Source organism: Balearica regulorum, chromosome 11 (genome assembly GCF_011004875.1).
Source record: "Balearica regulorum gibbericeps isolate bBalReg1 chromosome 11, bBalReg1.pri, whole genome shotgun sequence".
NCBI lineage: Eukaryota > Metazoa > Chordata > Aves > Gruiformes > Gruidae > Balearica > Balearica regulorum.
Genome location: NC_046194.1, coordinates 12,281,162 through 12,342,390, shown reverse-complemented (window position 1 = coordinate 12,342,390; position 61,229 = coordinate 12,281,162). Strand labels below are relative to the sequence as shown.

At 48.4% G+C, this 61,229-nt stretch overlaps 1 protein-coding gene across 1 annotated transcript; it reads left to right on the top strand.

Annotated features, from left to right (window-relative positions):
- The first annotated feature begins 607 nt into the window (after positions 1–607).
- LOC104630546 (gamma-aminobutyric acid receptor subunit gamma-4) lies at positions 608–44,217 on the top strand. The gene is made up of 10 exons (XM_075763417.1): positions 608–811; positions 6,214–6,362; positions 6,566–6,633; positions 28,119–28,339; positions 28,920–29,002; positions 30,456–30,593; positions 32,090–32,242; positions 36,755–36,954; positions 38,080–39,583; positions 39,978–44,217. Exons 1-9 carry the CDS (start codon positions 756–758, stop codon positions 38,371–38,373), a joined length of 1,362 nt encoding a protein of 453 aa, XP_075619532.1. The 5' UTR covers positions 608–755; the 3' UTR covers positions 38,374–39,583; positions 39,978–44,217.
- Positions 44,218–61,229: the final 17,012 nt, after the last annotated feature.

The window sequence follows — 61,229 nt, the reverse complement described above, 5'->3', positions numbered from 1 at the left end:
ATCTGTTATTCCTGTTTACAAGTCAGATGCCAGCAGTGAAAAGAAATGCCCAAGTGCAGCTTGGCAAACCAGGAGAGCAGAGTGCGACAGGCTGAAAACCCACAGCCCACCTGCGACCCCCAACTGTCCCGCAGCTCCCACCCACGCACCCTCCCGGCTTCTTTTGCAGGACAACAGCCCCAACAGGTAGGAAAGGACCTTCCCTCTGCTGCGTCTCCCTTGCAGCTCAGCCCAGCGGGGCCTGAGGGTTTGCATATTTTAACAACAATTACCCACACGTTCTTTTTTTTTTTAAAAAAACCCAACTGTTGTGCATTAAAAAAAGCTACTATTAAGAGAAATCAAGCGCCTCGCTATGCAAAGGGGGAGCGAGAGATCCTTACACCAGCTGACGGTGCTCGCTCCCCGGCAGCGCGGCGGCAGGCAGATGCGCGGGTCTGACTCTGCGGTGCGCCCCCCCGCCGCTGGCGCTCAGCCCTCGGGGGGGTGCGGGGGGAGCCAGCCCCTGAGCGGGGAGGTAGGACGCTGCGCTGAGCCCCTCCCCGCCGCGGAGTCGGAGAAGAGATGCCCAACTTTCCCCTTCCTCTCCGGCGGCGCGGAGCGGGGCGCGGAGCCGGGCGGGCGGCGGCCCGGCTGGAGCGCTGCGCAGCGGGCAGCGGGGGGGCCCCGCCGCCGCCCCGGTCTCGTGCTGAGCCCCGCCGGGGCGGGCGCGCCGCCGCCGCCGCCCCACCGGGGCCGGTCCTTGCGTCGCCGAGATGCCCGGGACGGTGCTGCTGCTGTGCCTGGCCCTCGGGCCGTTCCTGCGCGCCAGGTGAGTCCCCCCCTCGCCGAACGGAGACGCCCCCTCCTCGCCTCAGTTTACCCGTCGGGGCAGTAGGAGGGAAGGGGCTGGAGTCTCAGCATCTCTCCCCATGCCACCCCACCCCGGCTTCAGCGGGGGTTTGGGCATCTCTGTGCCCCCGGCGGTTCCTTCCAGCCGACCCCGAGGCAGGGTCAGGTCTGGTCGTGGCAGTACCTAGCGCCTGCATGTGCTCTGCACGTCGAGTTCCCCCTTCGCATGCCGGGAATCAAGAGAACATCCCATTTTCCACCCCACCATTACTTCGCTGGCTGAATCCTGCTGGGGGCTGAGCCCTTTCTGGGGATGCGCAGAGCAGGACCTGCGGGAGCTTGGTACCTCCTGGGGGCTCCATCCATCACCAGAGCATTTCCACGTGCAGTCGGGCTGGGTGGGAAGGAGCCTGTGTCCCCTTCCCTGCACCCCATCCCCTGGCACCCTGAAAGCCCCCACAAGTCTTGCAGCCTGGCAGGAGGAGGGCAGTGTGGGCTCCTGCCTTGTTCCACAGGTTGGCCTCAGGTCCCAGCTCTGGGTGCCAGCTAGGAGTCCGATGCCAGCCTGATGCCACTGGCACGCTGTGCAAGGAGGCGAGCAGAGGCATGGGGCTGACAGATTATGGTTCTCTCCCAGGGCCAGTGGTTCATAGCGCTTTTCTGTAAACAGTGATGAAAGGCCCCATGCACAAGGGGTTTTCACGTTTCTTTTTCCCCCCCCCTTTTTTTTTTTACAACTCCTAGCTCTGCTGGTGAGTTTAATGGCTAAATCAGGGAAAGAACATGTTCTCAGCAGATTGTTGCCCCCAGGGCTTGGGGGAAGAGGAATTTTACTGGCTGAAGCTAATTGGCAGAATAAGCCGCCTTAAAGCCGATCAAATCCCATTACAAATGCAGTCAGGGACAGGGAGCATGAATCCTGCTACAAATGGTCTGCTCTGCCAAGGCTTCCCGACCTCAGGTGTGGGCAGAAAGTCAGTCCCTGCTGCGGTCCTTTGGAGCTTCCCAGGGTCAAGGCAGCAAGAGCTGCCCCATAGCTCTTGCCCTGACACCCACCCTCTCTCCAGCATGCTGGTGCTGGGGGGGGGCATTTGAGGGCCAAGAGGGTGGTCCGTGGTGGTCCCAGTTCCTGCACCCTACCATCTCTGCAGCGCCCTACCGTCCCTGCAGCACACTGCTACGAGCACTGCATTTTCAGAGGGTGAGTTGTAAGCCGCAAGATCACACGGAGGAGCAGTTAAGTCATGTATTCACGTGCCCTTGAGCAGGAAGATTTACCCTGTAGCTGACCCAGCTTCCCTTCTGCCCAGTTTCTCGTGTCTACCTTTTCCCTGAGCCTCGCTTTGCCAGGAACAGTGTCTGTGCATGTTGGGGGAGTGATGGAGTGGGAGAGGAAGTCTTTGGGAGAAGAAGGAGAAAAGGAGCAAGTCATATCAGGGTCTTACTCTGCATTCACTGCATTTTTCCTGGCTGCAGTTTGCAGGGGGTGAATCTCACCTGCCCTACACTTGATGGTGGGTTGCTGGGGTGAGGAGCCAGGTTCAGGCACTACGTGTGTGCGAGCTCTTCTCCTGGCACAAGCTGCAAGACCCTGGTGCTCGAGAGGGCTGGATGCTTTGTTCCAGGTGACTCAGCACTCTAGATGGTTCCCCCACCAGTGTTTCCCAGGACACTGCCTCGGTTGGGACCAAGGCAGCCAACTCTGAGCCCTGAAGGCAAGATCGCTGCACAGCATCACACCCCCAGAAAGCTGGGCTTGGCAAATGGTTGAAACTGTGCAGACTTGATGACTGGGGCTTCATGGAGTGTGCTGTGAAAGCAGAGGTACAAAGACATGTGAAACGGGTAGGGTACAGTTTAGTGAGCCCCCGTCCTTAAATCCTCTGCCTACTACTAATTCAGAGTAATTTGCCTGAATGTCCCTGTGCCTACAACCCTTGGAGACATTGGGATGCGTGGCTAGAAGGAACATTAGCATGTGGTAATTAGGATTGACCACAGTGCTTTTCAACCAAGTGTTGTTCTTGCATTTTGTTGTCTGTTCCTCAGGAGCAGGGGAGGCTTTGAGCTGCATTTGCAGAGGGGCTGGACAATCACAGCCTCAGTATCTGCTCTGGGATGTTCCTGCCTCAGGGCTAGGGATGGCTGAGAGGGTGTGTGTCACACCCCACCCCCAGCCAGTGGGTGCAGGTCTCAGTACAAAATTTTACTGGTCTCATACTTCATTAACACATCAGGTTGCAAGTAGTAGCGGGTGTGCATCCTGGTCAAGCACCATCAGCTGTCCTACTAGGCAAGGAGCAGAAGCGTCTTTGAGGGCTTGTGGCACATGTTGCTCTTCCCCTCCCCCTGCCAAGGGAAACCTTGTCAGACAGCTTGGTCACTGGGGGAGGGAGCCAGCCACCAGCTCTTTGGGTGGCTTTTACTTTGACCATGAGTGTGCTTGGAAACCTCAGCAAAACAGGTGTGTGCTTGAGTAAAACAGAATTAGGGAGGCAAGGCAGAGCACTGCCCTGCTGGAATGTCAAGGGTTGCCCAAGGAGAGTTGTCCAACTCCATCCATATATGTGAGCACATCTGAAAGGACATCTCCCTGCTGTGCTGCTCCTGTGCATCTCCCTGTCCCTCCTGCTCTGGGCACCAGTGGGAGCTGCCACGGCCCTGACTGCGTCTGTCAGACCAGGGGTTTCCTTGCAACATCCCCAGCTCTGCCCTGCCATCATCCTCCCTGCGCACGCTTGCAGCTGCATCGGCAGCTCCGTGGCCTAGCACAGGAGTGCTGTCAGGCGGATGTTTTGACATTTCAACAAGCGGAGGTGAGGAAACATGGCTCTGCCTTTCCTCCTGGCTGCATGGAGACATACGAGAACTGGCTGTCCCCTGTCACTGAGACAGTCGCTTTGTATGAGGAGATGGAACCACTGGGCTGGCAAGTGTTCACAGCGCATTGGGGATTGCCGCAGGTTTGCAGTTTGACATTTCCATTAGCAGCTGTGGGGGGGACATGCACATGTGACCTTAATTCTTCTCCTCTGCAATAGCTCTTGCACTCTTCCCTTCTTGATATGAAGTGGGGCCACTCGGAAGAGAGACTGAGGAAAAGCCAGGGGCTTGCATCAGGTGACATGAGAGTCATACTCCTGACCAGGCAGAGCTAGTGTGTGTCTGTGTGTGCACAGGCACCCAGCAAAAGCATATGTTCTCCAGCAAAAGCTGGGTTGCTTATGCTAAGATGGCTTAGTATGGTTTAGTAGTCCAGGATTAGCTGCTTTAGCAAAAAGCATATTTTTGGTAATGTCACTGCATCTGTAATAGGGATGTGACTTCCTGGAAATGCTACCCCAAGCCTTAGGGTGTTAATCAGCAACACTAAATGAGGGGAAGCCAGAAGGTTGAGGTCAGAGTAACCAACCAGGTTTTGTTCGGCCCTGGAGGGATGTTTCAGACTCTACTGTAGCCTTACGGCTTGCAGGAACTGGATTTTGGCAGGGTAGAGGGACATGCAGAGTTCAGTGCTGGCAGATAACCTGTCTTGAGCTGACTTCAAGTAGTGTCAAGGGAACACTGAGATAAAGTTTCAGTGTAGCTATTCTGACTCTGCTAGAGGCAGCCTATGTCACCCAAATCACTGGCAGCAAGGAAAAGAAGTTAGGATTGCATTCCCCTGCCCTGAGCTGGAGTTTGGGCAGAGATGTGTGTCCCTCTTTGTGCCCCACGGGAGCAGGGCCAGCCCCAGATTTCGGCTCTGGCCAGTTTTCAGGTGCACAGCGGTGGTCCCCTGTGTCTCCCGCAGCTGCTGGATGCTGCGGAGCTGTCTGCTCAGCTGCATTTCGAAGGCATGCCACAGCATGACAGCCAGGCGAGCCCACACTGCTGTTGCTCAGATAGGGAAGCACATCCTGACAGCATTGCTTGAGACTCCTTAAGCATCGTTAGAAAGTGCAGTGCAATCAGACAGGAAACAACAAGCTGATGTACCAGTACCTAATGTGCGGCGGCAGGCAGCCAGCTGCATGCAGCCTAGCCCTTGTCAGGGGACCCATCCTGGTGCCTGAAAGCTGGGGAGATGCAAAGAGTTTTAAAGTGATTGTGAAAGCAAGTTTTATCTGGGGTTTTAAAAGAGGAGCATCTGATAAATTGACTGCAACATGTCAATTTAATGCTTTTTCCCCCCCTTCAAGTACCTTTGACAGGCTCTGCCTCCCCAGGCACTGAAGGGAGATGTGTATTGGTGGTGCCTGATTGCACCTCAGAGCTGCGAGGCTCCAGCTGGGAAGCGTCAACACAGTGGCAGCTCCCGCTGGGAGACCCTTTCTGGCATTGGAGCAGGTGACATGCTGACATGGCAGACATCGAGGCCGGTGTGCTGGGTGTGGGACTGCTCAACATCCTCTCCCACATATGGCTGTGTCGTTCCGGGGACAATCTTGTGAATGAGCTGCCCAGAGCAGTGGCAGGTGGTTAGAATTTCCCAGGTGACCATGTGGACCTAATTTAATTAGAGGGTTTAGGAAAACTCCTTTAGGGAAAGGTTGGGTGTGACACGTTTAGAGAGGGCAGATTTGAAAGGCAGTGGGAGAAGCTGTTGCTTAGTGGATCATGTCCAAAGGAGGATGCAAGCTTTCCTTGCCTGGCTTGGAACTGGAAGATCAGGAAGATGGAGCATCTTTAAATGGAAACTGATGCCAAAAGCTGGGGAGGGAGGGTTAGTGAGCATAGGGAATGGGTCATGGCAGGTCTTGGCCTGCGGGCAGAGGAGTTTGCAGAAGGCTTTAATTTCCCAGGATCTGTGCAGGGCAGATGGCTGGATTCCTGGCAAGCCAGTAGTGCATGCTGTCTGCTTGGTAGTTTTAGGACCTCTTTTCTCTGAAATGCTTTTATTGTAAATGCCTTGCTCCCCAAAAATGCTGTTTGGTTACTCTATTCTTACTCAGAGGAAGCCCGCTTCAGGTGCAAGTGTCAGGCAGAGCAGCTGAGGTGTTTGGGGTTAACAGGCAGCTCCAGGAGCTGCTAGCAGCAGAGGAGGGCCAGGAGTGGGATGGGCAGGAACATGGCAGGGGAGGACAGGGCAGGGACTGGCTCCCATGCTTCAGAGATGAGCGGTGTGTCCAAAGGGAGCTGGGGAGGATGTGGAGCACCCCATGCCTACTAGTCCTCACCACTGGTGGCAAGGTCCCTGTGTGTCCAGGGACCCTGAAGTGAGCAAAGGTGCCAGGTGAGTTGTGTCATCGTAGTAGCATGGCTGAGAGGAAACCCTCGAGTTCCTCATGTTCTGCCTTTTAGCAGTGCTGCTGTACCTCTGAAACCCAGCTGTGCTCCTGCTTCCACAGAGTGCCAGAGAGATACCACAGTGATGTCTCTCCTTTTGTCTGTCCACTCCAGGTGTGAGAGCACAGAGGAATACGATTATGATTACCTCAGCATCAATAAAACCTGGGTCCTCACCCCCAAGGCACAGGAGACTGATGCCACGCAGATCCTCAACTTGCTGCTGAAGAACTATGACAACAAGCTGAGGCCTGACATTGGCAGTAAGTGTCCCCTGAAGCTCTCTGTCACCACAGGTGGTGACCTGGCCTGGCTGTGTCTTGTGTTTTCCATGCTTTTGTGGCTGCTGTAGTTGGGCTTTTTGGGAAGATGGAGCCATGTTGATCCCAGACGCTCCCCTGATCTTCAGCCCTTCAAAACTGATACTAGCCCTAGCTCATCCATACCTATTTTATTTTCTTTACAGTCAAGCCCACGTTTATTGATGTGGATATCTACGTGAACAGCATCGGGCCGGTGTCTGTTATCCAGATGGTGAGTGGTGACATTGCTGCAGGGTTGTGGTATCACCACAGCTGAGACTGTGGGAGGCAGCTGGCCCAGTGCTGCTAGCAGGTTGTGTCATGCTGGCTAGACATGGTGTGAAGGTGGTGGTGTCATGAGAAGAGGTGGATTTGTTTACCTTCCTTTGGGAAGAGGTGCTCTGACCTGCTGACAGCTGGAGCTAGAAAGGCTTGACAGCCATCTCAGGTTAGGAGCAAGGTCCTCAAGTGCCCTTGGTGAGCTCAGCAACCCTACCATGCTTATGAGCTCAGGTAGAAGGATGATGATGCTCTTTGATCTCCATTGGCAACGTGTGGACAGACATCTCTGCCTGGTGGCTTTGTCCTGGTTGAGCCAGTGCAGTGGTGGCTGAGAGGGGGAGCAGTGTGTTTCCCAGGAGGACTGAAATAGGTACTGGGAGATAGTTTCCATGGCAGTGGTCTGATGGTGTGAAACTTGGGTGCCCAGGCCTGGCCTGCAGTGCTGGGGAGGGGCAGACGGGGTGCCTTGGGGCAGACGGCTCTTCTTCAGTACATAGCATCTTAGATTTATGCTACCACAACTGCAGCTACTCATGGCTTAGGACCCTGCAGTACTGGGTGCTGCAGAAACACTTAACAGAGATGCTCTTTGGCCTGAAGAGCCTCAGGGCCATGCACTGGAGAGCAACTGTCCATTATTTATTTTTCACAGGAAACTTCCATTATTATTTTCCCTGTGAAGTAATTTTTTCCTCTTTTCTTGCAAGAAACAAACCTGACTGCTGTCAAGTTTGGAAAGACTTCTTTGGCCCACTAGGCAGTGGGATGGAAAGGACAAAGGAGAGGTACAGCCAGGACAATTCATCTTTTTGTGCATCTCAATGCAAAATGGACCAGAAAGAAAACCAGCCCCCCTAAACTGAAAAAAGAAAGTTCTCACAATGGGCATGTTGTTTTTAGTTTCCCAAGTAGAAAATTTCCACTGAACAAACCCCTCTAGGGATGGAGGAATGGCATTGTAGTTGTTGTAGTTGTTGTACCACTTTCACTCCAGAAATTCACTCCTTCATTCTGAAGCTACCCTTCTGACCAGCCACCACCGAGCATGTGCCTCCAAGCAGCACCTGCTCAGGAGCCACCAGATGGGGACCTGGCTGGGTGCTCGCTTGCACGATGAGGCCACCATCAGGAGGCCCAGCAGGGATGGCCTCAAGGCAAAAAAAAATTCCTTTCATTGTGTCTGTGGGCCTGGATTCTGGGAGGAGAACTACAGCCCAAGCCATGTGGATGTCATCCCTGGCTGCCAGCAGATGCCACAAGCTCCTCCCTCCCATGTGTGTATGTGGACATGAAGTCACAGCGATGTAAGAGCAGCAGTGCAGGGGGAAGGGTGCAAGGGCTGGATGTACTCACTTGCACCCTGGCCTCTGCCGTGCCTGGAGGTAGTGGAATAAGAGTCATGTTATAGGTGGCTGTCCTATCTGCTTTGCACTGCCCAAGGATATGCCAAGAAAACCACACAAAACCACAGTGCGTGTCCTCATTCCTTCTCTTTCCCTCTTAGCCATTTACCTTACCCCTTTCCACCCCTGTTAGAAGCTCTGCTCTCCTCTCTGTCACAGGAGCACTGCATAGCCATGCAGGTGGTAACAGTAGAGAATGGCTTATAAAATCCAGTCTTGCATCCAGAGTTCATCTCTTCTTCTAAATGGAGATATCAGGCACTGCTGCTAATCTGGTTTCCTAAGAAACACAGTTATGCCATGGTGATGGGTATGTGAGAATGTACATCCATCCCAATTTTTCAGTATTTTGGATCCACTGGGCTAATACCTACCATATATGGGTGCAGGTATAGGAGCTTCAGGCATATGCAGCATCTCCAGTATTTTTGTGAAAACAGGATGAAGGCAGTAACAACAGCCATCCCCACCAAGGGGAAAAATTGTATGAACTCAACCCTTAATAGACACCAGAAAATCATATGGGAGAGTGCTGCTGAAGACAGCCCTGACTGTTCCTAGAGAGCTCAACCCATGTCTTTAGCTCTTTCTAAGAGTCAGCAGAGGGTTTTATGCTTCACAAAGTGAGGCTCCACAACTGTACAGGACCACAGGGGGTCCCAGCGCACTTAATGCGAGCCTGGAGTGTGAAGGCAAGACTGGCACTTGGAATTGCCTACATCTGCAGGGCTCTGCTGGGGAAGCTGCTGCCACAGGCATAATCTACCCATCTGCAGGGAGGTATTGCCATTTGTGGCAATGGCATGGCAAGGAGCTGCTCAGGCAGGGGAGGAAACCACTCCAGGTAGAGACAGTTGAGAGATTTTGTGGCATCAGTCACAACTGGCTGCACTGTTTCTCTGAAGTGCCTGGATGCTACAAGTCTGGGGTCCCTGCTGGGTCCCAACAGTCACCACTGATCTGAATGTACCTGTGTATGACTCCCTGAGTAGAATCTCTGACACCTCCCCTTCCCCATGCCCTTAGGTAACTTTCTAAGCTTGAATCTGTGATGCCCTTGAGCTTTAAAACCATTCTCCCTGAGATGCTGGGCTGATATGAAAGATACTGAGGACAGCTAGACCCAGGTCTTGTAACCTTGGATGGCAGCTTTCTGCCATCTGTACTCTGAGTATCTCCCCCTGCTTATGAGAGAGGCTGCATCCTGCTATAATTTCTCCTGAAGTAAGATAAAAGAGCTGTCACAAAGCTGCCACAATGTCACCTCTGGACTTGGCTGCTTCACCCACTTGTTTTGTGTTTGTTTGCTTTTCTGTGCTGATGCAATGAATTAAGTCATTCTGTGGGTCCTGCCAGCCATTGGCAGGCTGGCATCAAACATATGATACAGATTGTCTTTGCTGGAGACATGTCATTCCCACTTTGCCTCTTTTTATGTAGCTTCTCCCAACCTGAGAAGCTGCCTTCTCCCAGCTGTCAGACCCATCCCACATGCCTGATCTTTCCCTTTTCCCAGATGCAACCTGAGGAGATGCACATTTCTGAGGAAAGGGAACCAGAATTTGACTTGGAGCTAGATATCTCCTCATGAGCCCATGGTGATATTTCTCTCTACCGCAGATACAGAGGCTCGTGTAGGCTGGAAAGTCCACTGGAGGGGAAATGTCCCACTGATCTCTTTTAGGTACGTTGTGATGACAATGTCTTATGTAAACAGTTCTCTTTCACATAGCCAGGCTATGTAAAAGATAAAAAACTAGTTCTGCTTTTAAGAAATATTGCAGCACTACTGTGGCTATTAGCTTGGACCAGCATGATCTGTGCATCTGAAGCTGAAGGCTTCATGTCCCTGACATGCTGGTGGAATAGAAGGCTCCAACTTAAGCAATGTAATTTGCATATTGGTGTCCTGTGATCTTCTGCTCACCCCTCAAAGGGTGAATGACGCACGACTGCCTTCAGCCTGGCGATGCTCTGTCAGGGCTTGGAAGCTGGCCCTGCAGAGCTGCTGCTCAACCTCCAAATGATAAATCATGTCAGGATACAAAACTGATTCTGGTCCTTAAAAATTAATAGGTGATTTGAAAATGCCCTGTGCTGGGTGTGAATTCTGCATCCCTCTCATCAATCACTTGTCATAAATAACATTAACATTCAGGAGTCAGCAGAAGGCGGGCAGGTTTGGAGGGGGAATAAATGTAAAGTGATTTCCTGGTATCTTTTGTAGACCAGAATGGCAGTCTTGTTTCCCATTTAGGTAGTTGAGCAAATTTTACATTCTCTTCTTCCTGGGGAAAGGACCCTCTGTGCTCTGCAGCCAAAATGTGGCAGTAACTAGAAATAAAGCTAGGAGATGGTTAAATGATAGGAAGTGCGATGGGGCTTGGTTGAAAGAGGATGAGCTGAGAGGGAAAAGGGTGCAGAAAAGTGGGGACCATTGGGTCCCACAGCTGTTTGCTACAGTTGCTCCCCACTCCCATGAACCTGTTGTCTTTGGGTGGGATTGGGGCAGTTGGTGCTTCTCATGGTGGTGGGAAGATGCGTTTATGCTGTTGGGGAAAGGATGCACTCTGCCACAAGCCATTCCAGAGCTGCCTGCTGCCGCTGGGTGCTGGCCAGCAGCACCTCAAGCCAAATGAGTTATCACCCACAGTGCCACAGCTTTCCAAGCTGTGTCGTGGATCTGGATGCCCAATTAGATTCCTGTTAACACAGACAGTGTTTAGGTGTCCTGGGCTTATCGCTAAGCTGAGCCTGGCGCAAAGAACCACCTTGGTTCTCCGAGCATGTTGTGGGAAGAGGTGCCAGGGAGGGCTGCGGCAGCAGGGACAATGGAGGAGACTTTGGGTTCAAATTTTTTGCTGACTGGTTGTTTGCTGGAGGGATTTGCTCCTGGTTTTGTTTTGTAATGGCTTTATTGCTATAGATTATGGCTTTAACTGGTGTCAAGGGCACCTAGAATTCTGGATCACTTTCCTTTAGGGATGCTTAACACTCAGGAAATGATGCTTTAGAAGTAAAGCCAGCTATTGGGGCTGAGTGTCTTTCAGTTCTGAGGATGTCTGTGAAGTATCCAGGAGGGCCAGCATGGGTGGGAGTGGAAAAAATGCTTCTGTTCCAAGATTGAGGAGCAAGCTCTGCCCAGAGCTTCTCAGATTCCTTCCAGAGGTCAGAGCTGAATGTCCATTTCTTCCTTTCTTGCACAAAATGAAGCATGAGGCTCAAGGAGTTGAACACCGAGAACCTAGCCCAAACACTGTGGTAACCTCCCGGCCAGAGTGAGTGGAGACATACCATTCATCCATCGACCTGCCTTGGTTACCTGTTTCAGGTGTCTGGAATCAGAGGCAGTGCAGCCAGGGCTAGTTTAGGTGCTAGAGACTCCTCTCTCTGGTATGTGTGAGGAGATGCCCTTGCGTGCCAAATTCTGTAGCAAAATTTGATGACAGCTCTTCTGCTGGGATTGTGCACCACCTCAATCTCATTACTTAATGATAATAAAGATAGAAAGAGCAAAATTGGCTACTGTTATTCCCCAGGGGCCAGATTCTGCTGCCTCTGAAGTGCCTGTGATTTCCAGGGGGTAAGGCTAAGCTCCTGCCTCCATTATTACAGCAAATTATTCACTTAGCTCTGCCTGAGAGCGGGGGACTGGAACCTGAACAGGGTGATGTGTCCACATACATGTGTTGAATATTCCCCCCTTCCCTCTTTAGGAAGGAGATGCTGCGCACTATTAAATTCATAATGCTGTGTCTGGCTGTATTAGTTACCATGCAACACAATAACGAAATTGAGTATGAAGAACATATTTTCCCATGTCTGGAGTACTGCAGAATAGATTTAATAGATTTGCATGTATGGTACATTTGTGAAAACACTGTGAAAAAGGGGGAGGGAGGGAAGGGGGAAATGTTTATTTGTTATCAGCTGATGAATAATTAATTTACAAACGTTGTCTTGTTAAATATAAATTAAATCCTTGTTTGACACACTTTATAATTTAGAAGTATAAGCCCAGCATGAATGAAGAGAACTCCCCACTGACTGCTTTCAAGTAAATCCTGAGGAGCCAGGGAGGGAGGTTTGGCTTTCAAAATTAAAGCTGACAAGGAGTGTCAGTGAGGAGGGGGCTGCTGTGACAAAGCCAGCTTGGGAACCTAGGGCGCTTTGCTTATGGGTGCTTTCTGTGCAGGGTTGCCTTAGCGGGGCAGGGCAACAGTGGCTGGCTGCACAACCCTCTTCCAAGGATTGCTTCCTCCCTGCTCAGAGCTGCAGGTGGCCGAGCTGCTGAATCACGGCTCTTTGAGTAAAATCCCCATCAATGCCGCGTTATCAGTGTGCAGCAAGCCAGCAGCTGCTTGTGAACGGCTGAGCTATTCCAGCAGCAGGGGCAAAGATCCCCAAGAAAGGAGCTAGGCTCTACAAAAGCCATACGAGGCTAAGCCACCCTTGCAGAGAACCCTTAGGCGGTTTGAGGCATCTCCGCACCAAAGCAGAGCCAAAACCCAAGGAACTGTGGCTGTGCTTAGTTGGAGAGCAGTTTGTGTGGGAGCCACAGTGGGAAGCCTTGGGTTACAGCCCTGGTGTCCTGCTGCAAGGCTTGGGTTAATATTTTCATTTCTTCTTAATAGATGGGGAAACTGAGACCAGTAATAGTTGTGTGGCTCTGAGGAACACTTAAGTCTTCATTATACTTAGCTTTGGCTGCTTTGGAATAAGTAGGAAGAGAATGAAATGAAAATGGCACGCTTCTTAAGATGCTTGAATGTGTTGCTCTGGAGCACAAGATAAGCTTATAGGTAAAGGAAATTTGTTACCTCCTCCCCTTCTTCCCTGATAATAATAGACTCCAGTGGTTGCACAGCACTTCTCAACTGAAAGGTCTTCACAAATCATCTGTCTAGGAGGCAATAGCCCACATGTACCCGTTTCTTGGGTTATTACAATGCCTGAAGCATGCTGCAATGCTCTGCCAAGGACTGTGTGCTCTTCTTGGCCTGCCCGGTGTGCAGCGAGTCAGGCATAAATCTAGTGAAGCTGGACAGGACACACCCTGGTATAATGAGGTAGGTTGGGTTTTGGTCCCTGATAAAGATGCATATTGTAGAAATTTAAAATGTTGGGAAATGGGTATTGCTCACTAAGTGCCCCAAGTGCTTTTTCTGGCTGTTACTTTCCACACCTGAGTGATGACTCAGTGTTGCCAGAGCTGGTGGTGCATTTATAACGTCTCCATAAATAATCATTTGCTTGGAGAATGCTCGTATCTCTTGATTCTTTGATGTTCAGGAACAGTCACCTGAGCCCATTCCTGTATGCCCAAGTACTACAAGAGTGACTGTTCCTCATGTAGCTGCTATTCATAGAACTATAGAATGGTTTGGGTTGGAAGGGACCTCAAAGATCATCTAGTTCCAACCCCCCTGCTACGGGCAGGGACACCTGCCACTAGACCATGTTGCCCAAAGCCTCATCCAACCTGGCCTTGAACACTTCCAGGGATGGGGCCTCCACAACCTTTCCGGGCAACCTGTTCCAGTGCCTCACCACTCTAACAGTAAAGAATTTCTTTCTAACATCTAATCTAAATCGACCCTCCTTCAGCTTAAACCCATTACCCCTTGTCCTATCCCTATTGTTCACGTGGTGGTGAGGTTGGGTACATGGAGAAGGGCAGTGGCTGTCCTGTAGCCATCGTTTGTCATTGCCTTAAGAAAAAAAAAAAAATAATCACAAGGCCAGTGAGGTATAGCACTAATCACACATGACTTGCGGGACAAATCACAAACCACAACAGAAGGTCTAATGAAATAAATGAGTCACTCCCATCCTGAACATATCCCAAGAGCTTCCACAAATTTCAGGGTCTGCTCCCAAAATGGAAAAGGGCTGATTTATTCACTATGAATAATTCAACCAGCTCCTTTTATTATCCAGAACATACACTAATCCCCCTCTAGATATTTTCTGTGTGACATCCATGTCAGTATTTTATTTATAGGCTGTTTATTGTGCAGAAAATACAAGGATTCTGTTATCAGGGAAAATGAACAAAAAGCAGGGGGTTTGCCTCTAAAATTTGGAGCTAAATAAAATATGAAAATCTGGACAGTGGCTTCCTGGGGACAAAAGCGCTTTTCTTCAGAGATATTTCTGGAGAGCAAAGTCCTAAAGTTAATTAACATCTGTGCTCCCCAGTCCGACACTAAGTGGGGAAAGTGACTGTACTTGGTCAGGTTTCTTAAACTGCAGCATCAGTCCTGGCACACAGGTGCCTCCACACAGCTGAGGTGGCCTCTGGCCCTTGGGCAACATGGGATAAATCAACATTCATAATTAAGTAGGCGGTTCTTGTAAATTCCTTCATGAATCCAATTTCTGGCCTTCTGCTGGCAGGAGTGGCTCTATCCTGCATTCATTTCATGCCAGTCTTTGGAGAAAAGTCACATTTCTTCAGCCAGGCAAAGGGGGGTTTTGCCATGAACCCTTGTGGCAGCCTGGGAAGGATGCTTGCTGAGGTGCTTCACGAATAGTTGTGTGCTTGCTGTTCCTGACCTGAGAGTGTAATTCGTAATTGTGGTGGGTTGACCCTGGCTGAGGGCCAAGTGCCCACCAGAGCCGCTCTATCACTCCCCTCTTTCATTAGACAGGGGAGAAAAAGTACAATGAAAAAAAAAACTTACGGGTCGAGATAAGGACAGGGAGAGATCATTCTCTAATTATCATCACGAGCAAAACAGACCGAACTTAGAGAGGGAATTCATCTTATTTATTACTAAGCAAAACAGAGTAGAGGAATGAGAAATAAAACCAAATCTTAAAACACCTCCCCCCACCCCTCCCATCTTCCCAGGCTCAACTTCACTCCCGGCTTCAACCTCTGCCCCCCTCAGCGGCACAGGGGGACGGGGAGTGGGGGTTACGGTCAGTTCCTCACACGGTGTTTCTGCTGCTTCTTCATCCTCAGGGGGAGGACTCCTCTCATCGTTCCCCTGCTCCAGCGTGGGGTCCCTCTCACGGGAGACAGTCCTTCACGACCTTCTCCAACATGAGTCTCCTCCACGGGCTACAGTCCTTCAGGAGCAAACTGCTCCAGCGTGGGTCCCCCACGGGGTCACAAGTCCTGTCAGCAAACCTGCTCTGGCGTGGGCTCCTCTCTCTATGGATCCACAGGTCCTGCCAGGAGCTTGCTCCAGCGCGGGCTTCCCACGGGGTCACAGCCTCCTTCAGGTGTCTCCACCTGCTCTGGCATGAGGTCCTCCAGGGGCTGCAGGTGGAATATCTACATCCCCTCATCCTCCCTCCATGGGCTGCAGGGGGACAGCCTGCTTCACCATGGTCTTCACCACGGGCTGCAGGGGGATCTCTGCTCCGGCGCCTGGAGCACCTCCTCCCCCTCCTTCTTCACTGACCTTGGTGTCTGCAGATGTTCTTACATCTTCTCACTCCTCTCTCTGGCTGCAAAAGCGCTCTCTAACTGTTTTTCTCTTTCTTAAGTATGTTATCACAGAGGCACTGATTGGCTTGGCCTTGGCCAGCGGCGGGTCCATCTTGGAGCCAGCTGGCATTGGCTCTATCAGACACAGGGGAAGCTTCTAGCAGCTTCTCACAGAAGCCACCCCTGTTGCCCCCCCTGCTACCAAAACCTTGCCACGCAAAACCAACACAGTAACTCCTCATTCTTACTCGCAGGAAACCTTTCTAACACAGCTTGTGACCACAGCAGTTGCTCCTGGTCTCCTTTTTGCAGAAGTCTCTGCCAGGAAACTGGGTTACTGCTTGTTAACAGACCATGATGACAATTTTCCAGTGACCAAGAGATTCTCCTTACTGGGGCCTGGACCGGGTTGGAGGGATGTCTCCTGCCCTTGCAGCTAGCAGCAATCTCTTGATTTGGTAGGAGCTTTGCCCTCTCGCAGGGCATTAGAAGAGGCTTTGCCATGATGCACAGGCATGGACATGGCTGCAGTCACTGGGCAGTGGGAATGCAACCTTTTCCATCACACACTGGTAGGGATGTGCCTGGGAGATGCAGGCTCAGGGCTGCTGTGTGCAGCTGCATCTTGTGAAGAAAAGCATGGATGCAGCTGTCTCCATCACAAGTGCGTTAGCTAATGGAGTTGCTCTGTGGTTCCCCAATGGCCCCACTTCTCCATACAGAGATGTGTGTGTGTGGACAGGCCAGGAAGCATGTGTTTGATTTGGGTACTAATCTGTGCTCTGAACCTCATTAAATTGATTCTTCCAAGCCAAAGGGAAAGCACTATTGTGTCAAATTTGAAAGATATAGGCTCTGAGCTATACCAGTAGTTGTCACTTGATGGGCTGAATTATTTTAAAGGCAGAGTTGATTTATCTGAACAGAAGGCTTTAGATGTCTCCACAGGAGAGGTCTGGATATTTCAGGTGCATGAGAGACAAGTCAAAGAGCTGGTCAGAGGCCAGGATTTCTGGTCTGTGGCATACAGCCAGCATCACAGGGGAGGAGATCTGCTTTCCTCTCCCACTTGGGACAGACAGCCAAAATTCTTAATAATTTCTGAGGGAAAATGGGTTTAGAGACAATCAAAACATTTACATTTAGTATCATCAGGTTGTTTTGATTTGCATTTCATATGGTGTCAAATTCTGTCTGTAAAGCATGAAAATGAGTATTTGAAAATAAAAGTCAAAATGAAGTGAATCAAATAGATAAGAGTAAAGCAAAGTATTTTGTTAGCTTACTGAAGAAAAAAGTTTCTGAATGAAATTATGAGGTTGAGGTAATTAATTTTAAATTTTAACAATTTTAATTTATTTTCAACAAAACTTCATTTTTTCAGTAGATATCAGTTCTATTTATTTCCTGTATCCCCATATGAAGCAGTCATACCATCTCCCCTAGAAGGCTGATGTGAAATCTACCTGCTATAAACGTGTTATGAAATGGAGACAACTTCTCAGAATTCAGTGGTTGTGGGTGACCAGAGGCAATATGCTTCAAGGACCTCTTCATACCTCGATGTTAAAGGCTGAATATTCAGACTATTATATCCCATCTCCATGCACAGGAAGGGTTTCATTGCCCATGATACAAATTGCAAGCGAGCAGCAGTGGAGTGGTGATACTGCCAGCCTGAGCCTCCTCATGGCACCGGGGCTGGTTGGGCTGAGGCAGCTCTTTCCTTCTCCTCCTTGCAACCCCTCTCATCTCCTCTGTGCCTTCAGGCACTTCCTCAGAGCCTCTGTCTTCAGCCTGGTATCTTTTGTGCTGGCAGGAGATATGTGTTAGGGTCAGCAAGTGTGTGGGCAGATAGATCCTTCACAGTCATCTGTCGCAATGCCTCACATTGGTCAGCAGCAGCCCATCCTTCCCCACTGTGGGTTTGCTGATGCTGCAGCTGTTTCACATCAGTGCTGCTGAGACTGGCCCCATCAATTCCCAATGCAACTGCTCCTCAGAGCCCCAGAGAAATTATGCTTGCCGCATGGGGCACTATGAGTGGGGGAATAAGTCTGGTCAGGAGTCTTGGGCTTGCTGTGTGCTGGGCTTGGTGTGTGCTGGTAGCATGGAGCTGATGGTAGCTGCGGACCCTGGTATAAGCCTTGCTTGTCCATCTTCGTGTCCAGAGGGCTTTGCTGTGAGGATTTCTGTGGTGGTTCTCTGACCTGCAGCTAGCTGGGAATGGCTCTAACCATCTGATCAGCTTTGCTCAACAGGAGAATTGTGGGCAGTGATAATGGCTCACCAGCAGGCAGATCTACCTGGGATGTGTGAACCAAAACACTTAGGAATGTGGGTGGGAACATCTTGTCTCCATATGGCTGGGGAACAGGGAAGGTCAGAGCAGGGACTTTGCAAATGTTGTAAGCCTTGTTTCTAACACTTCTCCCCAGTCTGCTTCTCTTTCAGTACAACTTTGCCAGTGTACCTGTTACACCTCCCACACCAGACCTGTGTCCCTTGGTCTGTCATTCTCCTCCACAGACACCCAAAGCCACCTTAGTAGTGTAGTGATGAGAAACAGAGCAGTGGGGCAGAGAAGTGGGGAAAATTTGTGGGCATTAGGTTGGTTGTTTCTACAGCCACAGGGAGTTAGGAGGGTGAAGTTAAGATGATAACTAGCTGATCTTCTCTTTGTTTGCTCCTTGAAAAGAAAAGCTGAAGGCAAAGAGAACTGTAATATTCAAGACAACTATTTCCTTTCATGATCTGGCAGTGGTGGACTGACAGACCTGTCCAGAGCTTGCAGCCTTAGTTTGTCACATGAATCTGCACCTTGTGAAAAGGCACGATGGACCCTGGTTCCCCCTGCCACAGCAAAGAGCCACAGTGGTGATGTGGCTTGGAGCAGTGTGCCAGAGGTATTTGCAGAGTAAATCTCACCAGATTTAGATGCCCTAAAGCCACCTAGGGGAGTTGGGGAGGGTAGAGTGGTTGAGTTTTAAAGGTGGCATCTGCAGTAGGCTAGATCTCTACAAAACAGTTGGGAGCAGCAAAAAAAGGACTGGGAATACCAACCCCCCAGTTTCTGAGGAGACCTGCAGTTGCCAGATGCCATGGGAAGAGGGTAGCCCAAAGCAGCAGAGCTCTGCACATCCTGCTTGCCCTGGTGGCTGGTGTCCTGGCTTCCAAACGACCACCACACTTGGTTTGAAGTGTGGATGTATGCCTGGAAAGGAGAATCAGCTGGCCTGGTGTCCCTTCTGTAACTGCAGTCCAGCTTGCTTTGCCCTTTGAATACCCAACAGGGGAGACAGAAAGAAATTGTTCTTTCCTTGGGACCCAATTCATTTCTCCTAGCTGCCTTCCTCAGCCTGGTGCTCCCTTGAAATCTCATTAGGGCTGGAGTGTGATTTTGTGGTGGCTTGAAAAGAACTGCGAAAGGAAAAACAAAATGAAGCAGGGAGAAGGAGCTATATCAAGGAACTGGCAGGACAGGAAGAGAAAGCTGGCAAGCACAGCAAGGGGGCATGAGAGACAACATGAAACAGGTTTCCTTGAAGGAGTCAGTGGAGCAGAGCACACTGTCCCCACCTCCTTGTTCATCTGCGTCCAGGAGAGAACAGTGTCAGGAGTGAGGATTTCTGCAGAGGGCATAAAACCCTCCACTTCTCTGAAAGCAGAACTGTCTCAGATTTTTTGAATGTGGTTTTTTCCTTGAGGATGAGGATTAGAAAGGGATTTATACAGGCAAACAGTGGTTTTCCTCCTGGCCAGCACAGGCATTTCTGTACAATGGATGCATCCCAGGAACATGGATGCACTGTACTTTCTCAGACCTGTTTTGGTGGGAGGAGGACAGAGTAGTATCAGGGTTTGGGAGGTGGGCCTCCCTCTTAGGTGCCACCCTGGCCCACTGGTCCTTGGAGAGCTGAACCATACTGCCCACCTAGGGCCAGTCTCCTCATGATACTTTGTGCTGTGTCATGAGTCCTAGTGGGGCAGCCTGTCAGCCCACCACAGCCGTGATTCATCTCCCAGGCACAGCACAGCTCCCATGGCTGGTGGTGAGCATCACTTCTTCAGTACCAGTTCTGGGCTGGCTTCTCCATCCTGTCAACGTGCTGCCTGTGAAGGTGGTTTGACAGAGCTCAGTGCTTGTTGGAAGCGAGTGGTTCTCAGAGAGGAGCGCATATTTAGGAGGAGGCTGTGGTCATTTTCCTGCTCTGTCCCTAAGCTCCTGTAACTGGCCACTGTAGGAAGCTGTTGGGACAGAGAGACATTGTGCATTCTTATCCCCTCCGGTTTTGCATGCTGCTGTGCCACACCATGCAATTCCTGCACTGGAAGGATGCTTCTGGCTCTGATCCACACAGAAAGTAGAGCTCCTATGGCTCCCTGTCTCCGTCACCCTTTCCTTCCTGTCTTGACCTCAAAGCACAGCTTCTGTAGCAATTCTTTCAAGACTGCAATGGGAGGGACTTTGTTCTCTTTGCATGACAATCAGCATCCAGCTGAGATCACTAGACACCTTTCAGTCCATGTAGAGAGGCAGTACCTGCGCTGGTGAGTATATGGCCTTACTAGACAAAGCAAAGTCCTGGTGAGTGTATGGCCTTACTAGACAAAGCAAGGTCCCGTGAGAAGGTAGGGAGGGGGTGGGAAATCATGTGATGCTTGAATAGGGCCATTACAATTGAAGCTGTTTCTGTTTGAGGAGAGGTATGGGCAAGGTGGTAATGCTTTTGCTGAGGCAAAGCAGCAGAGTGGTAAGCTACAGACCAAAGAGAGTGTGGAAAGGGGCATGGAGAGGAGAAAGAGGAAAGAAGACTAGAGCAGGGAGCAAAGGGAAAAGATGGAAACCCAAGAAAGCCTGGAAAAATGAAAAAACAGCATAAGGAATTTGGCAGCAGATGTGGGCTGTTCAGTCCCTGAGCAGACAGGGAAAGGTGCTGAGAGCTTTACAAACGTCTACAGACTACTGTGGACTACTCTACCTCTCCAAAACCCCCAGTGCCCCTGAACAGGGATTGGATGTAAATGAGAATCAGACCCTAAATCTCAGAGGCAGTGCTGACTTGGCCATCCCCTAGTCCATCTGGTGAGTCAGCAGCAGCAGTAGGCTGTACCGGGGTCTGGCAAAGCCAGCGGTGATGCCAGTGGTGATCCCTTCTGTATGAGGTACCAGATTGGAGTCAGAGAGACAGGCCCAGCTGGCAAGCCCTAAGCCTAGGAGAATGCTTGCTCTAATACTTCAAAACCACACAGGCACACTCCTCTGGCAGTTGAAGTTTAATGTCTGGAGGACTTTCTTGCCTTCCTTCGCTTCACCTGAGGGCCATTTCCCTGCTGCCTCAACAGAATACTGTTCTTGTTCCTGCCTCTCCGTGCTAGGGATGAGGCAGTGAGGCTGCAGTGTCCAGCTCCTGAACTGAGCAGAAGCCTCATGAGAATCCAGCAGCCCATGACACTGAGTTTTGTAAGGACAGAGAGATGGGGCGAGGAGCACGTCAGAGGTGGAGGAACAGATGATGTTCCCAGGCAATGACAGACTTGCAGATGTCCCCATGGGGACAAGCTGACCATCCCAGACACCCCTCCCCAGGACTGCTTAGGACTGGACAACTTGAGGGATTCATGGGACCTCCTACCTTCCTGTGCTTGGTACAGGGGAGCTGCAGCAGCTACTCTCCAAGTCCTGGGCAGTATTAGATGCCCATCCCAGTGTTTCATTTTAATCGCATTGGGTGGCATGGGAGTGGGAAGTGCAACTAAAGAAATTCCAGCTTCTCATCTGAATCTTGCCAAGCTGTCCTGGAGGAGCAATCTTGGGGAGTTAATTATATGCAGTGAGAACATTTGTCTTCTAGCCCTTTCAAAGGAAATTTCTTTTTGTCTCATCAAACACCCCATGAGCTTAATGGACAAATAAACAGGAGCACCTGCCCAAAGTGCCAAGTGTTCTCTTCCAGTTATCCTACGTGCTTCTGCCCTCACCTCTTCTCTTCCCCCACCTGCTTTCTTCTTCTGGCACAAAGTTGCTTCAAGCTGAACATTGTGGGGAACATTAAAGCATTTAGCAGTAAGGTTTGACATGCAAACAAGACTTTGGACAAGTGTGGCTTTGCTCTGCAAGCAGACCAGGTATTTTCTACAGATCATGATAAATGGGCAGCATCCTCGTTTGCATCAGAAGGTGCTTACACATAACTTTCCACCCAGGCCACATTCTGTCCTGAGAGTGATGAAAAACCAAACTAAAAGGAGGTGGCTCCTTCCCTGTGGTGCTTTGTCTAATACTTCATTGAAGTGTTCAGTATCTTCCCTTTTAATTAATTCTGCCCCATCTGCATATAGCATCCTGCGTCTGTGCCTCTGCCTTTTCAGTAATAACCTCGTCAGGGACAATGCAGACAGATTGTGCTTCTATAAACCAGAGTCTGACTGATGTCATGTCTCGACTCAAGGACTTTCCTTGATCCTTTGGGTAATAACTGTTAATTAGATGCTACAACATACACGTCTAGGTCACATGCCCCTGGGGCTCACAGTGAGAGACTCCGTGTGCCAGGCTATGTTCCCATGAAAAGAAGAACGGGCACCATGGCAATCAGCAGCTATCTTGGGGTTGCATGTGAGGAGATAACATCACTGAAGGACAGGAAGCAGTGGTACAAGGGAACAGCTCAGAAGAAAGGGTTTGAGGGGAAAGAAACAGTTTGGTGTGGTTGGCTGTCATGAGTGTAAAAGCCTGCCTTTTAGATGCCCCTGCTTGTAAATGCGTGGGAGCAGGCACAAGCAGAGGTGTGTGGGAATGGGCAGGTAGAGCTCTCAGAAGCCAGCACTTGGTTTTGAAAGCCCTCCAATTCCTGCCTGCAGAGACTCCAAGGGTGAGCAAATCCATGATTGGGGAGTTTGCAATCAACAGAGCAGTCTATACATCATGTCTTGTTTGAAGGCTCCTGGCACGAGCGCAGGACATGGTGATGGCTTTTAACAGTGAGTTTGTATTATAAAAAGAACGCTGTCTCAACTGAGATTCCCTTGGCAGCAGCGAAAGACATTCAGACAAGGACAGCGCTGCTGGTGTTGCTGCAGAAGTGAAACAGTAGGGAAGTTCAGTGTGTCACCTTGAAAACACAGATCATCTGCTCTTTTTGTCCTTATAAGCTCCCCTAGTCGTTCAGCATCATGTCCAGAAAGCTCTCTGGGGTCTGATTTGGAGAGAGGAGGACCTTGGAAGCATAATGAAATTTACATTCTCATTCTTTTGCGCTTTGTGCTGGGGAGAGAAAATTCACCCAGAGTAGGGACACAGAGGCATCCGCAAACAAGGAGGCTCACACTACTAATGGGAGAACTGAGAGAAGCCTGACACTGCCCAACCACTTGCTGAAGTGGTCAGTGTCAGGTATTAGCATATGCTGTTAGTACACGTCCTCCCTGCTTGCTACCTTTGGAGAGTGCTTGCACATGTCATGCTAGAAGCATGTTCCTGCCTGCAAGCAGGGGGGGACAAGAAGTTGTGCATCAGCTTTGAAGATTATTCTAAAATAAGGTTATCTTATCTTAGGTAGTTATCTGAGTGTGGAGAGTATCTCCAGATTTTTTGCTATTACTGTGTTCCCTGGGACATGGAGCTGGCTGCTGAGAGCAACCCAGGGTTTCTCAGAGATGTCTGCAGGCCGGAAGGGATGCGTGGGATGTCATGGAGAGGAAAATGTTCGTCTGTGCAGGGCTGTGGGGGTGTGGAGTTGCTGAATGCAGTTCTGTCTGAAGTGGGGGATGCTTGGGCAGACCCTTGTTCTGCAGAAGAGGGAGACTGGAGGAGAGGCTTCCTGCTCAAGCTGCACAGAGCAACCTACCAGCCCTTGAAAGAAATACACCCCATTCCTGGGTCTCCTCCAGTAACTCCTGAGATTTTCCTGAATTGCAGCACCCCAAAGAATTTGTAATACTTGCTTTGCTTAGCTCTGTGATTGACAGCATGGGCCCATCAGATTCACATCAGCCCACCTGAAATGCTGGCTATGCTTCCCAGGAAAACAGCCTGCTTTATTGTACTGCAGCAAGGGATTTGCTTGGAGGTGCAGAAGGAAGGTGGCTCTATGAATGAAGACAAACATCAGAACAATAAAAGCTAGAATGAGACTGGCTAGGATATTAATCTCTCAGCCCCAGTGTTATTTAGGATTTTTCCAAGCTATGTCTCCAGCAGAGGAAAATGGAGAAACCTGTTTCCAAGTCTCTGCCACCTCTATTTGGAGGTTTTCTTGTTGCTGTTGAATACAAGTGAAGTTGCAAAAAGCACCTTTAAATCCTTAATTTTATCCTAATTTAGGAAGACATCTAAGATATCTTTATCTCATGGTTTTCCTCACTTTGGCATTTGTCAGAAAGCTGAGCTCTTAACATAGAGAAAGAAGCTCATAGACAGATACAGAGGAACCATGGAGTACCAACTCCTCTGTATCCCTCTCATTGCACCCGTGGGAGGGGCCAGCTGAACTGCACACACAAACTCACTTTGAGCCATTTGAAAATGATCTTCTGGCAATGTGCAGGTGTGTTTATTTGGTATATAAGGTAACCTGAAAATACAAACTGCTAATTTCAAGTTGTGTCATGCTAACCCTGTGAGTTTAAGCTGTTAGTCTGAAATTGTGTGGCCCTAACTCATATCTGCTCTGAGCCCAAGGTGGAACTTAGTCCAGAGTAGAGTTCCCGGGGCCAAATCCAACTGGAAATACGGGCTGGTTCCCCATGTGTGTGCACATAAACACAGAAGTGAGAGAGGAGGTGCAGGGTGGAGCTAACTGGGGCCAGGCTGGATGTCCTTGCTGTATCAGGAGATCAGGATGGGGAGCAGGGAGGTGCTCCAGGGCCATGAAGGTTAGGGCAGAGTGACTGCAGCTGGGATGACCCCAGGAACAAGGCTTAGGGTAGCACACAAGGAGAACAGTGGCCAGCTCCCAACTCCCTTGTGCTGGGGACAGGCTGATTTCTGAACCTGTTTATTTTCTTTTGGATTGAAAAATTTGGGATTTTCTTTGAAATTACTTTTTACACAGAAATTCCATAACTTTTGACTTATCATAGAATCATAGAAACTATTTTTTAAAAAATGAAAGGGTTTGAGAGTGCAGTAAAATCTTTTTGTTGTTGTTTTATTTTTTCTTCCAAGATGAAATATTCTTGTCAACTCCACATCCCCTTATTTCTCACAAATGCTCTTTTACAGGACAGGTTTTTTTCCATTAACTGTTTTCAGATTTACCATTTTCTGAAATTGGTTTTCCACCAGCATCCGCGCTGCCCACATTAGGAAAACGAGGACTGATCAGTGATGTGCAACAGTGCCAGGTGATGGCGGTGACCAAGGGTCAGCAGGGATATGCTGAAAGGCTGAGTTGGACACGAGCCCACACAACTAGCAGCGGCAACGCTGCAGGGCGTTCTCGGCATTACCTAAACTCACATGATAGTATTTAGGGTAGGTAGTCTTCGGTGTACTCTTATGGGTAGTTTGATTTATTATTTTATGACTGAAGTTTGATGTAATATTGTATGCATGCCAACATGTGTGTGCTGTCCCACGTGTGATCAAAATGGTGCGACTTAACTCTTAGAGCGATTCCTCTTATTTTGCTAGCTCCTTCTGTTGAAAACACTAAAAAAGCCCGTGCTTTTACAGAGAAGTTAACAACCTCCATGTGCTGCATAGCAGATGGTACAGTAGTGTTGGAGGCGTATTTTACAATAACCTTTTTCCACATTGGGAAATTGAGGCATTGAGAAGTCTCTTTCTGATGCTTGAGAATGAGTCAGGGGCAGAGAGAAACTACAGTGGTGCAGGAGTTCAAGAAACAGCACTGCTGTAAGTTTCAGGGGCTGAACTCATCCTACCAAACTTCAGCTATTCAGCCTTGATCAGCCTGGACTCTTCTAAGGTCAATAAGAGTGTGAGGCATTTCCAGAAGACAACTTGGCCTGCTTCATATTGGGATCTCCCTCCAGAAGTGCGTAGCCCTCTCCAATGACTGTAGGGAATCCATGGTCAAACACCTCCTGTTTTAATCACCTTGGCCAGATGCCTACAACTAAGTGGGATCTGATTAATGCCCAGAGAAAGGTTTGAGCACTGTCCCACAGCCAATCAGTACAGAGCCGCAGTTGTGTAAGGTTCCTCAGCATCAATGCAAACTGCTCCTGATGGGAACAGGTGCTAAAGTCTTCAGGAACTGTCATGGTTTCACCCCAGCCAGCAACTAAGCACCACACAACTGCTTGCTCACTCACCCCAGCGGATGGGGGAGAGAATCTGAAGGGTAAAAGTGCTCCCAAAGGCCAGAGCATTTTTGTATAAATCTTGCCTCAGATAATTCTGAATGAAAATACTTTTGTAAATGCCAACATTTCCCAATGGGTTCCCCACCTAGAGGCCAGGGAGCCATCTCAGCTAGTAAGATCTTCCTTGTGAATAGCTGTGCTTATAATAGCCACTGAAATTAGATCAAACCACAGGACAGTGACAATAACAGCTCAGATTTTTCAAAGAGCTGAATGACTTGTGCACTACACCTTTTGCAAAGGCTGGCTATGAATGGCACAAGAGGAGCTCTTTAATGCTGATCACTTCTGAAAATCTGGGCTTGACAACAAATACTAAACCCCTGGGATAGCTGACCCTCCACTCTCCCAAAACGTTAGCATTAGTTATCCCAGACCTGAATGCTGAACTTTACAGCAGGACATCTGACCTGAGCAGCCAGCCCAGAAGTGAGATCTCACAAGTGACTCCAGTTAGGAGTTAGAAACTGATAGTGGCATCTAACATGGATTTATCATTGTATTTTTGGTTGCTTTCTCCTAAACCAGAGATATTGCTGAGGAGGAGCAATGTAAGCTCAAACTAGCTCAGAAAGGGTTTGCAGAGGTGGGGGAGAATATGTCAAATGTTGTGTTATTTTGGCCTCAACAGCTGGCAAGAAAAACAAAATGGCCCCAAGCAGAATAAAGTCATCCCATCTCATATATGTCATTTTCTTGGGCTGCCATTACCCCATCTTGTCCCTGCTGTGCCAATGCTTCTTCGTCCACCTGTGGGCTCTATTTCGCTGTTTCACAACCCAATCCATGCCTTCATCACCGCAAACCCTATGTCCAAGCAGTACTCACTGTGATTCAGAGCACTGAGACGCTGGAATGGGCTCTCCTCACCTCTTGTTTTTGGGCAGTGGCCATGCTTGTGTGCTTGGCTTTGAGGGCTGCTGCTATCCTAGCTCTGTGTCTCCTTATGTCTGTTTTGAATGAACTGTAGAGGCAACACCATCACTTTGAACATGCTGCATCTATCCCCATTTAGAGATATGTTAGGACCTCATCTCCGTCACCTTTGCTCATCCCTGTGTCTACCCAGGGTGAAGGATCAGACCAGAGAGTGACTCGATCGCCTGAGCAAATGCTCTTTTCTCATTATCTCGTTCCTATGCAAGGGACGTTTTTGGTACCAATCACTCTTCACTGGTTGGCTGACAGTGGAGCGAGGGTGAGGAAAACGAAGTGGGGAGTCATGTGCTGCCTTGCTCTGCCTCCCCAGGCAGGACATGCTATCCAAGTGTGCTAAGAGTGCCACATCTTTTTTAACACCATGGTTTGAGGAAGTCAGCTCTGAACCAGCAGCAATGGCAGCAGAGGGAGAAATTGCAGTCATAGCAATTCCACCAAGATAAATCAATAGAGGGAGGAGGAGAATGGGAGGGAGAGATGGCAAAAAGTCAGACATTGTTCAGGTCCTGCCTCTCAGAAATGCTAGTTATGGGTGAGCTACGACACCCTGTCTCTCACCAAAACCAAAGGTCCTCATTATGGTGGAAACTCTGTTTTCTGGCTGCAAAAGACTCAGGATTTTGAACTGGTTGCACCAAGAGCTGAGTCCATAGCAGCTCCTGCCCCAGCTTCCTTTTCTAATCTTCAGCAAGGGGTATCTGCCCAGGAACCCTAGTGCCTCGGTTTTTCATATAAACCATTTACAGTATAAGTCCTGCAGCAAGGGATGGATTCTCACTAGGTTTATGCACAGCACTACTATTGCTATATGTACAAATAAGGTGTATGGAGCACTGCTGGGCTGTATCCTAATAAATAACAGAAAGACCTGTCTGCTTGCCTTCCCTGGTAAGCTGGTGAGCAGCTTTCCTTACCTGTGTTTGAAAGGTGTATCTGAACTTTGGACTGGATTCAGCCAATGTCCACACTCCCCCTTCACGCCTGTACTTAAAAGGAGTGTTTGGCTTGAGCTGTCCATCAAGAGGAAGCCCAAGCCCTTGTTCATATGGTCTCAGCTTTCCAGCATGGGTGAGGCCAAATATGCTACGGCTCAGCCCACCAGTCAACATACAGTCTTCCTAAGTGTGTCATGAATGTCCTCATCCTGAGCTAAAGATGAGCCTGGAAAGGTATCAGTGCTCACCAACAGCTGCTCCCAGACTTAAAAAGCAAATGTTCTGGCTCTGACTCCAGAACAGTGGCCTACAGATGAGAGGACAGGGGTCTGCTTTGCCTGAATTGCTCTCAGAAAGACATGTTCTTCCTTCTCTTTCACAGGAATACACCATTGATATCTTCTTTGCTCAGACGTGGTATGATCGCCGTCTTCGTTTCAACAGCACCTTGAAGGCCCTCACACTGAACACCAACATGGTGAGCCGCATCTGGATCCCAGATACCTTTTTTAGGAACTCCAAGCGGGCTGATTCCCACTGGATAACCACTCCTAATCAGCTCCTCCGCATCTGGAATGACGGAAAAGTGCTCTACACGCTCAGGTACGTTCAGCAGGCACTGTGGCTGGCTGCTGAGGTGAGGGAACAAGGAGCTGGTCAAGGTAGAGGAAGTTTTCAGGTGCCCTGGGACAGAGTAGTGGAGATGTCTCCCAGTGCTGATGACAGATGCATGCAATACTGGTTGGAGAATGGGCTTCCTCTTCCCAGGATGAAGGCTTCCAAAAAATTGCTTTTCCATATCATACCTAGAAAAAAGTCAAAACTACAAATGGCTTCCTAAACCAAATCCTTTAAAAGTTTATATTGGTCAGTCCAGCTATTTCACTCTGATAATAAACATTTGGCTTTTGTTCCCATAAATTCTCATTCCCATAAATGAACCTTAAAAGCTCACTAAAGAAAAAGGCTTTTTTGAATGTGAAAATTAGATGGTTTTTCTCACTTTGAAAATATCCAAACATATGTTTTGAAATGTTTTGAAATGTTCCTGCAAACAGACTGATCTTCAACAAATTTGTGTTTCTCTCTCAAGGAAACGAGAATCCCTCTGTCACGTTGTGGTGTTGGAATCAAACCACCTTCACCAACACAAAATCTGTCTCTCTCTCTCTTCCTCTCTTAGGCTGACGATCGAGGCTGAATGTCTACTCCAGCTGCAGAATTTCCCAATGGACACTCACTCCTGCCCTTTGGTTTTTTCCAGTTGTGAGTATACATATTTTTAAAATAGTTTTAGAAGGCAAGTAGAGAAACCTCAGTACAGTAAAACTCTTCTGGGAGGGACCATCCTCCCTCTTAGCTACATTTTTCACCTAATCTCTATGTCTCTTTTCCTGGGCCATTACCCGTCATGCCCTGAAGCATCCTTCCACTCTTGGTGTAGCAGAGGTCTTCAGGGACAGATTCACAGCACCTCTGAGTTTCTCCTTAATTTGGGTGGATGGTTGGAGGTGATTATTTCACTGACCTTCTGGTCTCTCTGACCTACTAGACAGAATATATCCCTTCGGCTGGCAGACAAATGGCACCTGTCTGCCTTGCATCTTTCCCCTTCTCCCACTCTCTGAGGGGACAGCTTGGCTATCCAGACCTTGGCCCAGAGACAGGCCTGCTTTCTGCACCCAAGGCCATTGCAAGGGAGGGGTACTCAGGCCTCCCCTCTCAGTCCCCACTTGTCCATTCTCATCAGCAGACAGGGCTGCTGATATTGGCACATCTCCACTGGTAATTTTGCAGGGAGCCTTTCTGCACCGAGAGATTCCTGTCCTCATGTGTTGTATGGAAATCTGATTTAGTCATCTTAGCTTGGGTTTGCCTCTCCCACTTCCCCTGCCACTGAAGAGATGCAGCTCACGTGGCTCTGAGATGCTTCAGAGGGAGGCAGCATGCTGAGGAGATACCATCTCCTCATCTCCCACCATTCCTCATTCTTTGCTAATTAACAGTACATGACATACATACATGCTTGATAATTAGAAACACTTTTAGTTAGCTGCCAAGCTTTTGCTCCTTCCCTCCGAGGAACTCTCTTGTAGGTGTCAAGGTCCCTGCTTCACAGTAGGCTTTTTTATTTGTCAAGAAAACCAGAGCCAGAAGAAGCCATGCTCCAGCCTGCAGGAGCCAGGTCTGCTTCTCCATGGAGAATGCAGCCCTTCTTTTCCATACATAGATCAGCTCCTAGGGTGAGAGGCACACAGATAGTCAGAGCAGCCACAGCCATGCTACTTCCCATATTGGCAGCTTTGTATTCCTGGTGTACTCATGCCTGGAAAGGGAAGGTAGTCATGAGGAGTGGTGAAGGTCCCATGCTGCCTCAGGGAGCTAAAACCCTTAAAGATTTCAGGCTGGGGGAGTCCTCTTATACCAATCTGAGTCTCATTCCCACCAGTGCAGTCCTTAGAAAAGCTCAGTTTCCAGCATTGCTTTTCCTATCCCTAAGATTTGAAGTGGCCCACAAAGAGAGATGCTGTCCCTACTCCCATTGCATGTGGGGATGCCTAAGGGAATCTAAACAAAATGCATCAGAAATACCTGCTGGAAAGCTTCATGTTAACAAAACAGCTAGAGTGAAATGCCAGTACTTTTGCAGTCAGGGTGGTGAATGAGGTTGGAGGTACATGATACTCTCTTTCATTGATGTCCTTGCCCCTTTTCCCAGATGGCTACCCGCGCGAGGAGATTGTCTATCGCTGGAGGCGCTACTCCATTGAGGTCTCTGACCAGCGCACTTGGAGACTCTATCAGTTTGACTTCACGGGGCTGAGGAACACCTCAGAAGTTCTCAGGACTGGGGCAGGTGAGGCAAAGGGAGACAGCCCACAGAAACACCAGTCTGTTGGAGACCTCATAGGAGGCAAAGGAGTCATCAGACAGCTCCACAACAGCACAGTTAGAGAAATATAAGAATGAAGGGATGGACCTTTGCTAGGGGGAGCAGAAGTGATGGAGATGAAGGGTGAGGGGAAGATGAAGCAGGCATAGGCCAGAACCACTGATATCTGTGAACTGTGGGGTTACAATGTGAATGAAGCTATCCCTAATTGAAGGGTCAGGAGGGAGAGGAGATGGAGTTCAGATCCCCTCTTGCTGCAGTATGTGCATACTCTGTGATCCCTGAGTGATGATTGTAATTGGAACAGAGGTGGGGAAATCAGAACCTGCAGGTCTCAGTCTTTCCTTCTGTAAAGTTCTGTGGGGCTGATGAACACTTGAATTACACTGTAAGAGACAGGAACAAGGCCGCATATGTGAGGAAATCAGGGAATGGAGGTTCTTCAGCTGCTCCTCCTTATAATAGCTCACAATCCCTTTCCTTCCCACAGACAACTGAGGAAAGCCTCTTTGGCTTCCTGCAGGTGGGGTGAGCTCATATTTTTAAGCCCTCTGAAGCAACATGTTCAGTTAATGCTTCTCCCACTCTGCTGTTGCCAACACCAGCAGCCAGCCTCTAACCAGGGTAGAAAGGCAGCACAAACGGGGACAAGAAGTGGTGCAGTGAAAGTGTGTTGAATGCACCAGTGGCTGTCTGACATTTGTAATTCTCTTTTTTGGTAATTGCTTGCAAGTTCCATCTTAACCCTAGAGCTGTCAGGTAGCTTTCTTCCAATATTCACGAGGAGCCTCTGAAAAAGAGGAAGAACGTCAGCTGTAAGTTGCTAAATGAGCAATTAGGATGTACAGCACCACATGCCTTTTCCAGGACCAGAACCAGAGTCTCAATGAAAGTGATTGAAGGACACCTCCTTTGTCACAGCTCAGATGATAGTTAGTTGGCAAGACAGGCCATGTAGCCTGTTACAGCTAAATAGCTTCCACAGAAAAGAAACCATTGCAGCAATCAGCTGAAGATTAATACTCTCTAGTTTCTGCCCTGAAACCTTTCCAGGCAGTGGGCTTTTCAGTGAGCTTGGATACATAGCCAGGCCAGAACAAACGCCGCCTGGTGGCCACATAGCCAGCCAGGCAGATAGCCAGTTGGGCAACCACAAAGTCAGCTCTTAAATTAGTCACAAAGACATTAAGCCAGACAGCTACAGAGCCAGCCAGATAGCCACAGAGTTCACTAGCCACAAAACCAGCAAGCCAGCCACAATGCCAGCGAGTCACCAGACCCACACAGCCAGCCACACAGCTGTCCATGAAGCTAACAATCTGGGCAGCCACAAAACCAGCTGGCCAGGGACTTAAGAAGAAAAACCTCATCAGAAACACTCCAAATTCTGAAACTTTGCTGATTTTTTTGTTTTAAGCAGCCATGTTGTGTTTCCAATGTCTCTGTTGCTTTTTTCCTAGGGGAGTACATGGTGATGACAGTTTCTTTTGACCTCAGTAGACGTATGGGTTATTTTGCCATTCAGACCTACATTCCCTGCATCCTGACTGTTGTTCTTTCCTGGGTTTCCTTCTGGATCAAGAGAGACTCTACGCCAGCCAGAACATCTCTGGGTAAGATACAAGTTATGGCATGTGTGATGCTTGTTGAGCTCTGCAAGGCTAGCAGACTGGCAGTGTTGGACTACAAAATCTCCTAAGCGCTTTGCCATCTTCTGGCATTATTCAGCTTACTGGATGATAGTCCACTCCTCCATCTTTCCATTTGTAACACTATCCTCAGGCTAAACTGAATCTCCAGCTGTGTTGGCTTGGACTACTGGATTATTTCAGGATAGCACAACACTCTCATATCTTGATCTGAGACCTGAAAACAGTCTTTTCCAAGTTGACAATGTGGTATTCTCATGTGCCAAAAGGGAGAGGGAAAGGGTGAGCTGTGGCATTGCAATACTGCCAAAGGGCTCCTGTCACACACATGTATTTTGCATTTCCTCATGGCTTTTCAAGGGCTCAGTGTAGGACCAGTGATATGAAGGTTGTAGGGTAATGAGCAAAGTTGCTTGGCTACATTCATAGAGTCCCAAGCTCTGGCAGGATGTGGAAGCCCTGTAGGTACAGCCTTTCTCTGTCAGTCACACCACAGTTGGAGTCCAGGACCTTCCCTTTAATTGGCGGTAACGTTCCCAGCCCTGCCTGCAGGCCTCTGCGGGGAGGGAGAGGAGAGGCAAGGCTACTCAGAGCCCATCCATTGTGACCATCTCTGCCCACCTCTCTATCAAAAGCAATTTCTTTGGTGCCCACGGAGAGAGCAGGAAAAGGAGTGGGGTGTCATTTGCAATGGAGGTGAGGGCATGCCATAGTCCGTGGCTGGGAAAGGAATGAACAGCGAGAGGCAAAATGTTCTGCACAGCTGACACCACTATGGTGGCTGTCTCAAAAAACAAAGGCAAGTTTCCCCAGGAGGGAGGCCCCTCTCTGTGGGAAGGGACCTCAGCACATCAAGAGTAATGTATTCTCTCCACAGCCCCTGTTGTACTTAATACAAATGATCCACAGTACATTTCAAGCTCATCAGCCTACATTAGGGAGATGTAAACTGGACCGGTTCCATTGGCATTTCAAATATATGAGAAGTCACATCACATCTGCTAATGCAAATACAGCAGGAAAAGAAGAAAATCTCTTGCCATGCTCCCACCCAGAGCCATTGGGGTGACCCCAGGAAAGGGTGGCAGGTGGGTTTAGATGAATGCTAGAGAAGGAGGAATGTGTGGAGTTCCTGCTTCTTCTCTACATCCTAAAAAGCAGTGGATGAGATCACGATACCAACTCTTGCAGCTGATCCTTTGTTGGCTCCTCATACTTCATCTCTGGAAACATGTCTGTGAGCATTACTGCTGCTGCAAAATCAATTCCAAGCCCCATTCAAGTCAAAAGAGATTCCTTATCATTTCCTACCCACTTGCCCTCTACATCAAGAAATGGGTAGATTGTGAAGAGCTGTCTCTGAAGAATAGCCACTAGCAGGTTGAAAGCTTATGGGTAAGAAATAGAGACCAAGGCAACAAAGGGAACCTTGTGGTTGGTGTCTACTCCAGGCCACCCGATCAAGGGGAGCCTATTGATGAAGCCTTCTTACTCCAGCTACAGGAGGCATTGCACTCGCAGGCTCTCATCCTGTTGGGGCCGACATCTGCTGGAAAAGTAGCACAGTGAGCTGTAGGCAACCCAGGAGACTCCTGGAGGGCATTGAGGATAGCTTCTTAAGCCAGATAATAGACAGCCCTACCAGAGGGGATGCAATACTGGACTTGATGGTCACCAACGCAAGTGAGCTAATCGGTGTTGTCAAGATTGGAGACAGCTGAGCCACAGTGATCATGCAGTGGTGGAGTTCACAATCCTGAGGGATATGGGTCAGGCAAAGAGTAAAGTCAGGACCCTGAATTTTAGGAAAACAAACTTCCAGCTGTTCAAGGAGTTAGTCAATAGGACCCCCTGGAACAAGGCAGCAGAACAGAGCTGGCAGATCTTTCAGGACACTTTCCATAGAGCACAAGAGCTGTCAATCCCCAAGTCTAAGAAATCAGAAAAGGAAGGCAAGAGACCAGCATGGATTAGTCAAGACCTGCTAGTGAAACTAAAGGGCAAGAAGAAAATGAACAGGCAGTGGGAGCAGGGACAGATATCCTGGGAGGAGTGTAGGGATGCTGCCCGGTTGCGTAGGGATGGGGAAGGAATGCCAAGGCGCAGCTGGAGCTGAACTTGGCAAGGAACGCAAAGAATAATAAGAAGGGCTTTTGTAGATATGTCAGCCAGAAAAGGAAGGTCAAAGAAAGTGTAGCCCCCCAATGAACACAACTGGCAAACTGGTAACAATGTGAGGAGAAGGCTGAGGTACTGAACAACTTTTTTGCCTCAGTCTTCACTGGCAATTTCTCATTCCACACCTCTCAAGTGGATGGGCTGCAAGACAGCGACTTGGGGTGCAAAGTCCCTCTCACTGTAAGAGAAGATCAGGTTCCTGACCACCTGAGGAACCTGAAGATACGTAAGACCCAAAAAGGTGCGTCCCAGAGTCTTAAGGGAATTGGCCAGTGTAGTTGCCAAGCCACTCTCCATGGTAGTCGAAAAGTCATGGCAGTCAGGTGAAGTCCCTGGTGACTGGAAAAAGGGAAACATTGCAGCCATTTTTAAAAAGGGTAGAAAGGAGGACCCTGGGAACTAGCGAACTGCCAGCCTCACCTCTGTGCCTGGGAAGATCATGGAACAGATCTCCTGGAAATTATGCTAAGGCATACGGAGGATAGTGAGATGATTCGACACAGCCAGCATGGCTTCACCAAGGGCAAGTTTGCCTGACCAACCTAGTGGCCTTCTATGATGGAATGACTACATCAGTGGACAAGGAAAGAGCTACTGATGTCATGTGTCTGGACTCCTCTAAGGCCTTTGCAACATCCTTCTCTGTAAATTGGAGAGATATGGATTTGATGGATGGACTGTTTGGTGGATAAGGAATTGGTTGGGTGGTCTCATCCAGAGGGTAGTGGTCAATGGCTCAATGTCCAGGTGGATATCAGTGACGAGTGGTGTCCCTCAGGTGTCCATATTGGGACCAGTACTGTTTAATGTCTTCATCAATGACATAGTGGGATTGAGTGCACCCTTAACAAATTTGCAGAAGATACCAACCTGAGTGGTGCGGTTGACATGCCTAAGGGATGAGATGTCATTCAGAGAGACTTGGACAAGCTCAAGTGGGCCCATGTGAACCTCATGAGGTTCAACAAGGCCAAGTGCAAGGTCCTGCACATGGGTTGGGGCAACCCCTAGTATCAATACACGCTGGGGGATGAAGGGATTGAGAGCAGCCCTGCGGAGAGGGACTTGAGGGTATTGGGGGTGAAAAGCTGGACATGATCTTTCTGGGCTCTTGCTGCCCAGAAAGCCAACTGTATTCTGCTGCATAAAGAAAAGCATGGCCAGCAGGTCAAGGGAGGTGATTCTCCACCTCTGCTCCACTCTGGTGAGACCCCACCTAGGGTACTGAATCCAGCTCTTGGGTCCTCAGTACAGGAAAGACATGGAGCTGTTGGAGCGAGTCCAAAGGAGGGCCACAAACATGATCAGAGGGCTGGAGCACCTCTCCTGTGAGGACAGGTTGAGAGAATGGGGGTTGTTCAGCCTGGAGAAGGGAAGGCTCTGGGGAGACCTTATTGCAGCCTTTCAATACATAAAGAGGGATTATAAGAAAGATGGGGACAGACTTTTTAGTAGGGCTGGTTGTGATAGGTCAAGGGGTAATGGTTTTAAACTAGAAGAGGGTGGATTCAGACTCGATATAAGGAGGACATTTTTTACAACGAGGGTGGTGAGGCCCTGGAACAGGTTCCCCAGGGAGGTCGTAGATGCCCCGTCCCTGGAAACATTCAAGGTCAGGTTGGACTGGACTTTGAGCAAACTGATTTAGTTGAAGATGTCCCTGCTTATTGCCGGGGGGCATTGGGCTAGATGACCTTTAAAGGTCCCTTCCAACCCAAACTACTCCATGATTCTATGATGAGCTGTGCATTGGGCTGAATTCATCCTGGGAGAAAATGCTCAAAGACAAAGGAAGAACAAGAACAAAGGCTTTTGCATTCCAGCTCTGGTTCACATCAGACAGAAGTAGCAGTTCTGTGTCATCTGAGACAATGCCATGATTATTGCTGACTCAGCCAGACATCACTGACTGAATCCCAAATCACCCATTGCCTGCCGAAAGCCATCCATCCAGTGTTACTGTCTCTTATCATGTCCTTCCTTCGGACTCTCCTCCCATTATCCAAGCAGTTGTTCGTGTGTACAGCCTTCAGCAGTCTGAGTTCCCCGCTCCTTTCTTTACCAGTTGACATTGATGGCCTGTGTGACACCTGGGTTTTGAACAGCTTTTTTTCTATACAGCATTGTCAGAGGGCACCTCAAGACCAGAGTCTTGCTGAGCAAAGCAAAAATAACCAGATAACCAGAGGAACTTCTCTTCCCCAGGAGATGGGAAATGTGGATGTTTTGGGGGCTGGATGCATGTAGAAGACAGAAATGCTTCTATTCATTACTTAAACCAGCCATTTTCTCTCTTAGGTATCACAACTGTGCTAACAATGACCACCCTGAGTACTATTTCCCGCAAGCACCTTCCCCGTGTTTCCTATATCACAGCCATGGACCTCTTTGTCTCTGTATGCTTCATCTTCGTCTTTGCAGCTCTCATGGAGTATGCTACACTCAACTACCTGGTGGGAAACAAGAAACCACTTGAGCACAACAGGAAAGCCAGGCTGGTAGGTCAAAGGACCCAGCAGAGGGGGATGCTGTTAGAACCCCAAGCTATTTAGAAATATCCTCCCTAAGCCTACATTGGAAACTGCGGATGTGGTTTAGTGCCTGATTCATACTGTGTTCCTAAGGTCCTCAGACCACTCTGTGTGCTGGGTCTGAGCACCTGGAAAGTGAGACACAACCAGAAAAAGCAGCTGAGGCTCCCCTAAAATAAGGAGGTCCCTGTCAGAGCCAGGCACCCTATGCTCTTTTCAAAATTGCTAGAGAGCTTATCAGTACAGTTTAGGATGACTCACATCATAACCAAATGTAAATGTCCACTTTAAGACAGGGTGATCCACACCCAGGTTCTTCCACCTGTACCAGTTTGATCTCTGTGGATTACAGAGGTATCTTAAGTCACAGAGATGCAGAAACCTACTTTCTTTTGTGGTCTGTCCATCAGAAGACCTCCTGAGCGTGGGCTTAGTGAACCCAGAGTGGTCATCATCCTCCTGAGGTCTGCCCAAGCTCATGGCAGGTACTTCTGACACATCAGCTGAAACAGGCCTCTGAACTGGGACAGAACTGAAACAAAAAAAGACAGATCTCTTCTGTGCCAGCCTCATTTCCCAGCATGAGTAGAAAGCTCTTCCATGAGGCTGATAATATCCCTCCTTTCCTGGGCCAAGAGGTTATGAGTTGCACACAGCCTTTCCCCAGCTTTTCTCCAGCAACTGACAGCAACCAGAAGACATATCTGGACTGTGTGCTTTGTCTTCAGAGACAGCTGAGATGAGGAGAATGAGGGAAGAGGCTAGCACAAATGAAACCAAACAGGTCTTGTTTCTGCACTATTAGTGGCAGAGATAGAGAATCAGAACAATTAGATCTCTGCTGACTAAGGCTATGCCCTAGAGTGCCAGGGAGGAAACTCACAGTCATGGAGGGAGCTGCCAGTCCCCACAGTATGCCAAGGTGGTGATTTACAACCAAGTGCAGAGATAGAGGATGACCAGTCATCCCTCTCCGTTGAACTGCATCTATGCTATGAATTGTTCTACTGCCAATTGGATGAGTTTTGGTGTCTAGAACATGTTTTCTTGCCTTTTCCTTCCTTTTAATCCACCTACCCCTCCTCATTACAGCCACCTGCTGGGGCACAGGTGATGCCATCCTTTACCACCATCAACATCAACAACATCATGCACTGGCCCCCAGAGATAGAGGAGGATGAAGATGAAGACTCTGGCTCCCCGTGCCTGGAAGGAAAAGAATGCGAGAGGTTCTTCTGCTGCATTGAGGACTGTCAGACAGGAATGTGGCGCGAGGGGAGGGTCCGCATTCACATCTCCCGCCTGGACTCCTACTCTCGTGTCTTCTTCCCCACTGCCTTCCTGCTCTTCAACATTGTCTACTGGATTGCCTATCTCTATCTCTAGCTGTTCTTTGTCCTCAGCTGGAATGGACTGGAGATTAGCAAGAAGGGCTTCTCAAGGAGCACAGAGAACAGCATCTCTTCTGTTGTAGGCAGCTGTCGGTCTGAACAATCCAACCTGGTGATTCCCTCTTCCTGCTCTCTCATCTCTTCTGAGAAGAACCAGACAGCTTTTTTTTAGCCTTCTAACATATCTTTTTAGAGAATCTACCCTTCCCAAACAGCCCACTCTCCAGCACTACCAGCATTTTATTCCTTGTAAGATTGCCCAAAAACATCCTATTCCCATCTCAAACATTAGGGATTTTGTCAAAAACAAAAACCTTAATACGTTTCATTTTTTCATCCAATCCTACCCCAAAATTCCATGGGAAGTGATGGTAAATGGAGTTTTCTGCACAGTTATTAAGTCTGCAAAGGAAATAAAGTAGATCTTACAACTTCTGCACCACCTCCATCAGAACAGATTTTGTGGAGTGCTAGAGGCTTGGAAAGGTCAGAAGGAAAGAAGTGTGAAAGAGGGTAGCAGTACAGCTTTCCCACAGGAGCTAGGCTTAGCTAAAATGTTTTGAACCTGCCCAGAAAGCTGACAGTGGCACTAAGGATGGCGTAGCTGCAAGCCTCCACCAGCTCCCTGTAGAACATCTATGGAGCATTCCTCATGGATCACTCCACTTGTTGTACCAAGTGGCACCCAAGTGGCACCAAGGCATCCACCCACTGAGGTGTTGCTGATTCTCATCCAATCGTGGTAAAAAGCATTTCACAAGTTTGAAGGGCCCATCTGCCTTACTGGAGCAGACTCTTCAAGGCCCACAGTGACATTCTGCTTTGTGATCAGGACTTTGAGCAGGCTATGCAGCTTAGTTTGGGCATAGTCAAAAGAGGGAGAAAGTGCTTACGCTACAAACACCAGAAGCAGTCTCATGAGCCAGTTGTGAGACAGCTTTCTTTGGCCATTCTCGTGTGAGCGGGCCATATTGTACCATGCATCGTAGGAGGGCTGTGCTCTCCTTCATAACGACACTTGTTGAAACCATCAGATCTGTGCTTGGTAGTAGGTGCTAACCTGAGAAAGGGGCACTAGAAAAGAGAACACAATCAGCTACCAGTGCTGCACCTACCAGTGGTGGGGAGAGAGCTTTCATGCAGCTCAAATGTGTTTCCTTATTTTTTTTTAATAATTACACAAAAAAACAGACTTCACTAAAACTGTATGGCTCCTCCCAGTTGCCACCAATACTTGGCCCTTTTCTTCCCAAAATCAGGAAATGAAGAGAGTCGTCCTTAGTAATTTCAGGAAGGTCAGACATAGTGAGATGGTTCCTTATGGTTCATCTCAAAAGGCTAGAGAAATGCATAATACAGTCTCAAATGGGAAGAAACTGCATAATGTAGAAGAGGAAACTCAGACCCAAGGTCCATAATGTGTAAATCAGCTGCCTCCCCATTTATACCAACTGCTGATGTGGCCCACAGCATGATTGTGAAAAGCAATGTGCCATTAATAGTTACTTACTGTGTAAATTACAAACAACAAAAAATCTTTTTAAAACCAGCATGTTTTAGAAACAATTAGTACTTAAAAGGTTTGTTACAAGATGAAAGCTGGCATGGCTGCAGAGAAAAAGTTAGGAACAGCTGGGTCACAGGACAGCTAACGGGCAGGAGGTTTTACATATTCTTAGAGAGCAATTTGATCTGGTTTAAAGATGGATTTTAACACTGTTAAATCTGATCTGAATAATGAAGTGTCATGTTTAATTCATTCATAAATACAGCCTTACCTTGGTTCCAGAGAAACAGCTAGAGCACCTAATTAAGTATACAATAGTACAATGCTCAGCTAAGTATAACCTAATGGGGTCAGATCGGCATAGCTCTGGAAGGGGAAATTGTGCCTGTCTAACCCGTTACAGTTCTTCTTTTAAAATACCAAGTAAGAGATAAAGGTTACTCAGAAGCATAATTTGCTTAGCTACTCCGACAGCTTTTGAAAGGACAGAAGGAAATTATGGCCGGTGGTTCTAACTGAGGAAATTGATTTAGCAAAAGAATTATTAAGGAGGTTCTAATTAGAGGAAATTAGCTGAGGAGAGGGGAAAAAATAATTGTTAAGGAGGCTCTAATTAGAGGAAATTAATGTTTTAGAGAGAAAGACACAGAGAAGCAGAAGTCTAAGAAAAGAATCAAAACAAGTTCCAGACGAGGAGAGCTGCTGGGTGACAGTGCTAACTCCTAGCCAAGCAGGCTGATGTTCTGCTCCTAATAGCAAAGCACTATTAGATGTAGCAACAGAAAAACTTCCTGTGACTCAACTGTACACCAACAGGGAGCTGGATTAAACAGGGTGCTGTGATCTCTGTGGGGAGCCAAAAGGAAAGAGCATCTGAGATTACAGCTGGCTCACACCACAGAGTGTGAGTGAAGCATGTCTTCACATGTCAGAAGGCAGATGCTAGTGTGTGCGTGGGAGGGGGCACCCTAGTGGCAAACCAGGGCCCGTGCCAAATATGCTCATTAACGGTACAGTGGCATAAAAGGTTTGTGGGCAATGTAGGCTGCAGAGAACACAGGCAGCAAAATGTGGAAGGGGAGCATCTGAGAAAGGGATGGTGGAAGGGAATATTGTTAAATTTCCATGTGCAATAAACATCTGCAATTCACTGCAGCTTCAAAGCACGTGGGAGCCTTGATGAACACAGACGATCGTCATGGGCACTGGAGTACAGGCTTCAGCCCAGAGAGCAGTAGCTTGTTGAAATTAGACCTTTTAAAGAATCAGCCAGGAGAGAAGCAGGGTGTACAAGAGACCTAAGAGGATGACAAGGACTTGGGCAAAGAGACTTGAAAGATTGTAAGATTTCACCAAAAAAAGAAAGCCAACACTCACCTAGGTAATTTAACCAATGATGGAGAATTTGACAGAGGAAAATAGCCTAGCGTGGGCTGGAGCACAAGGAAGCTGATTACTAAGGCTGGGGAAGGAGGAGAGAGGGGGCTTTTTGGCTTAGGGAAATCTGTGCCCATCATAAATAGCTCAATAAATAAAGGCATGCATGAATTCAATCATGTTTTTAAGTTTCTACAGTATCTTAAAAAGAGAAAGCAAAGAAAAGACAGAAAGAAAAATCCACCATTTTTTGGAATTACTTTGCAAAGCTCCAGTGTCCTGAAAAAAGGTTTCCCTGCTATCAGCAGGGAATCCAAGGCACAGAGACATCCAGTAGCTGTGTGTGGCCCTGCTCAGCAAGGCAGTGGGAGCAGAGCCCCACTGGTTCCCTCCTAGACCTGCATAAACCACCTGCCCTTCCCTGCATGCTGTAGTTTCTACCATCATGCTGGAGTGGGTTATGGTCCCACAGTGTCTTTCAGCCCGAGACAGCTGTTGCCTTTTCACTAGTGTCTGACTAGCTCGCTCCAGGGGACACAGCCTGAAAGCATGGGGCTGAGCCATGCCACACTGGGCAGGAGGGACAGAGACACCTGGGCGGCTGCGAGACACCTGGGTGGCTGAGCTGCCTCTTCCTCACACATAGGTTTTGACTTTCTTCCCTGCCCAGAAACTTGGTGGAAGAGCCGTGTATTCCCAGACTCACAGGTGAGTTGGCACTGGGCTTCCCGCACCTTCTCTCTCCCCTTCCCAGAGATAAGCATTACCTTCCCGCCCCTGGCACCTACAGAGGACCTGTGTCAGCCAGCTACTACATGACAAGTTTCCTTGCTGGTGGCTCAAGAGCACCTGATGCTGGCTATCATGGCTGATCCTGTAGCAGAACACACATCCCAAGTTAGTGAACTTTGCTGTGAATGTGGTCAGTTCCACCTCTTGCCGGACAATCATCATCTCTACAACTTCCAGGATGAAGTGGACAATGAACTCATCTGCCTTATCTGCCTTTAGGCTCTGCTCCAACCTATGGACACCCCCTGTGGACATACGTACTAGTTCAAATGCCTTGAAAACTTCATGCAGGAGTATAAATTTGTCCTGTGGATCGGAAAAAAACTCTTTCCAGTAGTGCCACAAATCCAGCCTTGTAGTACAAAACCTGTTGGATAAACTGATTGTCTTCTGTTCTTTCAAGTCAGAGCATCAGCAGACAATGCAGCGGTGTGAACTAGAAGTTCATCTGCAGAACAGGTGTCCTGGTTTCAAGAAATACAAATCTGAACTACAATGGAAAAAGAGTCCCTTTTTCCAAAGGGAAGGAACATCCCCCTATCAAGGTGAAGACAAACACACCCAAGGATCCAAAGGTACCAAGTGGAAGATTGTCACTTGTGGCAGAAGGCACTGAAGCTGCTGCGGACTGGTTAATCCAGCTTTTGAGGAGACTGAAGAAGACCTTCCTCTGAGAGTCAGTCTTATAGCTGAAACAAACAATTGAAATTCACCGAGAAGACCCGAAGGAAGAGCTGAGGATGAGGATAGCTGAGGGTAAAGACACCCCGCTAGGAAACACTGTTGTTCAGGAAGTCTTGCAGGATTTTGTCATTGCTGCAGATGGAAGAATAGCACCTGGGTACCATGTTCTTGAGGTGAATGCTGTCAACATCAGTAGCGTGACTCACTGCCAAGCTGCCTCTTTCCTGCACCACCCAGGGATGAGTGTTGGGGCCAGTTCCATTTAATATCTTTATCAATGATCTGGATGAGAGGATTGAGTGTACTCTCAGTAATTTTGCAGATGACACCAAATTGTGCAGGAGTGTTGCTCTGCTTGAGGGTAGGAAGACTCTGCAGAGGGATCTGGACAGGCTGGATCGATGGGCCAAGACCAACTGGATGAGGTTCAACAAGGCTCAGTGCTGGGTCCTGCACTTGAGTCACAACAACCCCAGGCAACACTACAGGCTTGGGGCAGAGTGGCTGGAAAGCTGCCTGGCGGAAAAGGACCTGGGGATGTTGGTCAACAGCCGGCTGAACATGAGCCTGCAGTGTGCCCAGGTGGCCAAGAAGGCCAACAGCATCCTGGCTTCTGTCAGGAATCGTGTGGCCAGCAGGACTAGGGAAGTGATTGTCCCCCTGTACTCGGCAATGGTGAGGCCGCACCTCGAATACTGTGTTCAGTTTTAGGCCCCTCACTACAAGAAAGACCTTGAGGTGCTGGAGCGTGTCCAAAGAAGGGCAACGCAGCTGATGAAGGGTCTAGAGCACAAGTCTTATGAGGAGTGGCGGAGGGAACTGGGGTTGTTTAGCCTGGAGAAGAGGAGGCTGAGGTGAGACCTTATCACTCTCTACAACTACCTGAAAGGAGGGTGTAGCCAGGTGGGTGTTGGTCTCTTCTCCCAAGTATCAAGCAACAGGACAAGAGGAAATGGCCTCCAGTTGTGCCAGGGGAGGTTTAGATTGGATATTAGGAAAAATTGCTTCACCAAAAGGGTTATCAATCATAGGAACAAGCTGCCCAGGGAAGTGGTTGAGTCACCCTTGGAGGTATTTAAAAGACAGGTAGACATGGTGCTTAGGGACATGGTTTTGTGGTGACTAGGCAGCACTAGGTTAACAGTTGGAGTTGATGATCTTAGGAGTCTTTTCCAACTTACATGATTTGGCTAATGATGGGGACTGGAAACAATGATCTCAGCACTTACAGCTTCTGTTTGGAAGATGAAAGAAAGTCAGGAAAAAGATTGATTTCTCATTTGTCTGTCTCCAATTCCTATCCTTCCCCTTCAAATTATGCCATGTAAGGGACCATTTTTAGACTGTATGCTCTTCAAGATAGGGAGTCTTGTGTGTTTGTATAAGGACTAGCACACTAGGGCTTGATCCTTAACTGAGATTTCTGGATGCTACTTATTATAGATAATAAAAAACAGTATGGACTACCTGTCTTCAACACCACTGTCTATCCACATCTCATAAGAAGGTCAAAAATTGTCCCCCATCCCCCTCCTGGGGATTACTGGAGCTGGTTCATATTTTTATTTCCCCAGAGAAAAATACCGTGTTGGAAAGTGGAGGAACCCCTATTTTTGGGGTGTGTGGAAGATTTTTCTTTTTTTTTTTTTTTTAAGAAAGAAGTTGCTTCAGATCAACACTGCTCAGAAGCAATCTCTACCATTTAAAATCATTGTTTCTAATGCAAGAGAAACCCTTGCTTGGTCCCCTCAGTCTGTTGCCATTGTAAAGAAAATACTGGTGTTTCCTCAAGTATTTTTGAGGGGGTGGCATTTATATTTGGTGGACTTTATTTTGGCCTTTCTGCTCTCCATTGTAATGTTGGTGACTTTTGGGGCAATCATAATCAAAAGAACAACCCCAGCTCTGAAGAAGGCATCCCCCAAAAGCCACACAGCCTCCTGTCCCCACACCACACAGAGGAGCGGAGGCCAGCAGTGCCTGTGTGGCTGCCAAATCCAGCCCTAGGCCCACACAGCCACGTATGTGAAACCTTACCCTTGGCTCCTTTGGAGAGGCATTCATTAGTCATGCCTGATGCACTAGAGAAATTAATTGGCCTCTCACTGTCCCCCTCCCCCCCAAAAAAACCTGTTTCCCTCCTTCAGTGCTGCCTCCCTCCCCGCAACCTTCATGGCCCCACCATGCTGCCGCCACTCCCTCGGCCTTGAAGCTCCCCTAGAAATCCAATTTACAGGAGGAGGAAAAGGAGCACCGATGCTCATGAAAAAGCACCATCACCACCCTCCCCTTAAAAACACAAGATCACCCTAACACAAATCACTGCACGAGGCCTGCCCGAGGATGGTCTGCTGCCCCAAAAGCCTCCTCCACCTCTCCTCTACCACCTGTATGTGCTCCATGAACTTGCAGGAGGATGCGGCCCCGCCATCCTCTCACCTTACCCACTACATAGAGGGTGACTGAGCCGTCTCCAAGAATCCGCAGCCCACGCCACCTCCCACCCCCTTATGTTACTTCCTCTCCTCAGTCTTTCTCTGAGGGCTTGTTTTATGGATTTCGTCCTGCTGCCACGCTGTCCTGGGCCGCCCAGGATTTTCCCAACATACTACGGCACACGTTGCAGACCAGCGCCTGGCCGGGGGCAACTTCTCCCGTGCATGCACAGTGCCAGGCCACAGCAGCCCTCCCCGCCCAGCCCCCCCGTCGCTGTGGAAAGCATTAGGCCGGTGCTTGAACTATGAAATCATCATATTTCTAACACGATTTTTTCCCCCCCATTCTTTCCCCACTTTTAAGTGCCAACAGGAGGCATCGTTATTTTTACTTGAAGCACAGCCAGGGAGAGCGCTAGTTTCTGAGGAAGGCCAGGGTGCCTGTGTGCCCCGGGGCTGAGGGCCCACTGGCTCAGGGAGGAGGTATCACAGGCACAGTGCGCTCCAGCCCAGGAGGGAACACCTCCCTCTCTCTCCGGCACACATTATGTGCGTTCAAGCTTTGACAGTTCTCAAAATGTTAAAAACATGAGGTGGTGAAGGAGACGGGGCAGGGGGAGAGGAGAAAGTTGTATTAAGTCGTTACTTTTTATATTCCCAAAATACATTCATTATAGTTTGTCTTCCTCTTAACGCCTCAGATTTATAGGCTTTGGGAAGATTGAATTTAAGGAGAAGGAGCGTGGCCAACAACGTATCAAGCTCTGCGCCGCAGGGCAAGAGAGGAGACATAAACACCAACGTGGTTGGGATGGGAGCTGCCACCCCAGGACTGTGTCAGGCCTGCTACACCCCACCAATTTGTTATAGTTGTCTCTTCTTGGAGAAAGGCAGCAATCGCCCAACAGCACAGCACAACTTCTGACAGCCCGTTAGAAGCAGGAGGTAGCTGCTGTGAAGTGCTGGGGTATAACACGGCTAGGCTCCCAGTGTTCCCATCAGACTGGGTGAGGAAACCCATATACCCAGGGGAAATGCCCTATTGCCTGCAGACCTTCAATAAAGAAGTGTGTTTGGGAGAAGAAAAAAAAAAAAAAAGGTTTTTAAGGATTGTGCAAGAGAAAATGAACTCAATTTTCTGTCAGAGGAATATCAGGTCTTTCAAGCTGCGTTTTTTTGTTCTTGCTGTTGCTGATTCTTTATATTGCTGCGTGGCATGATTTTACCTTTTTCTCCTTGTTTTTTCCTCTTCTCACCATATCTTCCAAAGAAGTAAATAATAGAGTCCAGGCCTCATCCATCCCAGCCACACTTTTGGCACCACCTGAGCCCATATGACCATAACAACACCACAGAATGGAAGAGAGAAACCGAAGCCTTAATAGTTGCTGTAAGCAGGTCGGCATAGAGACATCTCCAGAGAGAGCTCTCCATAGGGTCATTTCCATTCACTTTAAAGCCCACTTGGGCTGCTAAAGTGGTATAAAACAGACTCAGAAAAGCTGTTAATTAGGATTAGCAGCTTCAGGAACATCAAGCCACAGTGCTCCAAGCTGAGCCATTTATCTGAGAGGACTCAGGCCTCTTGACTGCCTTCAGAACCGAGGCACAGGACACTACATGTCAAGGCAGAGAGCTTTGAAATCAGATGACAGAGCCACCCGGTCATCTATGAGAGAAGGTTCCTATTCCAGTTGCTGAATGACACTGCAGCACCTCTCCTGTGATCAGATCACCCTTTGCTGGACTCAAGTGGTTGGCAGGTCCAAGATGCACCAGCCAGCTGTACAGGAGCAGGGCACAGACCCATCTTATCAATACAAGTTGCATGTGGTATGAAATCCACAGGGCACATGGTGGGTGCCTGTCCTGGGTTTGGCTGGGATAGAGTTAATTTTCTTCCTAGTAGCTGGTATAGTGCTGCGTTTTGGATTTCAGATGAGAAAAATGATGATAACACACTGATGTTTTGGTTGTTGCTAGGCAAGGTTGACACCATGTCAAGGAGTTTTCAGCTTCTCATACTCCCCTGCCAGCAAGGAGGCTGGCGGTGCACAAGAAGCTGGGCAGGGACACAGCCAGGACAGGTGACCCAAACTGGCCAAAGAGATATTGCATACTGTATGACGTCATGCTCAGTGTATAACTTGGGGGAAGCTGGCCGGGGATTTAGACTGCGGCTCGGGAACTAGCTGGGCATCAGTCAGTGAGGGGTGAGCAACGGTGCTGTGCATCACTTGTTTTGTATATTATTTTATTATTATTATCATCATCATCATCCTCCTTTTCTGACCTATTAAACTGTCTTTATCTCAACACACAAGTTTTACTTGTTTTCTGATGATTCTATGATTCTTTTTTTTTTTCTATGATTCTTTTCCCCATCGCGCCGGTAGGGGGAATGAGCAAACAGCTGTGTAGTTGTTTTAGCTGCCTGCTGGGTTAAACCACAACAGTGCCCCTGTGTGAGGTTTCTGAATGATACGTATGCCATAACAGGTCTGTATGGCTCCAAGAAAAAGCAACCACTGTGGACAAGAGATGGCACCCATGGGTGTCAGCTTGCTCTTTCAAGGCCAGTCACAGACTCCATGGAAAAACAAGGTAGTGACTTGTGTTTCACAGCTGCTGGGGCATGACTTTTATTCTATCGCCATAAGCTTCCTGCCCTTCACCAGTCTACAGCATGAAAGGCCCAAGGAAGGTGATAAGTGCCTCATGTAGCGGTAACACAGAAAGCCAGCTTTGCAATAGCTTCTGTCACACACACGAGCAAAACAGGCTGTAGGGAAAGGCTGAGCTGTTGCCAAGCTGCCATTGGGCTGATTTGCATCTCTCGCGTTACTGACCCTGTCAAACCTCCTAAGGCAATCTTTTCTCACACCTCCCTTTCCAAATACAAGGTGAAACACAGATGTCTTCCTCACATTATTCTGCTTCCCACGGTGTTTTCATCTCCTCAGGGTAAAACTCTACCTGAATCAGAGCCAAGCTGAAGGCAAAACTTCCCATCTGGAAGTGAAGTACTAGCTTCCTTGCATACGTCACTCTTTCTGGAGAAATACACTAGTTCTGGTCATAGAATTATAGAATCATAGAATGGTTTGGGTTGGAAGGGACCTTAAAGATCATCTAGTTCCAACCCCCGCCTCCCATGGGCAGGGACACTCTACACTACCCAAAGCCTCATCCAACCTTGTCTTAAACACTTCCAGGGATGGGGCCTCCACAACCTCTCTGGGCAACCTGTTCCAGTGCCTCACCACTCTAACAGTAAAGAATTTCTTTCTAACATCTAATCTAAATCGACCCTCCTTCAGCTTAAACCCAGTACCCCTTGTCCTGTCACTACACCCCCTGATAAACAGTCCCTCACCATCTTTCCTGTAGGCCCCCTTCAGAAACCGGTAAGCCACAATTAGATCTCCCCGGAGCCTTCTTTTCTGCAGGCTGAACAACCCCAACTCTCTCAGCCTGTCCTCATAGGAGAAGTGCTCCAGCCCTCTGATCAGCTTCGTGGCCCTCCTCCGGACTCACTCCAACAGCTCAATGTCTCTCCTGTACTGGGGCCCCCAGAGCTGGACCCAATACTCCAGGTGGGGTCTCATAAGAGCCGAGTAGAGGGGCAGGATCACCTCCCTCGACCTGCTGGTCACGCCTCTTTTGATGCAGCCCAGGACACGGTTGGCTTTCTGGGCTGCAAGCGCACACTGCCGGCTCATGTTGAGCTTCTCATCAATCAATACCCCCAAGTCCTTCTCCTCGGGGCTGCTTTCAATCCATTCCTCACCCAGCCTATAATCGTGCTTGGGATTGCGCCGACCCACGTGCAGGACCTTGCACTTGGCCTTGTTGAACTTCATGTGGTTCGCACAGGCCCACCTCTCCAGCCTGTCAAGGTCCCTCTGGATGGCATCCCTCCCCTCCAGCATGTCAACCACACCACACAGCTTGGTGTCATCGGCAAACTTGCTGAGGGTGCACTCGATCCCATTGTCCATGTCACTGACAAAGATGTTGAACAGGGCCGGTCCCAGTACTGACCCCTGAGGAATGCCACTCATCACTGTTCTCTGCTTGGACATTTAGCCGTTGACCACAACTCTTTGAGTGCGACCATCCAGCCAATTCCTTATCCACCAAGTGGTCCATCCATTGAATCATGTCTCTCCAATTTAGAGACAAGGATGTCGTATGGGACAGTGTCAAATGCCTTGCACAAGTCCAGGTAGATGATGTCAGCTGCCCTTCCCTTATCCACTGACACTGTAACCCCATGATAAAAGGCCACCAAGTTTGTCAGGCACGATTTGCCCTTAGTGAGCCGTGTTGGCTGTCACCAGTTACCTCCATATCTTCCATGGTCAAAGAAATACCCATGGCAACAATGCAGGCATTGACACCGCAATCTGTTTTTCAAGATCATGCAATTCAGTGCTGCTGGCAGCCATGCTTTCAGCTGTGTCCATCATAAAGGGAAAAGTCTTTTACCATATTGACAGCTGGACCATGTTCAGCCAGATCTGAAATCAGTTTTAAGGCAAAACTGGGCCTACACTCTTCTCCCATTTTAGCCACATAAACTCCCAGGACCCTCAAAGAATATATATAGCATCAGAGACTCAGCAGGCCAGAAAAATAGAAATCCCTACCCAAGAGTCTACAGTCAGCATCTTGAAAATGGTAGGTACCTGCTGTCGTCCTTGCCATAATGGAGATCTTCTATTGCTCCTCTCCAGGAGATGTACTTTACCAGCCAACCTTTCTATCACAGAGCTTCAGCCAGCCCCCAGCAGTGTCCAGCAGAGATCAACATCTCAGGGGAAAAAGGTCAAGACAATATGTGAGAAGAAAAAGCTGTAGGAAGAATTTAGTAAGCTAGAACTATCACACCTCAAAAGAATACGTACAATGTTAGGTGACTAAATCTGTGAGTAAGACCATATGTTGGTGTTTTGGCCAAGCAGGTAGAATCACAGTCAGAACAGTTTGATTTGGAAGGGACCTTTAAAGATCAGCTAGTCCAACCCTCCTGCAATGAGCAGGGACATCTTCAACTAGATCAAGTTGCTGAGAGTCCTGTCCAACCTGACCTTGAATGTTTCCAGGGATGGAGCATCTACCACTTCCCTGGGCAACCTGTTCCAGTGCCTCACCACCCTCGTCGTAAAAAATGTCTTCCTTACATCTAGTCTGAATCTACCCTCTTCTAGTTTAAAACCATTACCCCTTATCCTACTGTGGTACTAAACCAAAAAGCAAAAGGAACCACACAACTCCTCTACCCAACACCACTGGGATACTAAAGTCTAACAGCCAAGTGGAGAAACATGCCGAGTTCATTCAGGCATTTCTCATTAGTTTCCCAAGATTTCTCAATATTCTGCTTCTCAATATATTAATCTGGCAGCAAATTATAGTTGAGGGAAAAGTATCTCTCCCTAAGCCATACAGAGAACACAAAGCGACAAAGCAAAATCATAACAGACAGGGAAACATCTTGTGAGTCATCATCTTCCCTCCTTTCCCTCTCCCTTTCCAACATCGCTGATAGCCCCGGGATTGTTCCATGCAGCCTGGAACCGGAAGGTACCTATTGCTGCTGCAGGCGTAAACCACTTCACTCCAGAGGAAAAAAGAGGATTTTTAAACATGGCAAGACTTTTATTTTACATAAGTAAAGGAAAAAAACAGCAATGGCATCTTTGTGTATCTCTACTTAGGCACCTTGTACATGCTTTTCTGAACTTGATGGCCCAGTTATGCCAAATGCATAAAATAAAGTAGCTATCCCTTTTCCAAAACATTCGCCATCATGCCCAATATGACACCCTCCCTCAAAAAGCCCCACAACAAACCAAACCAACAAAAACAAAACAACACCAAAACCAAACCAAACAAACAAAATAAACCAAACAAGTGGATTCCTCAAAGAGAACACAAGAGCAGTTGTGATCAGTGCAAAAAAAGCCATCATGGCTACATACATATGAAGTCACATGAAAGGAAAACAGCCTAATGTCTGTACAGACAGAGAACATGTTTTTGTCAAATCTTCAGATCCATATGTCCAAACTGCATGGCATTTTCAATGGCATTGATTTTGCTGTATCCTACCACATATTTCAAATTATGAGTTGATCACCAACTTTCACTGCTCAAAAAGGAAGATAAAAACTTGCTCTAGGCTGACACATTTTAAAGAACTATTTCTGATTTCTCTGGCCAAATTTTCAGAACAAACACATTTGTCCTTGAGATAAGTTTTATTTGATCTGTATTGATATTCACAAAGTAACCCACTTCTCCTTGGCTGAAGAGACTGCAATGTTTGCTACAGAGACTTCGGATAAGCCATTAATACGTGTTGCTGGGTTTAGGGGTTATAGGGTCACCATGCCATGTGGACTATAGGTAGCCAACACTTCTACAATGTTTAGGACCTGAATTTAAATTCAGCACCAGTACATATGTTTATATTAGGGAAAAACTTGGCACGTTGAAGCATAGTTCAGCATATTTCTAACATGGTTTCCTCAATGCATTCATCATCTCCCAGGGAACCTCAGAATTTGGTCTAAAGAGAGGTCCAACCAGGGCCAGTGTACCTCATTTAGGAAGCTCTACTCTTCCACTTCCACTTGCTGCACAGAGACTTCAGGCTCATGTAAAGGAGTTACTTTTTGGTCCCTACAGCTTCCTCAGTTATTACAGCCCTCAGTCTTCAAGATTCAGAACCCAGCAGATTTTATATTGGATAAATTTCAGCAATAGGTCCATGTGTTAGCTTGCCAACATCATTATCATACTCAATAGCATGAGTCTCTATAGGGACAAAAAGAAAGACCTCCAAGAACTGTCATCTCTGAAGCTGAACTAGTAGCATAAAGTTCTGCTACATGCTACAAAGTCTCATAACCAAGTCTTGATTGATCTTACAGAATCACAGCTCACAGCATGCTACACATTGATCCACATCCTTCATTAGCTAAAGCAATAGAAACAGCTAGTTTGGAACTCTTGGGATCCAAAAGCACAGAAAACTTAAGTCCACATGGTGAAAAGATGGATAAAAAAGCAGTGAGGCCAGGCATAGCCCTCCAGAAAGGGAATTCCATTAATTCAGTTTCTCGCTGGTGCCTGCCAGCTTCTTTCTGCTCTGTGATTCATTAAATTTAGGCTACTGCCCTTGGTAGCTGGAAATCTTTACTAAGTGAGGTACAGAAACCATCCAAACACACAGGAGGTTGCTCACCCTCTTTGTTCCATAAGACACACACACACAAAACCACACACTTTTTGCTGCCAACTATCTCATGCACAGACAGCTTTCACCGGCTGTCCAGGCTCCTCTCCAGGGAAGTGTTTGTCTCGGTAACTCTTGAAAACACTGAGTCAGGCAAGACCTGTAGTGCTGCATCATAGAATCATAGAATCTTAAGGTTGGAAAAGACCACTAAGATCATCAAGTCCAACCATCAACCCAACACCACCATGTCTACTAAACCATGTCCCTAAGCACCATGTCTACCTGTCTTTTAAATACCTCCAAGGGTGACTCAACCACTTCCCTGGGCAGCTTGTTCCTATGATTGATAACCCTTTTGGTGAAGCAATTTTTCCTAATATCCAATCTAAACCTCCCCTGGCACAACTGGAGGCCATTTCCTCTTGTCCTGTTGCTTGATACTTGGGAGAAGAGACCAACACCCACCTGGCTACACCCTCCTTTCAGGTAGTTGTAGAGAGTGATAAGGTCTCACCTCAGCCTCCTCTTCTCCAGGCTAAACAACCCCAGTTCCCTCCGCCACTCCTCATAAGACTTGTGCTCTAGACCCTTCATCAGCTGCGTTGCCCTTCTTTGGACACGCTCCAGCACCTCAAGGTCTTTCTTGTAGTGAGGGGCCTAAAACTGAACACAGTATTCGAGGTGCGGCCTCACCATTGCCGAGTACAGGGGGACAATCACTTCCCTAGTCCTGCTGGCCACACGATTCCTGACAGAAGCCAGGATGCTGTTGGCCTTCTTGGCCACCTGGGCACACTGCAGGCTCATGTTCAGCCGGCTGTTGACCAACATCCCCAGGTCCTTTTCCGCCAGGCAGCTTTCCAGCCACTCTGCCCCAAGCCTGTAGTGTTGCCTGGGGTTGTTGTGACTCAAGTGCAGGACCCAGCACTGAGCCTTGTTGAACCTCATCCAGTTGGTCTTGGCCCATCGATCCAGCCTGTCCAGATCCCTCTGCAGAGTCTTCCTACCCTCAAGCAGAGCAACACTCCTGCACAATTTGGTGTCATCTGCAAAATTACTGAGAGTACACTCAATCCTCTCATCCAGATCATTGATAAAGATATTAAACAAGACTGACCCCAAGACTGAGCCCTGGGGAACACTGCTTGTGACCGGCCGCCAACTGGATTTAATTCTGTTCACCACAACTCTCTGGGCTCGGCCTTCCAGCCAGTTTTTTACCCAGTGGAGAGTGCACCTGTCTAAGCTATGAGCCACCAGCTTCTCTTGGAGAATGCTGTGGGATACAGTATTGAAGGCTTTACTAAAGTCCAGTAGATTATGTTTGTTCAGACTGGGGCACTGGAGTGTATGGGGCATGCTGGTTTTCACCATCTTAGGCCAGCCAGAGGTCCAGGCTCTCCAGGAGCTCTACAGAGAGTAAATCAGCAAGGGTCTCAAGGGAGCAGAAATGCATATGGCTGATATGCGCATTTACAGGAAGAAAGAGGAAGAGCAGAATATGAGTTTAGAAGAAGTTTTACCCAAAAAGACAGCTGATGAATGCACTAAAGCATCTGCCCTCACATGTAGTTCATGACTTTGGATGGAGCAAGCACAGGAAAAAAAAAAAAATCCAAAAATAATATAAAATTTTGGCCACCTAAAAATGTATCAGAATGGAAACAGTTTCTCACTGTGATCGGATTCTAGAGCAAAGCCAGAGCTCTCCTTAGAAGATCAGACTCTGTCTGCTTAAAACAGACTCTGTGAGGATGAAGCACAGGGACCTCACTTTCAAACAAGTAAAGAGCCTACTGACCCCAAGCCACCCATTCCAGCTTGCTGTAGTATTTCCCAGACCTCAGCCTGCCCAGATGTGGTGGGTTGACCCTGGCTGAGGGCCAGGTGCCCACCAGAGCTGCTCTATCACTCCCCTCTTTCATTAGACAGGGGAGAAAAAGTACAATGAAAAAAAAAACTTACGGGTCGAGATAAGGACAGGGAGAGATCATTCTCTAATTATCATCACGAGCAAAACAGACCGAACTTAGAGAGGGAATTCATCTTATTTATTACTAAGCAAAACAGAGTAGAGGAATGAGAAATAAAACCAAATCTTAAAAACACCTCCCCCCACCCCTCCCATCTTCCCGGGCTCAACTTCACTCCCGGCTTCAACCTCCGCCCCCCTCAGCGGCACAGGGGGACGGGGAGTGGGGGTTACGGTCAGTTCATCACACGGTGTTTCTGCCGCTTCTTCATCCTCAGGGGGAGGACTCATTGTTCCCCCGCTCCAGCGTGGGGTCCCTCTCACGGGAGACAGTCCTTCACGGCCTTCTCCAACGTGAGTCTCCTCCACGGGGTGCAGACCTTCAGGAGCAAACTGCTCCAGCGTGGGTCCCCCACGGGGTCACAAGTCCTGTCAGCAAACCTGCTCTGGCGTGGGCTCCTCTCTCCACGGATCCACAGGTCCTGCCAGGAGCTTGCTCCAGCACGGGCTTCCCACGGGGTCACAGCCTCCTTCAGGTGTCTCCACCTGCTCCGGCGTGGGGTCCTCCATGGGCTGCAGGGGGACAGCCTGCTTCACCATGGTCTTCACCACGGGCTGCAGGGGAATCTTGCTCCGGCGCCTGGAGCACCTCCTCCCCCTCCTTCTTCACTGACCTTGGTGTCTGCAGATGTTCTTACATCTTCTCACTCCTCTCTCTGCCTGCAAAAGCTCTCTCTAACTGTTTTTCTCTTTCTTAAATATGTTATCACAGAGGCGCTGATTGGCTTGGCCTTGGCCAGCGGCGGGTCCGTCTTGGAGCCGGCTGGCATTGGCTCTATCAGACACAGGGGAAGCTTCTAGCAGCTTCTCACAGAAGCCACCCCTGTAGCCCCCCCCGCTACCAAAACCTTGCCACGCAAAACCAACACACCAGAATAAGTCAGTGTCTCCTACCCAGTCCCACTGCATGGAGGCAGTTGAAAATTGCTCCAGAGACCTCCAGTACCTGGGAGCAGGTCTCTTTCCCCAGCAATCCTACTGCTGGCCCATGCTGTGACCCAGGGGAAATGACTTTATCCTATTCTATTTTCAGATATCCTGCTACAGGTTACCCCCAAAGGGTCTAAATTGAAGATTAAATAATTATATTCAGGCATTGAGACCCCGCATTAGGTAGTCCTGTGTCGTCGTTTTACCCCAGTTGGCAGCTGAGCACCACACAGCTGCTCACTCACTCCCCTGCATTGGGATGGGGGAGAGAATTGGAAAAGTTAAAGAGAGAAAACTCATGGGTTGAGATAAAGACAGTTTAATAGGGAAAGCAAAAGCCATGGGCACAAGCAAAGCAAAGCAAGGAATTCATTCCCCACTTCCCATGGGCAGGCAGGTGTTCAGCCTTCTCCAGGAAAGCAGGGCTCTGTCACGTGTAACGGTGACTTGGGAAGACAAATGCCATCACCCCGAATGCCACTCGCCCCCCCCCCCCCCCCCCCCCCCCCCCCCCTTCCCCCAAGCTCCTTATAAACTGAGCATGACATCATATGGTAGGGAATATCCCTTTGGTCAGTTTGGGTCACCTGTCCTGTCTGTGTCTCCTCCCAACTTCTTGTGCACCCCCAGCCATCCTGCTGGCAGGGCAGTGTGAGAAGCAGCAAAGGCCTTGGCTCTGTGTAAGCACTGCTCAACAACAGGTCCATAGAACAAAAACATCTCTATATTATCAATGCTGTTTTCAGCACAAATACAAAACATAGCCCCATGCTAGCTACTATGAACAAAATTAACCCTCTCAGCTGAAACCAGGACATCCTGGAATAGCACTAGCCCCCTCCTCCATAAAAATGGCATCTAACTTCTCTGGGGCAGCCAGGACAGAGCCAAGCCTTCCCTGAGCCCGAAGATGGGATAGGGTTCACAGCAGGACCTGCTCAGTGCCTCCTCTCCTCATCTCAGGGACTGCTGCATTGTAAAGGGAAAATTTATTTTAGCTGGAAAAAGTGGAAAAAGTAATCAAAGCAAATGCAACAGCTCAGGAGGAATCAGAGTAGGATTAGACATTTATATGAATAAGAATAGATTCTGCGGTTCAACTTGCTGTGATAAAAATAATAAGAACCTTAGTTTTCATGCTCCAGGGCAGAAACCTGATCTCTGAACAAGGTGTTAGAAAGAAATTTCCTCTCCCAGTAGTACTCCCCAACTGTTCAGGCCACAGCATAGGGCTTAGTGGCATCTAGTGGCCATCACTAGAGACAAAGCTGTCTGGAAGCCCATGGGCTTGTTCAGGAGTTGCTGCAGCAGGGAGGGAGTGAAGTGGGTTGCATATCAGGCGTAAATGAAACAAGCCCATCGCTCCCTTTTCTCTTTGCATTTCCTTGCTAAATCTTAGTCCCTGACAATGAGTGAGTTTCTGTACTGCATTCCAGGGATCTCCTTGCTTTGTTTGGTTTGTTTCTGTGCAGAGATGGATCAGTGCCACCCCTTGCCTCCTCTGCCCCCATGCAAGCTGAGCTGTTAAGCTACAATGGCCTTAGCCCCAGCTGATTAATGAACTGGCTTGAGACTGCTGATCTCTTTGGACCATTAAACCTTTCCCCAGCGACTAGTCATTAATCCCCCAAAGAGTCATCCTAGATGAGGTTGTTGTTAGCCCATCAATCCTTTTTAAGGCCTCAATTTGCAGCAGAAAGGAGCAGGGAAGGGGGGGGTGCAGTCTGCATTTGTCAGGCGTGCCATCTGTTCCCCCAGGTTACAGATAGCTACTCCAGCCCCCACATGGGAGAGTTTAGTGTTTCCACCCAGGTGAGGGCTGTCACTGTGCAGCACAGACCATCCACCAAAGAGCAAGATAGTACTGCACCAGACATCTGGAGTATTAAACAAGACCAGGAGAAAAAGCCGACACTGGTTTCCTTAATTGCAATGCCTTTGGCTGGGGCCAGAAGGCATCATAACGTATGATTACCGTAGGAATACCTGGTGTATCAATTTCAGAAGAGATGCTTTCAAACAAACAACTTTCAGACATGAATTACCCAGAGTATTACTACCTATAGGCCTGAGCAAGTCCCCTTGTTGTCTCAGCTTCTGTTTCTAATCCCAATGTCTTCATTATTAAAAGAGTCCACATCTTCAGCCAGAAGACTGGATTTGCCTTAATGATGACTGTAGAAAGTGGCATTTTGAGCACCCTGGCCATAGCCACCCACACTCTTTCAGCCTCTTCCCCCGTTGTCAGCACACTAAACCTGATTATCTTTCCTTAGCTCTTCTAGGACTTTTTGATATCATTAAATCTTGTTACCATGAGCCATGCTTAGGGGCTTGGAAGGAGGATGGCGACAGCAGAGGTGTCGAACCTCATACTGTACCCTCCTAAGTTCATCCTGGATGCAGCATAGAAATTGCATCTGCAGAACTACAGTCAAATGTTTCTGGATTTTCACCTAAAAACTCACAGCTATTTTTTCCCTCCCCTGTATCTGGAAAGGTACAGCTTTTGAACTCTGGATTTTATGTAAATGTGAGGTTTTAAATGAATGAGTGGTGCATGTTTAAGATCAGGTTTTATAGAGATAAGGTCATATAAGCCTGTCAGCTGAAACCAAGCTACATTGGTAGCTCCACACAGAGCAAACTGTGCCCCAGTCTAGTCTGCACTACTGCATATTGCACTGCTGTTAATGGTCTGCTGGAGCAATTATAGAAGGGAAGGTAGTGAGGGATGATGCTGGTACACAACTGATGCTATGGACAACAGTTATTTTCTGCAGCTAGTTGTGTCAAGGATGGCTGCTGTTGAAGCGCAGTGTTGAGACAACGTCAGAGAAAATAGCTTCACAGTTTAAATTGGTAGCTTGACTTAACCATGATGCTACTGCTCCCACAGCATGTCCAAAAGGGGCAATGAGAGGGCAAACCCCTGGCACTAGCACAGCTTGGAAGAGGACACCTCCATCCTCAGCCAAAGAGCTGGTCAGTGCTGTGCTCTTTCTTAGACTTCCCATGTGTCTGTGCCAGTGTTGCTTCATGTCTCTGTGCCTCAGCTGCCAGCTATAATTTGGAAATGACCATGCCAGTTCTATCCTTTCAGTGTGAGACTTATACCATGAAATATGTCTTATCATTAACAAGCAAAACTTTTACATGTTCTCATCAGAAGTCCTGGTATGCTGCTTTACTACCAGCACAGTGCATGACTTGCATGATTGCATCATCAGATTAATGTGAACATGAATCTTCAGAAATAATTTTGGCTTTAGCAATGACTTGGCTGGTGCTGAGCACACCAAGTATAGCCAACAACAGCTGGACTCCATGGGGAGTGGGGAAAAAAGAAAACAACCACAGACACATGCAAAAACCATCAGTCAGGCTCCTTATGAGTAATGCAGTGCACAGTGAAAGGCTTTTCAGCTCTCAAATCTTCACATCATTATATAAACCTTAACTCACCCCAGCTACTGAGGATCTGTGTTTGTTTGTGTGCATTAATAGCTGCTGCAGTGTTATAATTAGAGCAGAGAACGAGGAGTCCCATGGGGAAACAGAGGAAACCCCACATTGCTGAAGTCACATACATTCAGGGAGATAAAATGCCACAGAGAAGTTCTGGAAGGAGCAGTGCTTGGGGGGAGGGAAGGGTTACAGCCACCACGGAAGTTGTTTCTGCTTCTCTTGGGTCCATACAATTAATTATGGTTATTAATTATTTAGGATGCTACAGTAATAATTAGTGCAATAATCACCTCAGTCACTGAAATAGCCCCTTCCAGCCCCTAAAGATCTTACAGGACCTCACAGGTTCCCATGCAGTCTCTTGCCTCGCTGCCTACTGCACCCTTGGGAAAACGAAGGCTGGTGGCCCCAGCAGGGAGAAAGGACTACCCCAGCCAGGGCCCACCACCCTTCAGATACATGGTCAGGGACCTGGGTGGAGGGCGATGGGAGCTGCTCCCACATGGGAGGGTAGCAGGGAGCATGCAGTTTGGATGCCATGGCTTTCCTGGGAAGACTCGCTGAGTACCTACATAGAGTGGGGAAGAGCCTGCTAAACCAAAGCCTCTCTGGGGGAAATGGGGAGCTATGGCGTGGTCCTGCTGGCCCTGTTCTCCAGCCCTCTCTTGGGCACCTGCCCAAGAAGAACTTGCATGTGACCCCAAATTCATCGCCAGAGAACGGCTTTCCCCAAATCCATCACCCATTTTTGTTCTGATCACTCCCATGGCTTGTCACAGGAGTGCTCACGTCTGCAGCATGCTGCTGTGATTTCTCCCTCTGTTCTCCCTGGCTGTGGGCATCATGGGCCAAGAGACACCTAAGGACTGGGGACATTGCACTGATGCCAGAGGTTTTGCTTCATCTCAGGGCCTTGTAAGCAACTACGTTCCTCAGTGAGCAGCCAATAGCCAGACATCACTTCCCATCCCACAGCCTCCCACCTCCATCTACCTATCAAGTGGGCCCAGAGGACAGGAATGCCCCAACAAATCTCCAGCCTCTCTCCTTCCCATCATGTCAAGTGGGACCTCATGCATAAGGACTTAACTCAACCAAAAATTAACATATTTTACAATGCCCACACCCTGAAGAAACACTGGCGGACCCACACCATCAAAAAAATAATTCTGAAAACCAAGAATCAGCTCTCCTTTTCCACATCCAGCCTCTCCTTCCTCCCCCCAGGCAAGTCCCAACTGCTGCTCACAGCATCCCATCCGTGCTCCTCCGTGTGACCCAGCAGGCCACATCGCGCAGCCTCCCAGGGGCTTGGTGTAATGGGGAAGTGTCAGAGATTAGAGACAAAAGAGCAGTGACTGCAATATAAAAGCAAACTGAATAATTAAAGAGAGGAGCTGTTCATCGCAGAGAACAAAATGAGAGAGTTGTGTGATTTGAGCAGAAGTGACCTTTACACTTCATTACAAGGAGGTGGTGTCCTTACAGGGTTATTAATATTTCCAGCTGAATTAGCTCGGGTTAAAAATGGCTCAAAGGAATGAAGAGAGAGAGAGAGTGTGCACACAAAAATATATCATTCTGTCTTTTTCCTCCTCTTTGCTTTTTACCTTTTTTTGTGATTTGTTGACTTGAAAGCAGAAAGGCTGAGTGGCCACCAGGAATAAGGCTTCATTAGAAAGGGTGAGAACCACAGGAAGACCTGGCCGAGAGATCTTCCCTGCCCACTGGCTGTGCTTCAGCAAAAAGCCTGTGTGATGCCTCTGTGACTGTTTCCCCATGTTCTCATCTAGGGCACAGAGCGTGTCTTCATTCACCAAGCTGCAAACATGTCATGGGACTGATGTTCAGGCATTTTTGGGCCAGCAGTGGAGCTCAGCACTGCTGCTGTTGGGTCCAAATGGAGTCACTAGGATCTCCTAGGGCATCACAGGTCTCACAGGCGTTCTTGTGATTACTGTTCACCTCCTCAGGGCCAACTGATTCTCCTTCCTGCTGCCCACAAAACATCTTCCCACTTTCATCAGTGAGGAAGTAAACAACTCTGCTCAGCAAGCTTTACCCCATCAAACTGTGGCGGCATTTACACCCTGACAAAAGGGACAGACATACATCCTCCCTCCTAAACGGAGACAAAGCCAAGGCCTTCACTAAGATTATTTTAGCAAAGGATAGATCATAAAAATTGCACAGAGAGTGGAGCTGCTTCAGTCTTGTAGCTGACAGAAGTTCATACACACACAGACACTTTTTTCCCCAACATGCACACAGAAAAGAACCTTTACTTCAGCATGTCCCAGCATACACAGGCCCACATAGCCTTACAAAAGCATGACTGTCAATAAAGTCCCAAAGCACTGGGCGAATTAAATGAGCA

Coding starts and splice junctions, on each gene's coding strand:
- LOC104630546 (XM_075763417.1), top strand. CDS start 756: ATGCCCGGGACGGTGCTGCTGCTGTGCCTGGCCCTCGGGCCGTTCCTG. Junction 29,003..30,455: donor CCCTTTGGTTTTTTCCAGTT/GTGAGTATACAT, acceptor CCCTTTTCCCAG/ATGGCTACCCGCGCGAGGAG. Junction 32,243..36,754: donor GCCAGCCAGAACATCTCTGG/GTAAGATACAAG, acceptor TTTCTCTCTTAG/GTATCACAACTGTGCTAACA.